At 30.6% G+C, this 50,530-nt stretch overlaps 2 protein-coding genes across 5 annotated transcripts; one reads left to right on the top strand and one right to left on the bottom strand.

The window, feature by feature from the left end:
• Nucleotides 1-15,070: 15,070 nt before the first annotated feature.
• Nucleotides 15,071-29,817, bottom strand: LOC123302159 (protein bunched, class 2/F/G isoform-like). 4 transcript variants are annotated; one of them, XM_044884983.1, is made up of 5 exons: nt 29,191-29,817; nt 26,581-27,138; nt 24,220-26,303; nt 16,576-16,627; nt 15,071-16,339 (listed from the first exon to the last, which is right to left on the bottom strand). In XM_044884983.1, exons 2-5 carry the CDS (start codon nt 27,115-27,117, stop codon nt 15,893-15,895), a joined length of 3,120 nt encoding a protein of 1,039 aa, XP_044740918.1. In that variant the 5' UTR covers nt 27,118-27,138; nt 29,191-29,817; the 3' UTR covers nt 15,071-15,892. The 4 variants fall into 4 exon arrangements, with proteins under 4 accessions (XP_044740918.1, XP_044740917.1, XP_044740916.1 ...); XM_044884982.1 differs by having other exon boundaries at nt 29,197-29,817; XM_044884981.1 differs by having other exon boundaries at nt 26,581-27,089; nt 29,197-29,817.
• A 7,902-nt stretch (nt 29,818-37,719) lies between these two features.
• Nucleotides 37,720-38,906, top strand: LOC123303089 (fork head domain-containing protein FD4-like). Its single transcript, XM_044886188.1, has one exon. It carries the CDS (start codon nt 37,761-37,763, stop codon nt 38,904-38,906), a length of 1,146 nt encoding a protein of 381 aa, XP_044742123.1. The 5' UTR covers nt 37,720-37,760.
• The last annotated feature ends 11,624 nt before the right edge of the window (nt 38,907-50,530 follow it).

The following is a 50,530-nucleotide window of genomic DNA, read 5'->3' as shown; positions in this document are numbered from 1 at the left end:
TTTACATAATTAAGTTCTTTGTTTAGATGCTTTAAGGTAGTATGCGCGCCAAGGCAATTTTAGACTTGTGGTTGAAATTATTTGTACCTTATTTTCAACTTTGATTATGAATTTTATTATAATTTCATGAATGTAAACGAAAAATAAGAATACAATTTTTCGATACCTGCTCCTCCCCCCCTTAAGTAATATATTTTATAATATTTACAGTTAAAACCATTAACAGTTACTAAATACTATTCCACTTCGACCAAACATGAAAGTCCACACCTCAAAAGAAGCACGAAATTAAGGCTGTAACGTCAACCCGACTTTTTGCTGTTCCAGCTTGTCATTCTTCTTGGTGATTATTTTAGTGTTTAAGAATTACCGGTAACTAATTTAACTTCACTACGTCGTTAATGCTTCAATGTATTCAGGAAATTAATGGGAAATTCGTTGTATTTTGGGGGATCGCATGTGATACAAAGGCACTTGCAACTGCCCCGGTAGAAGACTAGAATCAGATGAGGTAGTCTAGGACCGCCACTGAGCATTGTGGATAATAGATAAACATCATTTTGGTATTACCAACTATTAAATACATACAAACATAATTATATAGAATTAAATTATACCTACGTATGTAATATACTGTATATAACTATATACCTACTTGTTTCTATTCGTACTTAAACTTAAATTTAAACTTGATATATTGAGTTAAGAGTGAACTTAACATGAACGTTCAACGTCATTTACTTTATTTTATTGTATTCGTCTATGAGCTATACCTATACTTATTAATTAATTAATTATGTTCACTGCTTAATCATTTTCTAAAATATTCGATTATGTTTGTCCAAATGACTAAAACTTTCTACTAAATATTGTCCTTCGATTTGTTTTTTGATATATCTCATTTACAAGTAAAATTTACAAAATTTAAAAAAAACCCCACCAAATTTTTCGGGAACGGAACCCTAAACTCTTACATGAAACATATCTAAGAACACTTTTCATTAAATTACGTCTTTCATTCGAATCCATTCCAAATTGTACCGACTTTAAAGATCATCACTAATTTTTTAGTTTTTTTGGAATCGGAACCCTAAGCTTGCATTTGATTGAGTCCAGTCATAAAAGCTTTTTACCTCCATAATTTTGTTTAAAAAAATTCTGTTAGCAGCGTGTAGTTTCGATCTACGGGCCTCTGGGTTATGGGCTGAGCACGCTTTCACTGGTACTAATATCGCAATTATAACAATAACTGATTCTGTTGTCAATACAATAGTGTTTCCAATACATAAATATTAGATGGCATTCATACCTGTATACGCGATCTTTTCCTCTATCTCAGGGCTCCTTAAACTATGGGTCGCGACCCCATTTGGGGTCGCGTAGCAAAATTCTGGGGTCGCGAGAGGTAAAAATACAATTTAACAGAAAGTGTTTTTTAACTTGTAAAATTATTGTTATAAAGATAAAATAACAATTATCGTAGATAAATATATCATAAAATCTTATAGTTCGGAAAGATTGTTTGTACCTGCATTTCTATTAAGAGTATTATAATAACTTGAATAACATTTACTATGAATTATGAAATGTTATTGGAATTAATAAAAAATATAAATTTGTCAATCTCTAAAAGCCGAAATAATACCGAGAAATAATTATCAACAAAATTTCTAGGTATTAATGCTGAAGAAACAGCTTTAACACATATTAAATCCCAATATCGTTCAGCGATATAAAATGTTGAAGAGGTCTTACATCCAGCAGTTTCAAACATTCCACCAAGATTTGATTTGTTATGCAATAAAAAACAGGCACATCCATCTCATTAAATTTTTAACTTATACTTTAATTTAATACTTATCACAACTACTTGAATATATTCGAGAGAATTAAGACGGTCAGAATCCACTTTTATTTTTGAAACTATAATAAATACAATTTTAGAATTTTTTGTGCAATTTTTAATTTTAGATTATTGTATGTTTCAAAACGAATTCTAAACTTATACATTTTCATATGTATATGTATATTGTTACCTAATAAATAAATCATCAAAAAATATTTATTTATTTTTCTTTTATATTTGTATGGGGTCGTCAAGAAACTCGCAATCATAAATGGGGTCGTGAATTACAAAAGTTTAAGAAGCCCTGCTCTATCTTATACTCCTTGGGTAAGGTAAGGTTAAAAAGTAGGTACTTAGGTAAGTAATAAATGTGAACATGAACCTGAACCTGAAAATCTTCACTTAGATACATTCATAATAATAATATCATAATTATTTATAATTTTATTATTTTAAATTTAATTTTAATTTTAATTTTAATGTGTAAGCAATTAAAATAATTATTTTTTTAAGTAGATACATGTAAAAAAATACATTGCAATATATGTATGTTGTTTTGTTTTGCTGATGCTACTCATTACTGATCTAATCAAATTATTTAAATTATTTTAATGCTTGCTGCTTTATGTCTACTATCTATGTATTACTGTCTACTCTTAGAAAAAAACTCAATGTCAATGTTATTGTTATTCACTCAATATCGATATTGATCCCATATCATCTATCGCTTTTGATATTGAGCCTACGAGTAAGATCCATCAATATATTTGGCTTTATATTATTTGATTTGCTTGTCAAAAAAAACTCAACTCACACCCACTCCCACACCCACTCCCACTCCCACTCCCACTCCCACTCCCACACTCACTCCCACTCCCACTACCACTCCCACTCCCACTCCCACTCCCACTCCCACTCCCACTCCCACTCCCACTCCCACTCCCACTCCCACTCCCACTTCCACTCCCACTCCCACTCCCACTCCCACTCCCACTCCCACTCCCACTACCACTACCACTCCCACTCCCATTCCCACTACCACTCCCACACCCACTCCCACTCCCACACCCACTCCCACACCCACTCCCACACCCACTCCCACTCCCACACCCACTCCCACACCCACACCCACACCCACACCCACACCCACACTCACACCCACACCCACACCTAACCTAACCTAACCTAACCCAACCCAACCCAACCCAACCCAACCCAACCTAACCTAACCTAACCCAACCCAACCCAACCCAACCCAACCCAACCCAACCCAACCTAACCCAACCCAACCCAACCTAACCCAACCTAACCCAACCTAACCCAACCCAACCCAACCCAACCAAAAATTACAAAAATTGTGTTTTTTTGAATTTTTTATGATTTTTTCGATTTTTATAAATTGCAAAAAGTGAAAAAAAAATTTTTGTTTCCGATTTCGATAAAACTAAGTTTATAAGGTAATTTTGACCCGAAAATTACAAAAATCGTGTTTATTTGATCATTAAATGAGTAATTTTCGAGATATTTTATGAAATTGCTTCGAATGGAGCGATATCTTAAAAACTATTTGCTCTATCGTCAAAAAGTTTTTTATTTACGATTTCAATAAAACTTAGTTTATAAGGTAATTTTGGTCCAAAAATTAACTAATTTTACGATTGGACGAATAAGTTATGAGATATATTGTTCAAAATCCCGGCTCAGATATTTCTGAAACTATATATTGAAATAAATCTAGTGTCAGTATTACTTTATAAACGGAGTTTCATCAAGTTCTGAAATGAAAATTTGTTTGTGTAACTTTTCGATTTTTTCATAAGCTAATCTCCAAGCAATTTCAGATGATATATCAGAAAAAAATTCTTAAATTATCAAATAAACACTTTTAGTGCTTTAATTAGTAGCAGTTTATTCAATTAATAATCAACGAATATATATATCATTGATTTGACTTTAGTTTCAACTACATAAGTAGGTACACTAAATACTAACTACATAGTACGTAGCGATAGCTACCAACTAATTTTGTACAATTATTAATTTGCGAATTATTTAATTGTTTAATTCGAATTTTTTTTTTAATTCAATAATTTGATAACTATTGTAAGGAAACAGAGTGTCCCGTGACTCGATGAACATAGCTTGGGAGCGTAGTTTGTGGACAATTTTAAGTCGAAAATGTCTAAAATAAACTATTAAGTTTACTTTATCTTTGGGGACATAATAGTGCTCATAACTCCATAACTATGGGGTTTTGGACAAAAATATATAGGACACTTTCGACTTAAAATTGTCCAAAGAATACGCTCTTAACAATATGTCCATAGAGTCACGAAACACCCTGTATATAGTACAAGGTGCTTGGTACAGCGAAAAGGTGTAAAAGCGTGCAAGCGTACAAGCTACAGGCATTAAATCAATTCAGTGCACTACCAATCATTTTTTTATTAGTTTTGATTGTTTTGTGATGACTAAGACTTTAAAAACTGATAAATAAACCATAAAAAATCTGTTTCAATTGAACGTAATTTGGTGTTGATGTTTCAAATTCGAACAATTCGTTCACCCATTTTAGTTTTTAATTGTATGAGTAATAAGCAACAAACAATTTGAGATACAAATAAGTGTTAATACAAATAGTTCTTTTCTAAGTAAATGTCGTCATAGACGAATCATTTTAGACGAAAAAGGTGTAAAATGAAGAATTTTTACAGGTAGGTAGGTAGGTAAGTAGGACACTCAATATCACAAATTATTATTAAATGTTTTAATAAAAATAATAATTAAATATTTAATTTTTAATGGATCGTCAAACAATTACTAATAAAAATTTTAAATCTTAAAATAAATATAAAATTCGCAGTAGAATAAACTCAGTAAGCAGTAATCAAAAATTAATCAATAAACCTACACAATTTTAAGAAATTTATTTTTAAGTCACATAACTTTATTCATTTACGATAAAAATCTAATAATTTATGGAAAAATCGAATTTTCTTGTTTGGATAGAGTTTTTTATAATTTTGTCAATTTTCGATATGTTAAGTTCATCGAAATTGGTTCCGTAGTTTAGAGTCTAGAGTCATATATTTTGTAAATATCTCCTTTGTAGGAATGCACTATATCGTTCATAAGCGAGATCATACTCCGATTTGCATTTGGCCTATTTTTTGGGTGCTGTGCCGTGCTCATCACCTTTTTTGAGGGCTGGGCTGCGCGCTTTTATACGTAATAATTATAAAATTAATTATTAGGCTTTAGTTTTGGATTTTGTTGTATCTCTTTATCTGTCTCTCATCTCACAAATTACAATTACAACTACAATTACGAACACAATTATAATTATAATTACAATACAATGATTACATTGTGTGCTAATACAATGGTAGGTACCTAATACTTAGTTTTAGTTGTAAGGTGTTAAAACAAAAAGTAAATAAAATAAAATCAAATGTAGAAAGTGTAAAATTTAAATGAAATTAACAATAAACAAATAACAACAACACAAAAAAACCACTAAAAAAAATACAAAACTTCACAATAATTACATATTGAGTATACTTAGTTTTATTTTGGTACATAATATACGTATATACCTATATAGTATCTACTACCTACCTACCTACCTGCATAATATATAGTTTATCTAAGATACTTATAATTTACATATCTATAAGACTAGACAGTAGATCTACTTATTTTATCAGTAGATCTATATATTTTATTATATTTGCATTTTCATAGAATCAGTTTATATAAAAGCAAGGGAAAATAAACAATTGACTAAATTAAATATCTTGATCAAGCCAAGAAGGTAATATACGCACATATTGGGTTGACTACTAAATCAGAAGTATGTCTTTTTTAAACTAGTATTACAATTAATTTATAAAGTATGAAGTTAAAGTAGCTTTAATATTTAATTCTTTAAATAATAAAACAAGTATTTGACTTGTAAAAGTAATACTTTAACTTTTCCAAAATTACCAATGCACAGATATGCAACTATAATCGTGGGAGGAAAAAAACCATTTACAAGAAACTAATTATTCTGCATAAAAGCGATTACGTATACTATACTCAACAAGCCAAATACTGGTGGGTTCAAAAGAATGCTAGTCTTAAGTTAATTTTTAGTGAAAAATGTTATAAAATTAAAATGAAATTGCTTACTAAACAAAATAAATTTTTTTAAATAAAATAAAACACTTGATTATAAGTACTTGTAGTACTTAGTACTAGATATTAGTGTACTTACTTGGTGTTATTATAACAAACAAATTACGTTTGCTATCTTTGATGTGATGGGCTTTATATAACGATGCACTTGAATTATTACTTGATTACATAAGTCAAAATAAAATCAAACGAATTAAACACTATATCAATAAAATAAAACACAACAATCAATAAACAATAGTTGAGAACTTAATGTAGTATGTACTTATTGTTTCTTTGTTAGCACAACAATCGAATTCAGATATACAGCGAAGCACAATCAATCTTTTTATTTATTATTAAAATGTATTAACTATCAAGTACAATGTAGAAGTAGAAGTAGAAGTAGATGTGCTTGTGCTTGAGTTGAGATTCGAGTTACTAGAAGCAGTAGTTAGTTTACTTTAGTTGTACTTGCTGCACTAAGTCTAACTATAAGTAAGTCTTACTTGAGTTGAGTTGAGTTGAGTCAGTCCGAACCACTTACTTGAACAATAACTATACCATCCAAACTAACTTAACTAGTAAGTACAGTACAGTACAGTACGATTTAGTACTTAACTTACAGTACACTTAACTTTACTTAATCAATATCTTTTAATGGACTATATTTGTAAGGTACTGGTACTGGTACGTACCTTTACCATCTTTTAACAGAGGTACCTACATTATCGTATACAGGATGTTCTATTAATGATAGCAGAAAATTATACCAGTAAATTAAGCTTATCAAGACAAATGGAAAAGCTATGAATCAATCACAATCAAGGCTAGCCTTAATTGTGTTATCCTAAGACATTGTGTGACATGTATTACACAATTTAATCCCCTCCGTATCTATATTAATGTATAATTTTATACTTCTCACATCTAAGTGTCTCTGTATTGGTGAAATATTTTGATAAATAGGTATTAGTTTTTTATTTCCTTTATAAATAATGACAAAAAAATATTTTTTTTAGTATTCGCTACCCAATTAAATCAATTTACAATCAATTATTGTTTTATGATAGTCCCCTCTATATTCTAAAGTGACACCTACTAAATAAATGAGTTTGATAAGTCTGAAAAAAAGTACTAGCAGCAAAAAACTTTACTTTTTAAGAAATCAAATACTTATTTTATTGAATTAAGGAGGTTTTTTCGCCGCCAAGGTTAATTTTTGTAAAATTTCCACTATTTACTTCCAGCCAGTGTTAGAACTACCTTAAAGTTTGTGTTCTTAGCATACAAATCCTATCTATATTGAAGTGTTTTTACAGATATGCTTTATTATGGAACAAGGCTAATTTTAAAAAGATTAATTTGAAAAACCTAATATTCATTAGTTAAAAACACCACAAATATTTTCCTATAAAAGAAAGATTTCCTAAGAAAATTGTAACAAGCGGTATTTTTTTTCCATAAAATTTAAAGTGATGAAATGAATAGCAGTTGTGTGGTATTTCTTTTAAAAGTGATTTTCTTTAAATCCTCAGGCAGCATGGAACAATTTTATTCTTAATTTTTTCAAGGTCTAACAGAATTCATCCATAAAATTTGAAACGTAAGTCTCAAATATTTCCATACACTCCTTTTTTTTTTGGGAACATCTTTAAAGGGATCGTTTATTTTATGTAACAAAGTCGTATTTTTCGGGACCTTTGATTCGGAAAACATTTTTGATCAAATGAATGTAATTTGTATCCAGTAAGTAGTGTATTCTTCTAAATAACGATTTCCTCTCGATTCCAGATTTAAATATTCCGAAAATCACGGTAAATATCGAAAAATTGTATTCTGGATTTTTCCCCCGACAATTTTTCGGGTACGGAACCTTAAACTCGCACTTGAAACATATCTAAGAATACTCTCCTTTAAATTATCTATTTCTTTTAAGCATTTTAAAGATCGTCGACAATTTTTTTGTTTCTTTTGGGTATGGAACCCTAAATTTGTACTTGAACACTCTCCGATAAATTACCTTTCAAACGAAACCAAAAAAATAAAAATCGGTTCATCCGTTTAGGCGCTATGATGCCACAGACAGACACACACACACATAGAGATCAAGCTTATAACACGCCTTTTTTAATATTCATAAAGGAGGTTAAGGTATAAGGTAAGGTTGGGGGTAAGGTAAGGTAAAAGAATAAAAAAAACAATAGATATGTATAATCAATCATATTTCAATCACATTTTATTCAGCACCTTACAATCAATTTGAATTTGAATTTGATGAACAAATTTAATTAAATTGAATTAAATTTAATAATTCATTAAATTAATTAATATGTAATAATAATTGATGAATTTTAAACAAATATATACAAATTTAAATCTTTTTATTTCAAATAAAACAATCAGTCAATCAATCAATCAATCAATCAATCAATATTGTGATGAGGTTTTAACTTACATATTTATTTATTATAGTTACAGTTAGTTACTGATCTGATACAAATAACTAATATTTACACCTCACCTCATTTGTTCACACTTTACAACTTGACCTGCTTCACTTCATCACACTTTACTCACTTTTATTATGCTTGGCATCTTTACTTTTAAAACTTTACAATTTTATTACAATTTTATAATATTACAGTAATCCTAGCTCAAATGCTATATAGTCAATCGCATTTTTAGGGGAATCCCAGCTTTTTGGTCACGGTTAGGTTGGTCAAAGATAGGTTTAAAATTGAAAAGGCGCGATGTTACCCCTTGGGAGAAGACCGCCATCTTGGTTTAAAGGGGTGAGTTTGTTTCTTTGCAATAACTATTGATTTTATGTGTTTTTTGCGAAAGTCCCATACTAAACAAAGATGGCGGCTTTCCCCCAAGGGGTAGAATTTCACCTTTTCAAATTTAAACTTATCTTTGAGCACCCTAACAGTAACCAAATAGTCAGTTTCCCCCAACAATGCGATTTAAAAATCTAGGATGATTGTACTATAAAGCATTTTAGTATTTGTTGTTTGTGTACAGACACAAACACACAATATTTTATGATATAAAGCATCTTCTTTTTAAATGTATAAAAAAATAAAGAGTTTGATCATTAATTACATACAATACCTAATAGAAAGTAGAAAGGGGGTGGTGTGGCACTCTAAATCTAATTCTGATTCATTGTGGTTGTGTTGTGAGAAGGCTATTTGAGTATTTATATAAAACAACGCGTTGTGATTGTGATGTATGATGCTTGACACTTGACGCTTCACGCTTATCTAAGCCTCACCTCTTCTCTGTTCTCATAATTATTGGGTTTATGGTATTTTTGTAATTGTAGTCAAAATCAGTTATAACGACCAACTAACAATTCGATTTTAACGCCACGAGTAAAAAAAACGTAAATTTATATTTACTGCCCTGTTTCATAAGACCACTAGTTGAAGCTACTTGCAAATTTTAAAATCCCTATCTTTTATAGTTTTGGAGAAAATGGACATCAAAGTTTTGACCTAATTTGCGCCCTCACGAATGAACAATGATGTTTCCAAAAAAAATGTTTCAAGTTTATGACACACAATAAAGTTATAACAATAGTGACTTCGACTTAAAATAACTCGCCCATGCCTGTTCTACAGTTACAATTTACAAGTACCATACATAACCTTTATTTTATTTTACTCTAAGACTAAGGGTCTAAACTCTAAACCATAGACATATATTACCATAGACTGTCGACTATCTATGAGCTATCATCTACAAAGAAACACTATACCAAAGTCTTTTGAGGTGACAGTTTGTCTTTGAAGAAATACTTCGGATTTTTATGTTCTAGTAACCAAATGAAATAGTAAGTAACATTTAGTCTCAGTAACAGATGTCATTGTCAGTAAGATGAGTAGTATTGTAGTTTGTATAGAGATAATATTATAGAGCTACAAAGTCCCTGTAAGATAGACAGAGAAAGATTGCGCGTATAACTGCCTTGATCTCTTTTATACGCCTACAATTTTTGTCACTTTCTACCTCTCTCACTACAGTCAAGAATACGGTCCCTAATTGCGTTTCCTATGTCTACACAGCTCTATGGCATTACCTCTATGGTTGATAACTATAATTGTAGGTGTAGTGGTCGTAATAGCTAATTTTGATTATAGTTTTTAAAAATGAACACTCTACGTGAATTAGGTAAACCTTAAAGGGTAGGTAAGTAAATGGGTGATGTTTCTCCAACTCCTTCGTGAGTCGTGATAGATTGAACTGATTTGATATCCAAATAAAATTAATATTAAATGCGTGCGTTTAGTTCGATTGATTGATTCATAACATCAAACATCATACATCATCAAATTTAAATGTTATTGTTAATATTATGTATATTTTTTTACTTATTTATAAAGCGTGCGTTGCGTCTTTTCTTTACGTATTCTTTAATTTTATTTTATTTATTTATAATTTTATATATTTATTTATTTATTTTTATTATGTAATTGTCTTTCATCATCATCATCTTCATTATCATTTTATTTATAATAATATTTATTATGTATTTATCTTTTGCTTACATTTTTGACTTACTTCTAATCCGAGCTCTTGCGGATCATATGCGCACGCATCGCACACATGAACGACTTCTATTTTGTACTCACAGAAATGATCATAATTTAAGATATAAATACAAATGTGAAATATTATGTGTGAGATGCGCGCACATATGATCCACAAGTGCTCGGGCTAAAAGTAAGTCATTTTTGTGTTCAGTAGTAAAGGATAGTGAGTGAGTGCTATCCAGTTTTATCATAAGACTATCCTTATCTACTTACACTTACAATATTATGTATGATGTATTATGTAAAAAGAAACGATACCCAACATGTTATTTTATTAAATTTTTAATTACACACTGTACAATATACATTGCACACATTGTACAATGTTTAAGGAGGGGGGAGGGCAAGGATCTGATAATAGATTTTTTTTCTTTTCTGATACTAAAACTAATAAGAAATATTCTCGGAACTTATTAAAAGCTTAACTTTTCGAATTATATACAATTGATTCTTCGGGTCACGAAGTATGGATATAAGGAGTCCGAACGGTATAGGTTTTTCCATGGTATTCATGGACACAGTACGAAACCCAGATCATAGATCTGGCTGGCCAAGAATTCAGGAAGTAACGATGCTATCATTACTTGTCCTCTAAATTGAGACCATTCGTTCAACAATACCTTCGGATTTCTTTTATCTATACTTCGTGCTCCGGGCGTTTTTTATCTCTTTTTTATTCATGTATTTCTTTATCCTTCTAATTCAAGGTAAACTTATGAACTAACGATATCCCTTTAATTTTTTAACTTCAATCAAAGCAATTATGAGTTATCCTTTTTTTTTGAGTTGATTCGGTTCTCGCCACTACCACTGGGCTGACTTTTCAATATTTTTTTTTAATGAAAATATAGCAGAATATTCTTAAAATGCTTAATGATGTACAATTAGTTTAAAAATATAAATAAATAAGGTAATCTGTAAAAAAAAAAATCACAAAAAAATGGTTTTATTTATAGTATCTCAGACCTTTGCCCCCTCTTAAATCAGTTAGCTTTATAAAGCCCATTATAAATACGTATTTAGATCTACAGGTTGATCTTTTTTAATCGATAAATCCAAAAATATTGTAGGCGAACTAAAATGTAAAAAATAAATTTGGAATAAAATAACGTTTGCTAATGTTTATTTCATAAAACGTAGAAGGTAGAAAGACGTATTTATAATAAGAATAAGCTTCGAGCTAGGACCTAGCACCTAAAATTTGAAATTTTATTTTGAATTGTTTGAACTGAAAATTGAATGTTTAATATTTATCATGCGAGTAAAATCATGAAAAATGAAATTGTATCATCAATTTTAATTTACGGACGGACATTGTGTATAACTTGTGTATAACGAACAATTCGGTTCGGTTGCTTCGATTGTTTGTCTACTAAAAAGAATCATTTACAACAAAAAAAATATGTTTTTGGGTTGGTTTCATGCGTTTCATAAACTGAGAAAAGAATATAAAATCTTAAAAGTATGGTATCTTGCCTAATTTTAATGCTAAAAATGCAGAATTCAGTCTATTACAACTTTTGTTTGAAATTTTTTCAGTGACGAGCTAACGCATTAGATAATTAAGAAATTTATAAGATAGCATCAATTTCTAAAACTAAATTATGTCTTGTATGCTGCGTGTGACAGTTACTAACTCGCAACCGTCGTGCCGTCCGATCCGAACTGTTCGGTTGAAGTAGGCATTGTGTACAACGAAAGAACAAATATAAAAATGATGATAGTGAGTGGATATTAACAAAGATTTCGATTTGATTTTAGAATTACAGTCAAAATCGGTTGTAACGATTGAAAAAAATTATCATCTTTCTATCGTAATTTTGACCCCCAAAACCCTTCCAATGCGTACGGGCCTGGTTAATTAGACTAATATAAGTGAATAGGGTATTCTACTATTTTTGAAAAAGTACTTCAAAATGTTGATTTTGCTAATAAAAAGCTACCAAAAATTTATTTGTGAAAAATACACACACTTTCTCGCCAAAAACTTAAATTTTAAACCTTTTTTAAACTGTTAAAAACGCGGGCATCCTATTTGATGACGTAATATCGTTATCATTACACGAAATAACACAAATAAGTTTGACAGATATATTCATATACATCTGATTATAATAAATATAAATACTTATTATCTATGTATATATTATACCCAACTGTCTACACTGAACTAACTGATGGTCTATGACTCACACCGCTATGACATCACAGCAGGGCTTACCCACGTTTTAGGTCACGCGATATATAGTTTAAAAATTACGATTTTTAATTTTAATATTTTGTGCTTTTATGACTCGAAATCTGAATATTTAAGTATATCTTTTTTCAAATTTCATAATTTATTTTTGACTAACGATAATACCCTATTGAAGGTCGTTTGAATCGATTTTGACTGTCCACTGTCCACTGTACAGTGTACATATAATAATAAAATATAATATAATACAATGAAGTGAATATAATATAAATATAAATATAAATATATACAATTGAATTAATAACAAACGAATAATGCAAATAAAAAAATGTTGTGTTATTGGTTGGTGTCTGTCTGTTGTATGTTCGATAGATAAATAATAGATAAATATGTTTTAATTAATTAATTAGAATAGATACTTGATTAGTTGCAGTCATTCATATTCTCATATTCATTCATCAAATAAAAATAGAATTTGTTTTGTTTTGTTTCATTCAATATTTACAAGACCAACGATTACAGTAATTATACAAATTATATAAAAAGAAAAACATTTGACATGTAAATGTTTAATGATAATCAATCAATCGATCATTATTTTATAATTAAATATCTATTATGTTTTAACTTTTACTTTCTTTTATTTTATTTTGTTCGATCCCAAATCTAAATCATATCGTTTATCGTTCACTGCACCGTTTATCTTCACTTATTTCAATTCAAAGCACAAATCAACTCCAAGTGATTTACTCGTCACCTTACCTCTTCACTATAAACTACTCACTACTCGTTACTCATTACAATAATCAAGTATCTGTATCGATATTTATGCCATCTATGTGATTTTAATACAAACATGTCAGCGCCATGAGTAAAAAAATGAACTACACAAGAAAGTCTGTGGATGAATTTAAGGCATCTACCTGGTTGGGGTCTAGTCATCGGTCGTTGTGTCTTAGTGATTGAAAACATAAGAAAATTAAAATAAAAGACAATCTGATGCGCAGTACAAAGTACGCAACGACCAAGCGGACTAAACTTCGCCCCGATAGACGCTTTTGTTCCTGTTATGCTCCCCACTCGAGTTTTACGTCGTTCTTGGAACTATATTTGTTAGACTCTGATTTTTTCATTGAATGAAGACAGTTTTTTAAGATTTGCACATTGGCCCAATTTTAGTGACCCAATTTGTTGCCAAGAATTGTTACATTAATTTTATAAATGTATGTAATGTATGCAATATGCAACATTTCCGTTAAATATTATATATCTATAAGAACTATATCTATAAGAACTAACAGATATAGTAATATTTTCAAGTATACCCAAGTTGGGTATCAAATAAAAGAGCATGACGTGTACATTACAAAACTGGAGACTGGTAAAAGTGGGGATGTTGTTCAACAAAGCTTGTAATTGATTTTGAAAAACAAATACTTGATTAGTGTTTTTAAATTTAAATATAAAATAATTTAAAACAATCAGATCGGTCTTTTTTTTTTAAAAATTGATTATTATTGTTGTTGTTATATAATGGTCATTTCATTATTGATACTGATACTGATTCATATCACTGATATTCATAATATAGGTCGTTCAAATCAAAATGGCACCGAACAAGAGAGACATCTACATTCTCTTTTGTTCTGTGTCACTTTGGTTTGAACGACCTATACCTGGTACCTTCTAATCACTGAAATATAGAGAGACTGGAACGCTCACTGCCTATAGCTCCCAACAAAAGGTAAGCGAGGGCAGTGCAGCATTCAACTTTTTAATCAGTTACTTTCAAACCAGACTGTTGTATGAGAAAGACATGTATATCCGTCATCTTCTTTCTCTGTCTCCTCGCTGCCAACAGACTAGAGAGCGTTTCAGTCTCTCTATATTTCAGCGTTTCTAATATTTTCAGTATTTTAGTGAGTGATATTAATATTGATACTGATATTGTGTATAATCCCAATTCGACATCGGGGTTATCCCCTATTGTTCCCAAGTTTTAAATGCATATACGTCACTTGAAAGTGGACGTTCGGGGCGCTACTTTTTTATATGTTGACAGTATAACTGACACTTCAAATACAAATAAAATTTTAATTTAATCAATAAGTCAATGAATCTCTATAATTTAGTAAAAAAACAAATCAATCATCGATATATAATATAATTTATGTAATTACTACAAAAAATAATTTAACAAGATTTAAGAAGAAATAATATTATATTATTATTGATCTTTGATCATTGATACGAAGCAAATACTAAAATATAAACAATTTTGTTACATTCCTCAAACTAACACAATAATTTTACTCAATCTCAAGTCAGGACCCAGGAAAATCAAGCTTTTTCTGATTAAAAAATCCAAGTGAAGTTTTTCATCGGGATTATACTTATTAGGATGCAAGAAATGACGTATGAAAACCCCATTGCAAAATTATGAAAGTCCATTTCGCAATGGATTATCCATACGTCATTCGCGGTGAAAAACTTCACTTGAATTTTTTAAGCTTCTCTTTTTTTTTCTGGGCTAGTCAATTGAATGATTATTGACCATCTAAATCTATAAAATGACTAATTATATTAAATTTTGATTTATAAAAATTAAAAAGAATTAGATACCTATATCAGAAATCAATGATCGCAATGATCGAGATCGATCATTGACTATTAATAATTTTGATTTATATGCATAGATAATCAATAATGAATGATTGTGGTGCGACTGACTAGCAACTAAATATCAATTTTAAAGATAAAAAAACTGTAACTGTAAATATTGTTAATAGAAGTCAATGATAACAATGATAACTGAGTTTATAAAATTATAAATGATTGACTGGTGGAAGCTATGCGTTGCGTTACGTTACGTTATAATTGGAGATACAGTTCAGTTGTTCAGTTCAAGTGATAAGATACGAATAAGCTAACTAAATGAAGTCAATGAATGAAAAATCAGCTGTAGATTTAGCTGTAGTAGTCAAGTCAAGTCAATTATTAATGACTATTGATTGACTGACTATTGACCACTACTATTTTATGCAATGCAAGATAAAAAAACAATCAATTTTGAATAAAAATCAAAAGTCATTATGTTGTTGAACTCTGTTGTTGATTTGTTGTGCTTTGTTGCTGTTGAAGTTGTATTGTGGCTACATTCACATTCATGTTGGCTGACGTTACGTTACCTCCACCAGCACCAGCTCCACTAGATGTAGTCCCACTGGGTGCTGTGGAAGATGTTTTTGTGAGCGATGCAATTATTGATCCTGTATTACCTAGTTGACTCTGAGCACCAGTACCACCACCAGCAGCAGTACTAGCACTCCCACTGCCACTCAATCCTTGCGCTTGTGTTTGATTATTGCTGAGGCACGGTGATGGTAACTGTTGTAAGACCTCAGCACTAGCATTTGCTTTTAATATACTGTTTTCTAATTCTAATTGATTAATTCGATCCATTAGTTCGGCGATTTTCTCTTTTAATACTTCAACTTCTTCACGGACGGCAAACATTAGATGACTTTTTACTAAATCCTGTACATAAAAATAAATTAATATTGCAACTACAGTCTACATTCATACAGGGTTGGTTGCAGGAGCGAGCCAGGTCCGAATCCAATTTTATTCAATTCAAAAGAATAAGATGAAAAAACACTGGTTAGGTGACAAGACTAGTTGACAGCCTTGAGACTTAGAATATCTTACTTTCTTGCAACATGCTAATGAATATAGGTGGATTTCTAAGATTAAGAATAAAACTTTAGACTTACCATTGCTTGTTCTATTTTATTATCAATTGCGACCGTACTAGCAGCTGAAGCACTGAAAATAAATACATAAAATATGAATCTCTTGTTTATTTATAAATAATTTAAATAATTAAGAATTCATTATTAAGTAAAGATCAACTTCTGCAATTCTAAGACATTATGTGTAATGTATTACACAATTTAATCCCCTCCGTATCTATATTAATGTATAATTTGATACCTTCCACCTCTAAGTGCCTCTGTATTGGTGAAATAATTTGATAAATATATATTATTTTTTTGTTTTCTTCATAAATAAAGACAACAAAATATTTTTGTTAGTATTCGCTACACAATTAAATCAATTTACAATCAATTATTGTCTTATGATAATCCCCTTTGTATTTTAAAGTGACATTTACTAATTTAATGAGTTTGACAGGCCTGTGAATTAATAAATCTTTCTATTTTTCCTATAGCCACATCTCGCGAATTAGACCTCAGATCAAAATTTGGTTCATAGCTTTTCCATTTGTTTTGATAAGCTTAATTTACTGGTATAATTTCCTGCTACCAATAACAGAACACCTTGTATATACCTTGCCAATAGGTCGTTATAAGTGATTTTGACTGTAGCTACACATTATTAAGTTCAGCTTTTTTGAATTGAATTTAAATGTAAATACTGACTGGTAGTGGTAAATATTGAATAATAATTTATAAATAAATAAATGAATTTTAAAACGTACCCAATAAAATTTTTAATAAAACAATACATGCCCAAAAATGCATTTTCTGTAATAGCTTGCGATGGCTGAATTTGGGGTAAATGTAAATGGCAGACTAATGGTAATGACAATGGTAATGGTAATGGTACTGTGCTAATCATTACATGAGACGAATTTCGAAAATCAGTGGCGGCACTCATTTTTATTTGATTCAATCACTTTTTTTATCAATTTACTTTAATTTGAATTAATTATGAGCACTAAACACAGAAACAATCGAAATCAAACATAAAAAAAACAGAAACAGAAAACACTTTGAATTTGGATTTGAAGGAATTTAAAGATTGTATTTGTATTTTGTATTCGTTCAGATTCCACCGTAGGTCATTCAAGACCATTCGGTTGATGTTTGTCATTGGTCATTGGTCAATGTCTGTCATAGTAAAGAATGTAGTTGTAATGAGTGCCGGCCATCTTACTAATTTACAGTTAACAACAGTAACAGTAACAGTACTAAAGCACAGCAGTGCACTAGTATAGTAACTAGTCAGTCAGTCAATTGTCTACGGAAAATGCAGACAAAAAACGTTAATATTCGGAGTCGTCGCTATAAACATTAAACACACACATCAACACACCAACATCGAACACAGTCAAGGGCTTTAACGAAGGGATCGCTATGTCTACGTTTATGTATATTGTGTGATATGATCATTAAACGCCTTGCGTCGAATTCTACGCAAGCCAATTGAATTCTATGACTACTAGCAGGCTGTAACTAACTACCACTATACATAGTACTACATAGTATTTGTGTTCAGTGTCGTATATCTACCACATACCAACAGTATAGCATGTATAGCATGTCTACTACACTCGAAATCGGTTATAGCGACATTGAGGTAATCGAAAAAAATATAACGCAAATTTTATAGACCTGGAATATTGATGCAATTACGAAGTTAATTGGAATAACATGCCTACTAAACTCGAAATCGGTTATAGCGACATTGAGATAATCGGAAAAATTAAAAAATCGGGATTATTTGGCGATTGGATTGATTTTTGACGTTATGTCGAAAACTATTGGTCCAAAGTTTGAATGAACCCGATTTTTGAATTTGTTGGGTCATAATTAACCTTTTAACTTGAGTTTTATGGAAATTATAAACGAAAAATTTATTTCGATTTTTTGAAATTTTTTGAAATTTTTCCCCTTGGAAAAAATTGAAAAATTTGAAAAAAATTTTTTGTTTCAGAATTTGATAAAACTCAGTTTATAAGGTAATTTTGACCCGAAAAATTCAAAAGTCGGGTTTATTTGGCGATTAAGATGGTAGTTTCGGAGAAAAACGATATCTTGGATCAATTTTTGACGTTATGACGAAAAATATTGATCCAAAATTGAAATGAACCCGATTTTTGAATTTTTTGGGTTAAAATTACCTTGTAAAATGAGTTTGATCGAAATTGGAAACGAAAAATTTATTTCGATTTTTTGAAATTTTTTGAAGGGGTACCCCTTGGAAAAAATCGAAAAATTTGAAAAAAATTTTTTGTTTCAGAATTTGATAAAACTCAGTTTATAAGGTAATTTTGATCCGAAAAATTCAAAAATCGAGTTCATTTGACCATTGGGCTGATAAATTTTGAAAAAAACGAGTCTTTGGATCGATTTTTGGCGGTATCTCAAAAATTATCCGCCCAATCGTTAAATGCACCCGATTTTTGAATTTTTTGGGTCAATTATACCTTATAAACTGTGTTTCATCAAATTCCGAAGCAACAAAATTTTTTCGATTTTTTGCAATTTTTTGAAGGGGTACCCCTTGGAAAAAATCGAAAAATTTGAAAAAAATTTTTTGTTTCAGAATTTGATAAAACTCAGTTTATAAGGTAATTTTGATCCGAAAAATTCAAAAATCGAGTTCATTTGACCATTGGGCTGATAAATTTTGAAAAAAACGAGTCTTTGGATCGATTTTTGGCGGTATCTCAAAAATTATCCGCCCAATCGTTAAATGCACCCGATTTTTGAATTTTTTGGGTCAATTATACCTTATAAACTGTGTTTCATCAAATTCCGAAGCAACAAAATTTTTTCGATTTTTTGCAATTTTTTGAAGGGGTACCCCTTGGAAAAAATCGAAAAATTTGAAAAAAATTTTTTGTTTCGGAATTTGATAAAACTCAGTTTTTAAGGTAATTTTGACCCGAAAAATTCAAAAATCGAGTTTATTTGGCGATTAAGAAGGTAGTTTCGGAAAAAAACGATATCCTGGATCCATTTTTTGACGTTATGTCGAAAAATATTGATCCAAAATAGAAATGAACCCGATTTTTGAATTTTTTGGGTTAAAATTACCTTATAACATGACTTTTAACAAAATAGGAAACGAAAAATTTTTCTCGATTTTTTGCAGGGAGAACCCCTTTGAAAAAAATCGAATTTGAAAAAAATTTTTTGAATTAATATTTTGAAGTCTTTTAACGCTTCAAAAAAAACAACATAAATTTATTTGTTGGTATCATTGAGTAAGTACTTAAATCGTAACTAAATAAAAAAAAAAAATAATAAAAATCAAATAAAATTTACCGAAATCGTTCAACTTTGCAACATTTGCAAAAAAAAATTTGAGTTGTTGTATCATGTTTTGGAACATTTGGTTGGAATTCGGGATGAGGTTGAGGTTGAGGATTACTTCGAAATGTCGAAGGAGTAACAATAGCGTTTGATTTGGACCTAAATGACATCACATAACAGTCACAGTCACTAACTTAACTTAAAATAAGTAGCCTTAGGTACTTAATATGACAATTAACAGATTCAGACTCACATGCTACACTTACAGTTCAGTTCATTAATGAACGCACGCATGATTAAATACCTAAGTCAGTTTGTTATTGTTATTATTTAAGTATATTAAAATTAAAACATAACAATAATAATAAAGCCAAAACAAATTCAAATAATTAATTTATAAATAATTAATTTGAATGATTGGCGATTGATAAATATAGACCGGACGATTCAATTTAATTTTGTGCTGTGCTACCCAAATCTTTAAACCATATTAATAGTTTTATTTTGGATGGATAACGCCATAACTCATCAACTTGATTTACAGTTACAGTGTACAGTGTACAGTGACTGTTAACTGACTGTAATTATTATTCATAGTTTTTTTTTTAGATAGAACTGATTAGCACAGCACAGATTCAGAGTCAAATGTATCCCTGCCCTGTCCCTACAAACCAAACAATAAGTACATATTAGTATTATTTAGTACTTATTTTAACTTAAGTATACATATAATGTGTTGATACACTAAGTATCTACTAGTGATGTGCCGAATATTCGCATTTGTAATAAACGATGTTAATGTTTTTGAAACAATTTTGCATTTATAGGTCACTCCTCCACACTATGATAAAACACATTCTCTGTTTAAGTAGTGTTTTATTGAATGAATTTGATTTTGAGGAATGTATTTTTTATTAGTTATAAATAAGAGTAAGATAATTATCTCGTAAATTAGGCCTCAGATCCAAATTAGGTAAGGAACATTTTTTTATTTTTTTTTCAGCTTATTCAGCAAGCGAAAGTTCTGCAGTCAATAACAGAACAAGCTGTATATAGCAAATTAAAAAAAAAAATGTGAGCTTTATTTGAAAGTTAACATTCGCATTTTCGAATGAACAAAATACAATATTTGTCCCATCACTAGTATCTACTATCTACGACCTACTACCTACTAAGTACTAGTGTAACACACTCCATTCCTAGTCCTATTCATTAATTCCAGCTACATGGGCGCCCCTACTAAGTACTCTACGCAGAACAAATATTTTAACATACTTTATTTTGACTACTAGCATGATAATGGCGTGAATTCTTGGTCACAAATTATCTGTCAAATGTTAAGGATGTACGAGGGAAAATTAAACGTAAACCCTTATTTTTGGCAGGTTTAGATTCTTCGCGGAAAAATAGGGAGATTTTATAATCATGTGTTTTTTTTATTTTTTAACTTTTCGAAATAAGAATATAGAATTTTGCGGGTGGTTAAGAACACCCGGTATGAACAGACTGGTGAATAGTCTGAACCCCCTGTAAGGTTAGTATCATAGCGCCTATGATACTAGACATAGTGATCCTACACATTACATTCAGATTCATTTAACTTTAATAACACCTAGCATTGTACTTCAATTAAGGAGAATTAGAACACTATACGTGAAAACTAAAATGATTAAAATATGAATAGTTATCACCCAAAATTCGACAGATCTGAATAATTTTGTTTTCCCGTGAAGGTCTAAGTAAATTGTGGCAAAAATTAAGTTTCCGTTTCCTCAAATACTATAAATGATAGTGTTATGAAAATTTGTAGGTCATTCATTCTAATTTCATACTAAACCCATTTGATAATATCCAGGGGGTTAAAGGGGTAATATCATTTATTGCATTGAAATCCATTTTTTTTCCAGGAACTAGAATAAATAAGTAACATATAAGTAGAATTTATTAACTTCACCAAAATATTTATATTAGTGATAATACAATTTATATTTTATTTATAATAAATATTTAAAAGTTTTTAGTATTTTAAAGGGAAAGAAAGTTTTTAAATTTCTATATAAAACAAGTGAAAACAAACAATTGACTGAGTTAATTGTTGAAATACCATGCATAGTCAGTGTTGATTTCTTTATCACATTACACGTACAAACATGTGACACATACATAACTGATAATCAAGTATAGTACATATTATAAAATTTCCCCCTAATTGGCGCCCTCACGGGTAAACAGTGATGTTTACGAAAAAATATTGCAAGTAAAAGTTGTTTATTTTTTTATAAGGAACAATTTTTATATTTAAACTTTTGTTCTATCTCTAATGGTTTACAAGATGGGTCCTACGGACTCAAGACCCAATTGACCTATGTTGCTCATTTACGAACTCAACCTCATTTTTTACGTCCTGTTCACGCTATAAAAATTTCAGATTGATATCTCTTTTCGTTTTTCAGTTATCGTGTTCATAGACAGACGGACAGAACCGTAAATGTACTAATTAGGTGATTTTATGAACACCTATACCAAAATTTTCTAGGTAGCATCAATATTTTTAAGGTCTAGTTACAAACTTTTGACTAAACTTAATGTACCTTCATATAAAAATTAAATTTTGTTAACCAGTGTAATTAAAAATTCAATTTTTTTTTTAAAATATAATTATTTATTGAACTCTGTGGGATTTTTAGTTATTGAACTCTGTAGGATTTATTGGGGTTAATTAATGATAGTAAAAAATATGATTATTAGGTGTTAGGTATGCAGTACGTATTATCAGTCATTCTTCTCAATTAAAATATAAAATTATCATAAATAATTTATATAAAAACATGTATTTGTTTGAGTTTCAATCAGTTAACTTTTAAATAGGATTCAATGATTCAAAATCAATCAATCAATTCTTAGTCTTTGTTCAATAATAAATTAGTTAACCTAGCCTCTATTTTTTAAATTATAGTATAGTGTACAATATAATAGATAGAGTGCAGCATCGTACACACACACTATATTAGATAGAGTGCAGCACTATATTCATGCATAGCGTTCTTTTGTTAGTAAAGTTAGAACAAAACAAAATCATATTACATAGAGATACAGTCAAGCGTGAGTGAGTGCGCCAAAACTTATATTGCAGATTCAAAATTAACTGTCAACGGTTTAATTTAAAATAACTCATTAACCACTACTTAGTAGCTACAGGTACTTAATTATTTTAATTAATTAATTAAGTTAATACATGTATACTGTCTGTGTCTGTGTCGTAAGTAGTTTTATTTAGTGTGACCTGTTCGTGTGTTTTTTAAATGCCCTTTCAATTAACTTGTATAAAAAAGTAAAAACTTTTGTAATCGTAGTCGATACGAAATACAACTTTCTGCAGTCAAGTGCAATTTTTACTTCAACTAATGTAAGTTAAAGTTATTTTAATTAATTATTAATTATTGATTTTGTGTTTTTATTGATTTATGTAATTTTAAATAATATTTTGAATAATTTTATTATAAATAAAGTTTTGATTTAAGAAAATATAAATTTTTTATGTAATTTTGATATTTTTGTAAACCTTACTTAATTTTCCATCGTTTACAAAAACATACATGTACAATTATACAATTTTTCCTTTCATTTTAAAATTATATCCTGTAATTTCTTAAATCAATTCCAATTTCCTTGTTATACCATGTATACATGAAATATATCAAGGTATATTAAGTTTAGTATCAAGTTTGTAACTAGAGCTTACAAATATTGATGCTACCAACAAAATTTTGGTTTAGGTTTTCATAGAATCAATCTAATTAGTCCATTTTCGGTTGTCTGTCTATGAACACGAGCTAGTGAGGACGAGCTCGTAAATGAGCAATATAGGTCAATTGGGTCTTGGATCTGTAGGACCCATTTTGTAAGCCGTTTGAGATAGAACAAAAGTTTAAATGTAAAAAATGTTCCTTATAAAAAATTAAACAACTTTCGTTTAGAATGTTTTTTGAGGGCGCATCAAAAATACTTTCAAAATTTTCTGGAATTTTTTGTTTTTTTAGAATGTTTCACACAAAAGCACTACCTTAACCCCCCCCCCCCCAAGGGATTAGGTACGCTCCTGAGATGTCGACTTGTTTTTACGATTTCGAAGTTTTTTACAACTTAATAAACTTTTAGATATTTAGTTTAATTGTACTAAAGGTACTTTTAACCTAAAAATTGAATATAAAATCGAATGAATTTTACGATTATGATTAGTCGAGTATTATGAATGATATCGTCCCGTCCCATCCGTCCGTAGAGTTGAACAACAAATAATGCATTTTATGAATAGTTAATGAATTCAAATACGTGAATAAATTTTGAACTAACCTTTCATCGTCAGGAATAGCAGTAGCAGTAGAGGGTGTAGGTGCACTGGTAACAGTATTATCGTTAGTTCGTATTAAACTTGTACCAGTACCAGTACCAGTCACAAGAGTATCACTATTTGTTGAACCAATACTTGACCCAGTACTAATTGTACCCCCACCAGCAATTAATTGATTCGCATTGATTGCAGCAATCAAAGTTTGTGGTTCAACATTAATACCAGAAGTGGTTGGACTCAACGATACCATCAACATTTGAGCAGCTTGTTGTTGCACTTGTGATAACATTGCTGCATGTTGTTGAGCTGTCATTGATGATACAATCGAACCAGCTCCACCTCCACCTCCATGTTGTTGTATGTTACTCAAACTAGGTGTACGCGTTAATCCACTTGAACTTGTAGCTACATTTGTATTAGCACCGCCACTCATTATAATATTGGGTGCTTGTTGTACTGGTGTTCCTCCACCCCCACCACCAGCACCAGCACCCACTTGAAATACACTTGATGATGTTGGATATGTAAATGGTGCACCACTTACACTTGTTGCTACACCTCCAGATAATACTGTGCTTGATGTGCTATCACCACCAACAGAAGTGCTTGTCCATCGATTTGATCCATTGTTTACTTGTTGCATATTTTGTGGATAATTTTGAGGAGGCATAAATTGATGTTGAATTTGTTGACCAGAATATGATTGCGCTTGTACTGGCATCTGTTGTGTGGACATTGGATGTCCTGCATACGTTTGACCTGGTCCTGGTCCTGATGCTTGATTGGTAGGTTGAGGTTGAGTTTGATTGCTTGCAGTGGATGTGGGGGTTGGTGATGAGGTCGATGTCGATACAGATACAGAGGACACAGTTGCACTTGGTGGTGGAACAGATGTTAAAGGACTCTGTACAATTGTTGTTTGATTAAACACAGAGGATGACGGCACATACGGTTGTGAAGACACGGTTGCTGATGATGAAGCCTGACTTACGGATGCTGGTGCCACATTATTTGTTTGTTGTTGACTAGTATTTGTATTTATGGGTGCACCACCACCACCACCCCCACTACTAACTAATAAAGGTGCACTTGCACTTGTACTTGTCGTAGTCGTGGTTTGTGTTAATAATAGACCAGAGCTTGTAATAACTGGCATCATATTTGTAAATGGTTGGTTCATATATTGATAGACTGATGTTGGAGGTGCACCACCACCACCACCAGTTGCACCAGCAGTCTGCTGCTGCTGCTGCTGTTGTTGTTGTTGTGCTTGTGTTACAACTGGATTGTTAACATTACTACTTTGTTGGTTACCACCAATACTAGTGGGTGCATTTGCGCCAGCGCTTGCTTGAGTTTGTAATGATGGTGGTGCACCACCAGTAGTTTGAGTTACAGATGCTGACTGAGATGAGGAAGACTGTTGTTGAATATTTGACGTGGAAGTCGATACAGTAGGAGGTTGTTGTTGACTTGGTTGCTGTTGTTGATTCGGTGGTGCAGGTTTTTGAGTTGGTTGTATGTTGGGTGATGGTTGCTGAATAATTGTTTGTGATTGTGATGGGACGGACTGTGATTGTTGAACGGTTGATGATTGTTGAACGATTTGTTGAGGTTGAGTTTGCTGTTGATTCGATCCTTGTTGTTGAACAGGTGAGTTTTGTGTTGGCACAGCAACAGTTCGTGCCGGTTGATAACCTGCTGTCGTTGCACCCGCACCCGTACCTACAGTACCATTCTGTACAACAGGTAATGTTTGTGGGGGTGCTATTGTCATCGGCCCCATAGTTTGTGGTAGCCCGTTGAGTTGTGTGCTTTGTGGTACATCAGCGATTGGTTTAAAAAACGGGGAATTATGTGGTTGATTTACAGAATGATCTAAATAATCCATGCACATCCATCGACCACGCCTAAACGGTTCTGTACTCTCGATTTTAACCACCTTGAAGCGTTCGGAGCGTTGTGGTGCTGGAACCTCCATTACTGGTGCATTCTCTTTATTTGGCGTGTCTGCCCGTGGTGAATTTGATTTAGCTGGACTACCAACAATCTCTTCAATTGCAGTGATATTTACTGAATTAGGCACCTGCAAAATTTTATTTTTATCAGTCAAAATTATATTTTAAATTTAAGTATCTAAGCTCCAAACTTGAAGCCTCCAACCACCTAATAACCATCTAACTGAATGAACATTCAATCATTTGGGTATTATGTTGTTGTTTGGGCACCAGGTCGTATTCAAGTTAGATCGGAAACTAACTCATCATCATTGTGGTTACTCATAACGGACGAATGGATGTTGTTATAACGAACCTATCTTTATCACGACTTTATCTAGCACTAAAAATACATAATTAACTTACCGTATGATTTGTAGTCGATGAAATTTGAACAGTTGAAGCACCTTCCGGTAAAATCGCTAAACCATATTGTGCACTAGTTGGAATGACCGTAGACACAACAGCCTCGTCCCTGCTCAAGGTGTCCTCGGAGAAGCTCGGCGTCTCGTTATCGGTAATCCTTGATATATCGTCTGTATGTGATTCGTCCAAATCATCTGCAGAATCATCGCCACCGTCGTTACTTAATCGTGATGAACCCACAGTGACACTTGTTATTTGAAATGAAGTTTTCTTTTTCATTGAATTATTATGCATATGATTAGATGTCACAGACACAGGCACAGGCACAGGTTGATCTACAGACACTGACAATGGTACAGGTTGACGTGATTGTGATTGATTTGTTGTATTATTGACTAGTACTTTATTATTGATTTTATTTGGATTATTATCACTACTGGAACAACTGGAACTGGAACTGGACTGGGTACTGATGTTTGAATTTGAATGATGTTTTTTAACAGATACACCTGATGTTATTAAATTATTATCGGCCATTATTTTTTATTTTAAAATCATCTAGATAGAATGAATCAGACAATAGATCAAATTCAATTCAATTTATTAATAATAATTTATTAATTATTATTAATAATTTATTTTTATTATTATTATTATTATTATTCAATGTAAAATATGATGAATTATTTATAAAATTCATAATTATTATTTTAGTATTTTTAAGTAGGTTCTGTTTGAAATGTCAAAATATGATTTGATCGTGTACAAAGTTTTATTTACAATTTAATTTTGTTTAGTTTATTTAATATTTATTTATAAACAATGATTCTAATTCATACATTTTGATATTTTTTAATAATATTTTTTATTTAAATCATATTTTCTGGTTCTTTTTAATAATAAAAACTCCTTACTTTAGTAGTATATTATTTTACAAAACAGTCACAGTAACAATACCAACACACACTCCGTTTAATATTTAATACTTCACTTATTTTAACTATAATGACAAAGATCCATGTCCATGCCACTGCTAATGCTATGCATGCCATCTGCCATCTATATCTATATCTTACAATCGTGAATCGTGTTCAATTAGTACCGGCACCCCCTATATCCATATACATTTTTTGTTTAAGAGACATGCAGTGCCAGTATTTAGAATCTTAGCGCTCTCTTCTACTAAACGCAGCCTATCTTCTATCTTTGTCTATACAATGTCCACTTTCTAATATCTACCGATCATGGAATGCGCACTATTATTTATTTAACTTCAAGTCAATATACAGAATGTCGCGACCCCTTTTAAAAATTTGTATCTATTTTTCCTCAACCTTTAATGTATGCCCCACCAAGGTTTCTGGAATTCACACTAGGTTACAAATAAATTTCAATTTTTGCCCCAATTTCCTAGATCAATTTTTTCTATTATTCAACGTAATTCGACTACCAAGTAGTCATCATCAGTATGAATTAGCTAATCGTAATTACCCTTATTGTGTATGCTAATCGTTGCAAGTGAAAACAAACAATTGACTGAGTTAATTGTTGAAATACCATGTATAGACAGTGTTGATTACACTGTCACATTACTCATACATACATGTCACACATACATAACTGATATTACCATATAATACATACTATACAATTTGCGCCCACACGGGTAAAAAGTGATGTTAACTAAAAAATGTTTCTAACGGTTTACAATATGGGTTCTACGGACCGAAGATTCAATTAACCTATGTTGTTCATTTACGAACTCGACCTTTCGTTTCTGAATTATCGTGTTTAATGTAAGACGGACAAATGGACAGACAGACAACCGAAAATGGAGTAATTAGGTGACATTATGACCACCTATACCAAAATTTTGTTGGTAGCATCAATATATCCAAGCTCTAGTTACAAACTTGGGACTAAACTTAGTATACCTTGATATATATTACATATATACATGGTATGATATAGCAATATATTAGAAGCGTGTTGAGCTTTTACATAATAAATTTGAATGAAACATATGCGGTGGTTCCAGCCTGTATCTGTACTTGTGTCAGTCAGTACTGTTATTTACATATAAATGTTTGGAGGAGTCTGAGTCAGGAGACTTTTCATTGATCACTGTAGTGAATATAGCAACATAAAGTAAATAAAATAAGATAGAAGATATATTTTATACTTGAGTTAAAATGAATAATGAATAATAATAATAATAATAGATAATGAATTGAATATATATTATTTATTATTAAATTAAAAGAATATTTTTTTATTGAAAAAAAAGAAGATTGTTTTAATAAATTAATTAATTAGAATGCACACATTAAATGTAGGTATTTGGATAACATTTGAAATAAAATAATTATCGAATGAATATGAAACAAAACAATTTATTTTATGATATGACATGATAATAGTTACTGATTGGTAATGCTACTAATATTTATAATATTTTAATATTTTAATAACAAATACTATCAACTACCATACATATTACTTATATCATTGTTTTGCTTCATAGTTATTGATATTTTATTTTATTAAGACACAGCACACAAATACATATCAAATTAATTAATATAAGTCAATTAATTGATTGATTTATACATTTACTTTGTTTTTTTCTGTTCATGAATAGCATCATAACACTTATCATGATCAGCTTCGACCAGCACTCTAATTTCAACTAATACAATACCAAACCAGTGGTACTTGAATCACTGTATTTAGTAACTGTCAAATCACTAATCACTGCCACTATCAATATCACTATCAGCTCTTACCACACTTATTATTCATATTCAAAAATAATTGATTAAATAATGATATTTGCTGGTGATAGCCATGTTTTGTAACATTTTTTTTTTACAAATTATTGATGAATAAGTATCAAGTCGTCGTGTCGGATATCAGGAAGTTACAGTCATAGTCACTGTCACTGTCACTGTCACAATAATTCAATTATTAAAGCAAGTATTGTATAAAGTATAAATTATGGAATATAGAATGCGTTGTAATTTTATTTCAGCTGTTCATTGACATATCTGACAGATCAAGGTCTCCACTTCAACAAATTATTTTACTTGAACATCCTGTGCACACCGTACACTCAACACTGTTGACTGTACGCTGCAGTTTTCACAGTGCACTACTGTTAACTGCTACTGTTATTCTAACTGTAGCAGTGTTATGACAACACCGTCAACAGTCAACACAACTCAAACTCGACTCTAGCTGTAGTTTTGTATTGTACCCACTTGACAATTGACTGCAACAAGTTAATATTTTTATTCATTTCTTATTTAATGGTTGTTAATAATCATAGATGGCATTAGTAGTACTTTGTACCTACATACTTCAAATATTTTATTCAAATTTTCCAAGCGAAATATAGAAGAATCTCACTAATCCGACGCTATTAAAAATCAGAGGGTGCCAGATTATACTGTATTTTTTGTGTAGGCTTTGGTAGGAGATGCACTCCACTTACACAGAAAAAGAATAAGAAGTAAAACTCTTTTTAAAAGTAATCCTTATTACTTACTACCTTCGTTGTCTCCTGGCAACCATTCAATCAGTACTAAATAACAGGAACAAACAAAAAGGAAGCCCACTTGTCAAAAAAATATGGAATATCGAAGGATCGAGTTGGGCTTCCTTTGTCGAATGTGAAAGTTATTGATCTTCCCTCAAAGACTTTTATTCATGATGACTTATGAATGACTTGTTAATTTTATGCTATCAGTTAGATCTAGTATATGTAAAATAAAGTTTATATAATACGTTGCTCTTTGGTAAATGGTTGAAACCTGTAATTATAGTATCATATAAATGGCAATAGATGGCTCTACTGCTGTCTAAACTTTATGGACGTTGAGGGCGCTTCACTGAAACTGTGCTCATGCAAATAGGTATTAGACTTGTAAATCGTGCCAATAGATGCTTACTTTCGCATTTATAATATATAGAGATTATCAATTTTTGTTTTTGTTTATTTTTATTTGTATATTAAAACTGAATTTGTAATATTATACTTATTCAATTTTATATAAACTTTGATAGAGTATCAACAAATTTGTTATTTGTCCACAACAATAACAAGAATTTTATTTTTATCAAAAATCAAAACACATTATAATTGTTATAAACAATTATTAAATGAAATATTAATTGTTTATAACAATTATATAAACATTTTTTGTTTGTGTTAAATTGATATCTTTTATTTATACTTGACAATAGTTATCAATTTTTGATTTGTTTATTTTTATTCGATATTTAAACTGAATTTGTAATTATTATACTTATTCAATTTTATATTTTAAATTCTCACAATTCTTAAGGAGCTTAAAAACATATGTTTTTAAAAACTGTAGTTAACTATTAGCTCAGTTGGTTAAGGCTTAACCAATTACGTCCGCGGTATGCTTAGGGTAGCGGGTTCGATTCCCGCCGTCACAAGAAAATAAACTTTAATAGTTGTGATGAGCTGGTGTAGTGCATGGTATATGCATGAAGGAGGTGCACTCAGCCTTTGAAATTGAGGAGCTGATAAATGAAATTATCAGCGGAAAGGTGGTAAAACACATATATGATATCACAAAGGTTCTCTATAGCCTAAATGCGTCCTTTGTGGACAGCCAAAATAATCTAACCTAACCTAACCTATGTTTTAAATGGAGCGTGAGGAAAATGCTTATAACGGGAGTGCTGACGGGTTACTACCTAACTTTCATAACAAAAATCTGGGTATCATCTCTTATATAATTTCGTATGTTTGACTCCTTCACTCCTGTATCCTTTTTTGAAAAATAGGAACCCTTAAAGGAGTTAAGGGATCAAAGTGATATCTATTCAATTGCTGCCCTTCTGGAATAAGTCGTTGTTTGTGGCGGTATCCTTTGTGTATCTTCATATTCATAAATAAATTTATAATAAGACATGAATTGAATTGGTCTGGGTTCAACATGGCTGGTATATAATATAGATAGGTGGTAGATACTAAGTAGATAACTAACTACCTACCTATAATGAATGATATAAAAGTACCTACTAAGAGATGGTAGGTATATATTTAATATTTATGTCCGGAAAGAGAGTAGGAACTGCCCAGGAAAACGCATCATCATATCATATTATCATGAAATATAAATATTAATACAGGTACCTAAATATTAATAAATATGATTGATACTGATACTGATACTAACAATAATACTGACAAGAAGTCTTATAAACATATATTTTGTACCTACATTTTAGGGGAAGGTTTCCTATAATAATCCCCCTAAGAAATAATGTAATGGTTCATTTAACGAGGGATCATTTTACTCTGAGGGATCATTATGTAACAATTTCCCTTTCCTAAATTAAAATTAAAAATTTTAATAAAAAATACTTGTTAAGGGACAAGCTTTTAATTGTACTAAAAAGTAGAAAATAATTTTATCTATGAGTCATACTCATAAAAAATGAATCGGAACACCTCATCTACTCCACATGCCTAATTATTTTTCGATTCACTATTGATATTAAGCGTCTCAAGCTTTTACAAAAAGTCGGGTATATGCGTATTTTTTGAGTAGTAGGTAAGACGAATTCGCTTTGTAAAGATTAATGGTTGGTGGTGGTGACTTATGATACACTTTGTACTTATATATTGTATAATGTTTAATATTATATATAATTATTTTTATTTTTGAATAAACTGTTTTTAATAGCTACTTATTGTTATTGTTATTGTTGTATCAATGTTATTTAGTTCTTTATACTTAACTCAGTCAGTTATAGTACAGTCTTTGTATTTACTTTTAAAAATAAGCACTTATGCACTGTAGTACTGGACATAGGACATGCACTATTTGGGGTATTTTGGAGATGTTGGACATATTTAGGTTAATCTAGACATCTACAGTCTCAGAGTTTAGAGATATCTACAGTCTTAGACTATTTTTCTTATCTATGCTTGCTTTTGTTTCCACGTAAGGTAATTTTGGAATTATAACTTACAAATTTTCACTGAAAAACTGCTTGCTTCTTTTTTTGACTTTTGACTGAAGCTATCTTAGTCTTAGAAGAAAAGGCGCAAGTTCGTGCAAGTTTATTTTTCATAAACATGTCATAAAATACGTTCCTTTTTACAAAAAATTTTACAGGGCAAAAAGGAGCACATAAACAAAAAGCTTTGATTAAAGTAGCTTCAAAGTTTTGTGCCCTCCAAAGGCACTCCAAATTCAGTTAGAAAGCTAACAGTTTGTATGTAAGTTAAATTATTGTCAATTTAAAGAGCTATTTTTTGGGGATTGTTAGACCTCTCATTTTTAGTCGTCTCCCACGCCTGTTCAGCCGTCTGAAACTGCTTTTTGTATTGAATGTTTTCAAAAATATGAAACAAATAAAATTCAGGGGTAAATATGAGGTTAATGATGGAGGTCTCCTGCTTTTGTTAGTTTTTTTTTTTATATTTTTATATTCAATTCAATTTATAAGTATAATAATATAATACAATTACAATTACAATTACAATTGCAGAGGAACTTTACTTACTGCAATGCACATATTTATAAGGCGTTATTATTCAATGGCCTTGTCTTGTATTGTCTCTACAAATTATTATTATTATCATTATGTACCTATTAATATTTATATAACCCGTTGAAAATCCATCAATCTTCCACAACGCACTATAGGTTCCTAAATATTCATAAGTATAGTAATAATTTAACGTATCTTAATAAACGAATAACTACCACAAAAAATGAAAAATATGACCCAAAATTAATGGGTTGCAAAAAAACATTCATTGAAATACGATTAAATTTGATCAAAAAACATAAAAAATTAATTTTTTTAACTTTGTGACGTCATAAAGTCCAACAAATTTGATTTTGTTCCACCACACGTAAATTTTATCCAATTTAAATCAATCAAGTATGTAATCTAACTTATTTTGGATCATACATTTCAAATATTTGATCAAATTTAACGTATTAAATTTTTTTATCTAACGTATTTAATTATCTGACTTATACGCCTATAACAGAAGTCACCCACATCATTATTTGTTAATCTTTATTTATTTAATTACAAACATATTGACAATTACATTTTGATGTGGGTGGAGTCGGTTACTTCGTTCTTATCCAAGCGACGACAATGTGATCAATTCTGCACTCCCATTAATTATAAATTGTTCACATTGCCGCTGCCTGGATTCGAACCCGCAACCTAAGTCTAAAAGGACAAACAGTCAAAGACAAACAGCCTTAGCCCGCTCGGCGTATCGATCGGTCGGCGGCCTCGATCGTATGTAAGTACTAGTACTTATTTAATTAAAGTGTTTAACTAAAATAAAATTTTAATTTAATGGGCTAATATTTTTGAATAGAATGGATTTTTTTAAAATAAATATTTGATATAGGTTGGATAAAATATATGAATTAATAGGTATAGATAGGTAGGTAGGTAGGTAGATACAAGATATTCGGTATTTTATCTATTAGGTAAATACCTATATTTCAGTCAACTCTAAAAAAATAACAAAAAATAAAAAAAATAAAAGGTGAACAAAGTAAATTTGAAAGGATGTTTAAAGGTAAATTATAGAATTAATCACGCTTAAAGGTGGTCTTATTGTAAGTAGGTATTAGTGTTATAGTTTAGTTAGCTATTTTAAAGTTAAAACACCAAATCATCAACACTTCAACTTCACTTTAAATAAAAAGGATTTTTATTTAAAATGCAGCAGAATCTAGGTTTTCAATTTTAATAATATTTAGATCAAAAACATGTTTTTATAAAGACAATCAAACTATTTGTTAAGTGCTCGGCAAATAGGCACCAGCCAGTCTATAAGTAATAGGGTATTCCACTATTTTTGAAAAACTACTTCGAAATATTGATTTTGTTAATAAAAAGCCATATAAGTTCGATATAGTTATATAAGTTCGATAAAAATTTATTTGGACGAACTTTATTAACTAAATACCAATACCAATACCAATTACTACTTCTAGAATATTTCGATTATTGCATGGTCCATCCGACGCAATTATTTTTTCATACTTTAAAAATATTATGGCGTATGAAAAATAATTAATATTAATATTTATAAGTAGGGAGCTCGCGACAGTAAAACTGTACTTGCATGGATTTCAAAATAATCTAATTTCTATCTTAATTTTGACCCCCAAAACCTCAGCTTATGTCATTGAAGCATGCGACCAAGATTTGTAGCGAAACTCTTCTGGTCAGCGTAGCTACCGCAGAGAAATCGTTTTCTACACTTTATGGGAAAGCTTAAAATCTTAATTGCGTGCCTCGATGGGACAGGAAAGGTTAAAACGTAACAAACAAACAAACATGCTTACTTTCACATTTATAAAATATAGGGATGTTTGTATTATTTTTATTAGATATAAGTATTGATGAGCTACCTATATGAAGTAGGTAGTTAGGTAGGTAGGTATACATGATAGCCATAGAGCATATAGAGCTACACACACAATCGATACCTACGATACCTACGTATACATTTATTACGTATAAAGAATTTAAAAGTTAGGTTATCATTTATTCATATTTGGATTGAATATCATATACATTAACATTAACGTTAACGTTAACATTAAATTAACATTAAAAAATCATTAAAAATAGGGGATTCTAATTCTGATGTCCAATTGGCCATATTACCCATAAAAATGTACAACTAGACTTGTAAAATTAAAAATTGATTAAAAAATGAAATAGTTATAAGCAATCAAAGATTACATTCAAAGGTTGTCCATCTCTTTTTAGCAAAACAAAGTTTTATGTATAATCCTTAACGTCACATAGTGGGTATCTTTCTCTTTGTTTAATTAGGAATTTTAAACGTTCTAGTAAAGATTTTTAAAAACCAACTTCACTTTTCTATTCGTGAAGTGAGAATTCTTCATTTGAAGTGATAAAAAAAATTGGAAGTAATTCGTTTGGAGTCGCGTCGCTAAGTCCATTCCAAAATACAATTTTCGTGTGTTGTCTAATGTATTGGAAGTAAATATATTTCTGGAAGTAAATTTTACATTTTTTTAAAAATAGCCATTGGCAGCGAAAGGATTAGTTCAGTAAATTAAGTATTTCACTTCTTAAAAATTAAAGTACCTATAGCAAGAAAATATTGTTTTAAATCAAAGTATTTACTTGCTGCAAAGTATTTATTTCTTAACAAATTTATTTCAAAAAACTAATTTTCAGTTTTTTTTCACTCCATCTAATCGATAAATGGTAGAATAATTCCAGAAAAGTTATGAAAGGTTTACTTTTTCGTAAGATTGTCAACAAATCTTAAAATTTTTGAATTTTTTCACAAAAATTTACAAATTATTTTTTCCTTGTAATCGAATTTTTTTTTATTGATGTATGACTACAAGTTTTTTATTTTATCTCAAAATTTTTCGAACTTGCGTTCATTCTTAAGAGATTAAATTAAATTAATTTAATTTAATACATAGCATATGATAATCGCTTGTTATTTTCTTTTAAAAATTTATTTTCAAAATTACTTAAAAGAATTGATACTACTTAATAGAAGCTATATTATTTTAATTAATTATTGTCAGCCTTAAAATACATTTAATTTCATGGTTTAATAAGATGTTTGGAAATTCTCTTGCATACAATCTTTATTAATCGTCAAAGTCTCTCGATTATAATTGACGTTTTTATTATGATATCTACAAATGGCGTTAACATATATAGACGAATAATACTGACTTGTCGAGTCAGTATTATAAAGAGAATTGAAAATTGATGGTAAATAAAAATTGTATACAAGAGTTTAGTAAACAAAAACATAAATTATAAATAAATAAGTAAATGTTGACATGGCTAAGGCGCTTGACATGTTTCCAAAAAGTCCGGATTCGATTCCTAGTGAGAGTATAACCTAGGTTAGGCTAGGTAAGGTTATATTGGCTGTTCACGAAGGCCAAATATATGTGTTTTATGTCCATTTCCGCCGATATTTTCATTTACCAGTTCCTCAATTATTTTCAGAGACTGAGTGCCTATATTTTCAGAGACTGACAGCCTATCACAACTATTAATTAAATTAATTATGGTTGTGACGGCGGGAATCGAACCCGCTACCCTAGGCATACTGATAACTCAGCTATTAAGGCTGACTTCCAGCCTATTAGCATACAGATAATTTGGTTTGTTTACTGAAACAAGTAAATTGGGAGCTAATTACTATTATTGTTCATAGTTAAACTGAGCTGCAAGCAAGAACGTTAATTTTGACAGTCATTTAAAATCAAATTTTACGAAATAGTATTTAAAAATAAACAACTAGAAGACAATGTGTGCAATACACATACAATGTATTAAAGAAGGAGAGTGCATCTACCTAGTAACTAGTACCTAGTATCTTTCAAGGTAGATACAGACAGGTATATTTGAGCGAGTGAGAGCGTAATATTTGTCAAAATGTCCGTAAAAGAACAAGTACCGCCTTTTTAAAAGAATGTATTATTTATCCGCCTGTAGTTGTACCTACATGAGTATTGGAGCGCATCCAAACATGGGGGTATGTATTGAGTTTGGTAGACGCCTATGTATTATAACTCCAATCCAATCCAATTCAATGTAAATGTTGTTCATACAAGTTTAACTACAAGTTTATACAACACACAGATACTGAACTGACTGATTACTGATACTGATAGTGATACCTTGTTTGGGGTGGAGTTTCATTTAACAGATTGTGGTGTTGTTGTGAACTGAATGAATAAATAAAGTTTGCTGAAGTGGGCTGGATTATGGTTGTGGATATGATCTTGGATGCTAGTTTAAGTAAACATAACCACTAACCAGTCTAATATTTGTTTTCATAGTTGACGGATTGGATTTTTATGTAAACAATCAATCCTGCAGATCCAGATTTAAATTCAAATAGTTTTGTGTTTTAAATAACTGATAATATTGTTAATAATATCTAAAATATCAATCTGTATCTGTATCTGTTTATCATTAGGTATTTGTTTGATGATTTGATTATAGAACGATTAAACGAGCGCTAACGCTAGCGGTGTATTAGTTCAACTGACAATGTTGTGCAGTGTTATATAAAATTCAGTGATTTTTAATATAAACGTGAGCGACTGTGTGTGCAGTTCAGTGAATATCCATAAAAAATGCCGAGACCATCAAGGGAATCGTACGGGGATCAAAAACCACCATATTCGTATATATCATTAACCGCAATGGCAATATGGAGTTCCCCCGAAAAAATGTTACCATTATCCGATATTTATCGGTTTATCACAGAACGTTTTCCATATTATCGACGGAATACACAACGTTGGCAAAATTCATTACGACATAATTTATCGTTTAATGATTGTTTTATAAAAATACCACGTCGTCCAGATCGTCCTGGCAAAGGTGCTTATTGGGCATTACATCCGGCGGCATTCGATATGTTTGAAAATGGAAGCTTATTGCGACGTCGAAAACGTTTTAAATTGTTAAAGAATGACAAAGATTTATTGGATAATGAACTAGCGGCTTTGGCGAGCATTAATCGATTTTTATTTGCACCGAACGAGACTACAACGCATGGTTTACATCCGACACCTCATGGTGAACAATCTTCGGAGTGTACATCACCGACGCAACTTGTACATGGTGGTTATTCGAGTTCGACTCGAGTTCCATCGCCAAATGGTACTTCTACCTCAGAGCAATTAGCAACATCTATGTCAATGGGTGGTGGAATACGACCGAAACGACCATTTACCATTGAAAGTTTAATATCACCGGATAAACCTGGTGCTGGAGCCGTCGCTGCAGACCTCATACTAGATTCGAACACGTCGGTGCCACTCACAGCGCATTCGCATTCGCATACCTCAAACAACTTAAACTATTCAACAACGAATTTTAATAGTAACGTGGATAGTGCCAGTGCGGCTGTTATGAATGCGGCTGCAGCCGCTGCCCTCGGATTTGTGGGAGTTGGGGTTGGGTCAGTTAGTGGGCCTGCAGTGTCAGTGGCACAGCAACAGTCCCAGAATGGTGTAAGTCCCATGTTAGTAATGCCATCCATTGCATATTTTCATCAATATTCATTATTGTCACATCCAAATAGTAATCCGAACAGTTATAATTCGAATGGATCGAATGGCGCTCAAGAGCCATCTCACCAGCACCTCAATCTGAGTGCCGGATCGTTATCGTTAACACCCCAAACGCCCCAATCAACGTTGATGACATCAGTTCAGAGTTCAGTTTCACCAAATAATTCAAATAATCAAATTGGTTTTAGATTGACTGTTTAAATTTAAATTTAACATTTAAAATTTAAATTGATTGCACACGCGCACTCATTTAGATCCAATACCTACGATACCTACGATAACGTATTTATTATTCCATGTTTTAAAAGAATTAGGTTGTTACTTATTTTATTGTTTTTTTTGTTCCTTGAAGATGAAGAGATGACTTCACGTGACTGGCTCACTTTTAACTCTTAAGAATTCGAATGGAATATAGAAATCGTACCCTTAGTTTAACTTAGACAGGATTCATATCCATTCTGATTCAGCTAGCAAGCAGCTCTCATGAAGTTTAGATCAAAATCAAAAGATACCTATTACCTACCTATAGATATTATTGATATTATTATTAGTTATTGCAGATATTAGACAAACGTTACGATTTACGATTTACGTTAAGCAGGAAGCACTGGAAAATATTAAACTTTTTAATACCTTGCTCAGTTTTTCAAAATCGATTAAAAATCGAGGCGAGTTAAATGAATTTTCTCAGTAGGAATAGATAGGTACTAGCTAGGGGGGTGTTCTTTGGATTATTTTAAGATTCTTTACCCAATAAACCATAGGTTCCCCTAAAATGAATTTCGAGTCTCCCAATTTTTCAATGTAGGTTATTTTCCAAAAAAGTGACTAAATTTCTTTTAGAAGTATGGTTTCTTGGGCAAAAAGAATCCGTGAAGGGGTTCGTAACTCGTCAAAAACCCATCTTAGTACCTACCTATATTTTGAAGTTCAAACAACATCTAGTAAATAGCTCACTGATTTGAATAACAACGCAATATTATTGTGGGAGTGTTGTAAATTGGATTGCTTCCACCATATTTTGATGTAAGTAGGTATCTACAAATACACATTCGCTTTTTAGTTTTTAATAAAAATATAATTTTTATCGTATGCTAAAGTTATTGCAGTAAAGATTACAAACTTATTTGTGCCCTATTGCGATCCAAATTACATCATGCATGACTAAATATTCAGAACATGTGAATTATCATTTATTTTTTACTTTTTAGTAAAATAAGAGCTTATAAATTTATCGAAATGAAGCAATAGGAAGAAAAATAAATTGTGTTATAATGACAAGTGTTTGTAAAATATTAAAAAAAAAACAAGCTTTTATTGTACTAAAAAAAGTAGAAAATAATTATTATTCTGAGCCACTCATACATGAGGAAAAAGTATTTGTTAAAATATCAAGAATGAATCGGAACGCCTTAAGCTTTTACAAATAGTCGTGTATGAGTACCCAACTCATAGAAGTAATTATAATTTCTACTTTTTAGTACAATAAAAGCTTGTTCCTTAAAAACTTAAAAGCGGAAGCGATGGGAAATTAAGGTAAAACGATAAAAATGCATTGTTATTCGATTTACATATGCATGCAAATTTTCAGTTCAATCGATTGAAGATATTTGCTTGAAAATTGAGTGAAAAGTTTTGTTTAAAAAGTTTAAATACAAACTTATACTGCTCTTAGTGACCGTAAATCGTAATCTTGTCCAACCTAGTTTAATGAATTGTGTTTTTTATTGTAAATATTAATTAAAACTAATTATAAATAATTATTTTGTACAAATTATTACTAGCCTGTCCGTATAAAACACGGATCAAGGATCAAACTACAACTATACAATTATTACTCAAACAATACGACTAAATTAACTAAATTAATACTCAAATTGATTATATTTAGATTGTTGTCGAGTCCAATCGATTTTTGGAAAAAAAAAATTTTTAATTTTAAATCATTTTTTACAAGAAACTCAAAAATTTGATAGGTACCTATTTGACATGTGTGTATAAATAGAAAATTATTGAACCGTACTTTTTAAAAATTTAAAATTTAGGTACCTTTTAACTCTTAATCTCTTTTAGTATAACTTGAAGTTTGTTTCAAGTATGTTTTAGACTGTACTGTGTTCTTTATATTTACAGCTACCAATCATATTGATAGGCGAAGACACGAACGAATCAAGTTCGAAAAATTTGAGCAGTCGAATTTGAATGCGGTTTTTCGGCAGGAAATTTTGTGACCTAATCTTTAATTTATAAGAAATTGACCGTTATTATTAAATAATTTCAAACTTGTTACCCGGGAGTCACCACGGAGGTACTTCTGAGACCTGGTGCAACGGTATCCCCGTCGCCTCCAGGGGACAGACGTATAATCAGTCCAAACACGTTACTAGGGGGGTTTTCTGATCGCTGAACACGAACAAAACTGTAGAGAGATGAGGATACCGACGGTTGCACCCTTGTGACGAATTCTTGTACGATATTCTTGTTCAGCGACCCTAAAAACCCCCGTGTAACAATTTAATTTCTTATAAATCAGACTAGGTCACAAAATTTTTTGATGCTCTAACGAATCGAAAACCGCATTCAAATTCGACTTACTGCTCAAATTTTTCGAACTTAAATATTTTTCTGTGTTTCGTTTCTTCGTCCATGACTTGTACATTCAAATTGTACAGCTCAAACTCAAACTTATTTATTGCTCAATATGCGCTCAAAGCTCAATATAAACAAAAAAAAATATTCAAATTTTAATGTGATTTATAAGTATCTATAAATATAAATATAAATATAATTGTAAATAAAAAATATAAATTGTTTATTTAAAAAAAAAAATACATTGTTTTTTATTTATTTGATTTGATGTTCATTCAAAAGATTCTGGACACTGATCTCATTGATCTATCACTGATTATTCATTAATTAATTCAATCATTATGTTGCTTAGTTATATAAGTTCGATAAAAATTTATTTGGACGAACTTTATACACTAAATACAACTTCTAGAATATTCCGATTATTGCATGGTCCATCCGACGCAATTATTTTTTCATACTTTAAAAATATTATGGCGTATGAAAAATAATTAATACTAATATTTATAACCGTTTAAGTGCAGTTTTACTGTCACGGGCTTCAGAGTTATTATTAATGCCTACCAACATCAAACATCGCTTTTCATCATCAAAATCTGCTTGTGTAGAAAAAATGTTCATAGCTCAGTCGCTATTTGAAACAAATTAAGGGAACTTATAACCTTGGTGAGGAGAAAAAACCGAAAACAAAAAAGATATTATGTAAAACTTTTGTTTTTTATCGACAACGTTTCATCAATTTTGCTAACTTCTTCAGTCAACATAAAAGAATCTTTTTTTTCGGGTTTAAATTACAATTAGATATTTTTTAGATATGAACAAAAAATTTTGACCGATTTGGTCGTCATATTTTCAGTAGAGTCTAAATAGCCGAGCGGTCTAAGGCGTTAGACTGTTGGTCCATTTAAGCTTAGGTTGCGGGTTCGAATCCAGGCAGCGGCAGTGTGAACAATTATAATTAATGGAGATGCATTTTAAGAATATACATATTTGTCTTCTTTTTTGAAATTTTAGAGCAATATTCCAAAGGTTTAGCGGTATTTATATGTAAAAAAAATTAGTTTTAGAAAAATCTCAAGGTTATAAGTCCCTTTAATAGTTTAATTGATAGAAAGTTAAGATTCCGTCGAACATTTCCACATCTGCACATTCCAAGTATACTTGACATACCGAACTGTCTTGAATAATGTGCCAATTGCAAGGATCTATACAGTTTTGAGAAAACCCAAATTTTCTTTCCGATATTTGTTGTAGAGAAGGTTCTTCAAATTTTCTTCTAACTCTTACAAACAGAAGAATTTGGCTCAATATTAGTAAAACTGTCACAAATTAAAAGCAAAAACTGAACAATTGTTTTTTTGATAAATAACACATTTTTGTATTTTTTTGACAAATTTTAAATACTGTGAAATCTTTATACATAATTCAAACTTTTTTAAGTCGTAATTCTCAGAAAATCGAAAAAAAAATGAAATTCCCTTCCACAAAACCATTAAATACGCGATATTTCGAATTATTTAGACTTTGTAACTTGAACAAAGCTTGTTAAGTCGAAAACTTATTCACTCGAGATTTTCGCTTGACATTCCAGTTATTAAGATTCCACTGTAATAATAAAAAACAGTTTGTATCCCGAAAATAGTAACAAAAATGAACTTTTTTCGCATTGCTAACCCGTCAGCGAAATTATTAAAAATTTATTAAAGCTTGCATATTTTAAATCATTATTAACTTTTGCTTCGAAGATTGAGTGAAAAACAGATGTGTATTTCAAATTGAAGTTTAAAAATTACCAAATTTGTGTTGTTTTACAAAAAGACGATTGTTGAATTTTTCGAAAATTATTTTATTTTGACCGGAAATTTGATACTTCTACCCAAAAAAATCTATACCTACCTACCTACTTACCTACCTTTGGTGAAAATCAGAAAAATCATAGTATCTTCTATCTATGATAGTTTTAAATTTCGAATATTTCACAAAAAATTAGTTTTATGACGATGAAGACCACTAACCACTAACAGTTAACAGTGAGTGATTCAGTTGTAGAAGTAGATTGTCCTTAACTAGTACAATTAAACAAAATATCTAAAAAGGAAAAATTAATGCATCTTTGAAATTTTATTTATTAGTTCTTTATTAGGTTTTAAATACTTCTCAGGGGCGTACCTAACTCCCTTTTTTGTTTTCTAGAATGTTTCACAAAACCACTAGTTCAAATTAACCTGAAAAAATTCAACACATATTTTTTATGGTTTTGGAAAAAATGAACAATAAAGTTTTTCCTAAGTTGCGCCCTCGCGGATAAACAATGATGTTTATGAAAGAATAATTCAAATAAAAGTTATTGATTTTTTTTTATAAGGAATAACTTTTACATTTCAACTTTTGCTCTATCTCTAACGGCTTACAAGATGGACACTTTTTCATTTGATTGAATGAGCAAAAAAAACGAAATTGTTCAGAAAAACGCAGAAATACTTCAGCTAGAGTTTTGACTTGAATTTTTTTTATTTGATGCATAATTTTTTTATAATTTGTAATAAACTCATTAAAACCCCCAACTACCCCCCAAAAAAGGGGGTTAGGTACGCCCTTAAGAGACCGGCTAATTTTTACAAAGTGTTTAAAACCTAATAAACAACTAATAAATTTCAAAGATGCATTAATTTTTGTCTTTATTACCATGATATGCTTTTTAATTTTGTTAGACTAAACCAGAACCTTTATAGATTAGAGCCTTACTTAAATGAATGTCGAGTCCAGTTTAAAAATAATAAAAAATAATGTGAATGGTGCCAAAAAACAAACCTCTATCTAATCTATATCTATAATAGTAATCTAATTTAGATAAAAGTTAGATACAAAAGTATTTAATTCATGATGTACTTACTTTATATCTTTAAGTATCTGTATATATAAAAATAAATAAAAAAAATGTGCAATTTTAATGATTATTTAATTCAATTAAGAATTCTTATACAATACCTACTGCTACCAGCTAAATAACAAATGTGTTGTGTCTACTGACCGAACAGAAATGAACAGATAATCAAAATATACCAATTTACTTGCAACAAATAAAAAAACTTCGTTAATAATAAGCAAATTAACTCAGAGATTCAAATAATAACATTTTTCTTAAAATCGAATATTGCATTTTAAGTTTTTCAAGAATTTAAAATCACAAGAGTACTTTTTTTGCTTAAAACTGATAAAAAAAAACAAAAATAATTTTTAATAACCCCTAGAGGGGGTGTATATTCACATTCTAAATTCGGAATTGTGATCAGCGACCCCAAAAATTCGGGGGCTTACTTTTTTGTTCCATTTTTTAAAAATATTTACAAAATATTGCTATTTTGAATTAGCAAGGCGAATTACCCCAGGAGAGGTTGAATATACCCACATTATAACTATGGAATACCGATCAGCGACCCCGAAAACCCTGGTGTATTTATTTCTTGCTTATTTTGATAAATATTTTAAAAATTTTAAAATTTTTAAAAAATACTTCTGAAATGGATTCTAATAATTAGCCTATTTGGCCCATAACAATAGCCAAACTTTCAAGCGGCATCAAGTTATATGTAAATTTTGATATATTGATTTTCCTGAATATTTTTTAAACAAACTTGGGCCCATAGGTACAAAAAAATTCTTCATTTTACACTTTTTTCGTCTAAAATGATTCGTCTATAGCAATGATTATTTGATTATTTTTAAATTAAATAAATTCGCTAAATAGCGAAGGTCTAGGTACTATGACTATTTTATTTGTGCTTAATTAAACAAATTTTACTTGAAATAGTTTTGTAACAATATATACAAACTAAATTAAATCAACATTGACTGATTACATTTGAATGATAACATTTGATAACAAGTATAAAATGCAAATAAGATATTTAATATTTTTATTACTTATTTGAATTAATTAATTCGTTTTAAACTAATTAATTTATTAAAATAATTGATAATTTATACTTAGGTAGATATTAAATGTCTTAATTATTATTGAATTTTAAACATAAATATCAATTTGATATTTAATCATGTTATTGTAATCGAGTTATCGGTATCGTTATGTTTATATATTTTTCATTTATTATCAATTAGCAATTAATTGATTATTTCTTGTAATTTTCCTATCAAAATTCATTTTAATTACATAGATTACCAATACATACCGATACTTACATTTAAATTTGCATACATCTATACACAAATGCGATTTATTCCTTGTAAACTGATTTTTGGATACTTAGATATAAAATGTTCTCAATCAAGTCGGTTCGATCGTTTAGGGGCTACGATACCACTGAGAAACACACAAACGCACAGATAAACACTTTAAACTTATAACAATCCTTCTTAAATCAATATCAAAGTTATGATCAAGGACATCAGATGAGATGAAAAGGATACTTAGAGAGCTATCATTTTTTGGGACAATTTTTTGGAAATATTTTAATTGAAATTGAAATATTTGAATTTGACTTTGTTCTTTTGAATTATTGTTTTGAATTACCTAATTATTTTACCATTTCACTTTTCGAAATGAATTAAGCCAGGTTTATTTGATCAATCATTTCCATAATAATTATTTATATGTTAAAATAATATGTCAGGCTTTTTTCAAACTCAATCGATTTTGAACATCATCGCCAATTTTTTAGTCTTTTGGGGTATGGAAACCTCTCTCCGTTAAATTATTATTATAATTATATCATATTTATTTATTTATATTATTGTCATATTTATATTAATTATTATTATCCCCACCCCTGACGTTTCGAGAAAAAAATTTATCAATTTCAAAACTTCAATTTCTTATAATTAGAGAACGAGAAAAGAGTTGAGCCTTAGCTCAAAATACGTATTCAAATTATCTTCAACTTTCCCATTAAATGTTATCAGGGAAAATCAATAGTTTTCTTCCCAAAAAACCGCTTTTTTCAAAATATTTCAAAACATCCGCCCAAAAAAGTCGCTCCGTCGCAAATTTATGTGCAACTTTTTGAATTTTTATTTTTGATAGCAGGAAGAACCTATACCCCATGGTCGCAAATCCGTATAATGGCATAGTTTCTTCGTAGATACCGGAAATATATGGTAGGTCTAGAGGTTATAGTTATAGCTATAGTTGTATAAAAAATAGACTGTCATTTATAATTAGGTTATATTTGTTAATTGTTTATAAATAAGTAATGATAATCAACCTAAATAAATTTATACCTAAATGTGTATATGTACCTAGTTATAATTATGTAATTATTAGTGTTTAAGTATTACCAACCTAATAATATTTAAAAAATTATGTGTAAAATGTTATGTTTTTAAACTCATTTCAAAAAAAAAAAGAAAATTATGAAATAAATCATTTCAAAAAATGTTTATTAACTAAATGTGTAGTGGTTTTTTATTTTTAATTCACTTTTACAACATACCTATACCTATATTCCCACGCAAGTATGAACAGCGAAGCAGCGATAAAATTCTTGAGCTCAGTATATACCTAACCTCAAAGGTAACACGAAACTGCCGAATGTCCTTAAACGAGCTGGCTGTACAACTGAACGTAAACCTGGGGTGGGTACCTAGACACAGGGACATTCCAGGAACTTGTGAAGCCGACATCAATCATCATAGTCATTCGGGAGTTCGATTTGCAAACTGCAAGTTGCTACTCAAAGAGGATATTTTAAAAAAAAGGTCAACCTTAGATGGAGGGAGGAACGTACTTGTGATACTACAAGACAGATATGTCACTTCCGTTCCGAAGATCTGATGTCACTTCCAAGGGCCTTTTTTACCAAAATTGTTACTATAGGACACTGGCTAGGTGACAGTGTATCATGACTACTGCAGGAGCTGTCACAGAAAGGAGGATAAAGAAACGATGATCTTAAAAATAATGAGGGTCTGTTCTGGCTCTGATGTATGAGTAATGAGTATGATTTATGAGTAATGTGACTAGTGATAGCTATACAGTCAAGTCAAGTATGGTCTAGAAACAATCAAATGTAATGTTTTCAAGTTTTCAATTGGAGTTGGAGTTGGAGTTGGAGTTATAGTGTGTAAAGTGTGAAAATGAATAAAGAAATAGAAAATGAATAAAAATACTTACTTATTGTAAAATATTAAAATAAAAAAATGTAATGTAGCAGCTAAAAAACATTTCCTTGTTAAAATAACAAAGTGTTAAGCTTTAAGCTTTGTTCAACTTTCAACAGTACAGTTACAGTGTAACAATAACAATAACAATAACAGTAGCTACTAGCTCTAACTAGGTATTCAGTAAGTTTTTATATTCTTTTGTTATTCTATTTATAACTAATACAGTGATACTGTAATACATGAACATTGGATCAAAATAAAATAAGCTTTAAAAAGCTTTCAAATGTTTATATTATACAAAAAGCATACATAATTAATAATAAAAATATTATATTTTACTATATTAAAGTCAAGTCAGTACTATATACACCCTTACCACATCACCCCACTCCACCCCATCTCACAAACAATCATAATAATTGTACTTGGTTAGGACCGTCTACCCTTGCTTGCTTCCCATTACATTCTCCTCGATTCATCTCATGTCATCTGAACGCTATATATGTAAGTGTGCATGCTATGGTTACATTGTGCACTGTGCATTGGATAATAGTCACAGTCTACACTGTGTGCAATCAAAATTGTCTCGAAAATTATACAAAATTAGTTTTCAGGAATTACTCTCAGATATCGATTTTTCCGAAACACACAAATAGTGATGGCTAAAACATTAAAAATGGTACGTCTTTAAACCCACTTTCTGGGGTCCAAATTAATATATACGAGATGGTAATCATGGATCTCATTGATTTTGCATGGAATCAATAAGAAATAAGAATCCCCAGATCGTTACAGTGTCTTGCAGAGTTGGGTCTTGATCTTGATCTAAAAATCATTAAAATCGATAGGGTCTTGGTATTGGATTTGTGGAAGGGGTAATACATTGGTCTTGAAAAATTTCAAGAGTGCAAGATCAAGACTGGAACATAAAACAGATGAGGATTCTTCTGTCTGTAACTACGTGCTTTTCGATGTTATAAAAACCATCCACGAACCTTCGTACCTGGTAGATAGCAAACAGCAGGGCGATGTATTAAATACTAATCCAGTAGTACTGTGTTTTGAAACACACTGTACTCAATATATTTTATGTTACTTTTATTATGAGTTTATAATTTTTTTAAAACCGTGAAAAATTTCATTTATAACAATTTATGTTGATTATTAATAAATGTATTTTATTTATATTTAGTGTTGTGTTGTGTTGTTAGTGTTTGAGAGAGGGGTGGGGGGTGTGGGGGGGGGTAGAATTGTAGAAGGTACTGGTTGAGTTAGGGGTTGTTTTTACATTTAGTTTAGGTTACTGATACTAATACTACAGGTACGGATTAAGAGTCGATTCTATAAAATTAATTGTCAGATTGATATTTGTATTGTGTTTTTACTTATTTTTAAGCTTGGGTTCAGGTAAGTTCGAAACAATGGTGAGTGGATAAAGGACAGTGGGGGGGGGGGGTGATTTCATATGTGACTGATACTACATTTGAGCCAAAACAGTGATCAGGGACTCCGAAAACTCCCCGTGTATTCATTTTTAGGCAATTTTGTTGAATATTTTTAAAAATCACCTCAGAAATGAATTCTAATAATTGGCCTATTTGGCCCATAGCAAAAACCAAAACTTTCTAGCGACACTAAGTTAGATGTAGATATTCAGATATGAAACTTCCTGAACATTTAAAAAAAAAGTTAACCCGATAGGTCAAGGTACAATAAAATTCTCGTTAAATTCCTAACATGATTCGTCTAACATGCGATAAGTTGATAAACAGGAAGTAAAGATTCTTTACGAAATTTTCGATTGATTGAATTACCAATAAGTTGAGGTAATAGAGCCCTGATACTGATAATCCAGCCCTGATTCTGATACAAATATACGTACTGACAATGACAATGACAATGACTATATGACAATGTGTATTATATAAGAGTAACAGTAACAGTAACAGTAACAGTAACACTGTTATATAATAACTGTTATGTAATATAGATTGTGTTGGATAAACACAAATAAAATAAAATAAAATATGCTTACAAAGTGATATTTGATAATAATTAGAGGGTTTGATTTGAGTTAAGAGTTCATATATCAGTTCAGTTCAGTATCAGTTCAGTTGAATTGAGTTGAGGGTTTGTTATGTAACTGCAGTTATACTATTTATTATACTTACATTATTACATAACATTTATCAGTTATACAATATATATCTAATAATTCAATTGAATTGAATTGAATTGAATTGAATTTCAATTCGATTTACTTCAAATATTTATTTATTTATTATTCAATAAACGTTTTTAAATTTGATGTTTTTAAAACATTTTAAAATCAAAATTAGCTTTTATCAAAAATAATAAAATAGGAAGCAGGGGTTCTTTTTAATTCTTTACTTCTGCTCGCTCCGTACACTACATTCATCCCTCCGTCCATCAGTCCATGCTCTATTTTAGCTACTAATAGCATTCACTTATTCATTTATTAGTACTAACCTTACATATTTATAAAATTATCAATTTTAATATTGTTTGTCAAAAAATACTTTTTAAGGGATAAGTTCCCACTCCCACTCCCACTCCTACAACCACACCCACTCCCACTCCAACTCCCACTCCCACCCCCACGCCCACTCCCACTTCCACTTCCACTTCCACTCCCACACCCACTCCCACTCCCACACCCACCACCACCACCACCACCACCACCACCACCACCACCACCACCACCACCACCACCACCACCACCACCACCACCACCACCACCACCACCACCACCATCACCACCAACACCACCAACACCACCACCAACACCACCACTCAACCCAACTCAACCCAACCCAACCCAACCCAACCCAACCCAACCCAACCTAACCCAACCTAACCCAACCCAACCCAACCTAACCCAACCTAACCCAACCTAACCCAACCTAACCCAACCTAACCCAACCCAACCCAACCCAACCAAAAATTACAAAAATTGTGTTTTTTTGAATTTTTTATGATTTTTTCGATTTTTACAAATTGCAAAAAGTGTAAAAAAAATTTTTGTTTCCGATTTCGATAAAACTAAGTTTATAAGGTAATTTTGACCCGAAAATTTCAAAAATCGTGTTTATTTG

Source organism: Chrysoperla carnea, chromosome X (assembly GCF_905475395.1).
Source record: "Chrysoperla carnea chromosome X, inChrCarn1.1, whole genome shotgun sequence".
Lineage (NCBI taxonomy): Eukaryota > Metazoa > Arthropoda > Insecta > Neuroptera > Chrysopidae > Chrysoperla > Chrysoperla carnea.
This window is presented reverse-complemented; position numbering and strand designations above follow the sequence as displayed.

Bases quoted from the DNA above. Each gene is read 5' to 3' on its own strand.
- LOC123303089 (XM_044886188.1), top strand. From the start codon at position 37,761: ATGCCGAGACCATCAAGGGAATCGTACGGGGATCAAAAACCACCATAT.
- LOC123302159 (XM_044884981.1), bottom strand. From the start codon at position 29,239: ATGATAAGTGTTATGATGCTATTCATGAACAGAAAAAAACAAA. The intron at 16,628-24,219 runs GTTAGTTCAAAA...ATTTATTTTCAG, and splicing joins GCTATTCCTGACGATGAAAG to TGCTTCAGCTGCTAGTACGG. The intron at 16,340-16,575 runs GTAAGTCTAAAG...TTTTATGTACAG, and splicing joins ATAAAATAGAACAAGCAATG to GATTTAGTAAAAAGTCATCT.